The sequence below is a fragment of the Anser brachyrhynchus genome (genome assembly GCF_964034855.1).
Source record: "Anser brachyrhynchus genome assembly, chromosome: 1".
Classification (NCBI taxonomy): domain Eukaryota; kingdom Metazoa; phylum Chordata; class Aves; order Anseriformes; family Anatidae; genus Anser; species Anser brachyrhynchus.
In genome coordinates this window covers 127639621-127711709 of record NC_137694.1, presented here as the reverse complement: position 1 = coordinate 127711709, position 72089 = coordinate 127639621, and the positions used below count along the sequence as shown (strand labels likewise).

The 72089-nt window shown below is 42.3% G+C and overlaps 2 long non-coding RNA genes across 12 annotated transcripts; both read right to left on the bottom strand.

Annotated features, from left to right (window-relative positions):
- Nucleotides 1–29529: 29529 nt before the first annotated feature.
- On the bottom strand, nucleotides 29530–55832 carry LOC308188200. Of its 11 annotated transcripts, none has more exons than XR_013945226.1 (7): nucleotides 52497–55832; nucleotides 46426–46576; nucleotides 46187–46280; nucleotides 45041–45589; nucleotides 43780–44077; nucleotides 40921–40987; nucleotides 29530–34646 (listed from the first exon to the last, which is right to left on the bottom strand). It is a non-coding gene; the product is annotated as an uncharacterized lncRNA (long non-coding RNA). The 11 variants fall into 11 exon arrangements; XR_013945227.1 differs by lacking the exon at nucleotides 46187–46280 and adding an exon at nucleotides 47092–47212 and having other exon boundaries at nucleotides 29531–34646; nucleotides 52497–55831; XR_013945228.1 differs by lacking the exon at nucleotides 46187–46280 and adding an exon at nucleotides 47123–47212 and having other exon boundaries at nucleotides 29532–34646; nucleotides 52497–55830.
- Nucleotides 55833–56148: 316 nt separating this feature from the next.
- LOC308188201 lies at nucleotides 56149–63653 on the bottom strand. Its single transcript, XR_013945237.1, has 3 exons — nucleotides 63389–63653; nucleotides 62996–63057; nucleotides 56149–56711 (listed from the first exon to the last, which is right to left on the bottom strand). It is a non-coding gene; the product is annotated as an uncharacterized lncRNA (long non-coding RNA).
- Nucleotides 63654–72089: the final 8436 nt, after the last annotated feature.

The window sequence follows — 72089 nt, the reverse complement described above, 5'->3', positions numbered from 1 at the left end:
TTTCCCCTAGTTATTGATCATGCTGACCATCTGAGACCGATGAGATTGATTTTATTACCTGGTTGGATGACATCCAATTTGAATGAGAGGAAGAACAGGTAACAAATGATGGAGAGTTAGAAACATCAAATGCATTGGGGTTTTTTTTTTTGTTCGTTTTTTTTCGTTTTTATCACAGGCAGTTTCAGTAACTCTCTTCAGCCATTCTGGTATGTGAACAGATCTGATAATGTGACCTCAGAGTCACAGCTGGATTTGTTGGCTCTACACACAGGCATGACAGAACATTACTGTCGTCCATGAGCTCCCACACTTAGGCAGTATACTACAAGCTGGAAACTGGAACCCTGACAAGTGCTTATACTATAGAAAGAAACCCTAGATATAGACAGACTAAGGTATGCTCTCCCAAACAAACAAAACTAATTTAGAAGATTTCCTTGGTGCTCTCCCAGCGGTCTGCTGAAAGGAAAGACAAGGGAGAGAAAGGTTCCCCTGTGACAGCCACAGCAGTTCTCCAGCACTGCAATATCTTGGTGGGAGGAAGAAAGAGCTTAATGCTGGATCCAGCGATGCAGATCTGAAAAGCAAAATGGGCAAGGAAAACCCACGCTTCAGATTTCCCTCACCTGTCAGGGTGTATACCTAGGGACTCTGATGGCATGACCATGGGGGACTCCTTTTCCCCAGCAAATGTTTCTTCTCAGCTGTGATGATCTGCTTGGGGAACATGAGCACATAATAAGGAGCAGCTCCCTCTCCTCGTGATGGTGGGAGACCATGTGAAGCAAGGAAGGAATCTCCTCCTTTCATCCCTAGCAGCTGAATTCCCCCACCACTGCACCAGGAGCTGGCGCCGAGGATGGCCTGTGTGAGGGCTGTCAGTGCCAATGTAAATTAAACAGTTACCACCGCAGGGTGACTCTCTGCTCTTCTCCCTGAGCAGACAGCTGCTCCAGAAAACACATGCTCAGGCTGAAAGGAAGAACTGCAGAGGTTTTATTTATAGATGTAATAGGCAGGTGTCTGCACTTAATGTCTGCCCACTAAGAGCTGGAATTGTCTCTTTGCCTGCAATAACTGCGCACTTGATTACTTTCTGTGTACATAATGCATTATATATATATATATATATTTATATATCCCTTTCCCTTTGGGTTCAGTGCGTAACCTCCATACAGCTGCGTTGCCCTCTTTCCTGCAGCAAAAAAAAATTACTGATCTTAACAAGACAGAAAGAAAAAGTACCACAGACAGTAGAAAACTGAACTTTAATGGAGGAATTCATGCTGCGGTTTGTCTGATGTGTTTCTGGACAGCAGAAGAGCATCACACAGTGAACTTATGTCAGTCACTTCAGTATGAAGCATTTCATCAAGGTTTAGAAATCTGTGTATGAAATATTAATTAATTACTGCTAAGTCTCACTATACTGTTGTGAAACTGGCACATTGCAATTTTATGCAGCTTGTTTTCAGAAACTGTTGCTTTTTATTTCAGCTACATGATCGTAGCACTCTGCATAATTTATATATGCAAGAACCTTTTGTAGGGCACATTGGTAGGAAAGCTCCTAAGTGCCACAGGATCTGGGATCTTGTAAAGATTAGCAAGGATTTGTGGGGGTTGGTAAACATAACAAAATTGGTTCCGCTGTGCTTGTGCCATCCATGATTTTGGGAGTGGCAGATTTGCTAAGATGACTTGTGACAAAGCAGTAGAAGAGCAAAACTAAGCTCTGCAGAAAACAGTGAAATTGAAAAAAAAAAAAAAAACACCTTGCTGTTAATGCAAGATGCCAGCTGTACTATGGCATAAGTGTATTTTGAAAGTGTATGAAAATGAACTTTAAAATGGTTTTCATTTGAACACACAAAGAAAGCAGGTCCTTTTGGGAATGCAGTGCTGTACATCAGTCACCATCAATACCGAGTGCAAGAGCACAGACAGCTCTGCTGCCAACTGCCACTGACAAAATGGGGTAGCATTTTTTTCATTTTTCTTGCTTGGAATAAATACTCTGGCATGCCATTTTTACATTACTGAAATGCATCAGCAGAGTGAGAATAATTTAAAAGCTCTTCCCCTCTTTGGAAATACTCCTTTCTTGTTTGAAAAAACACCATCAGGAGAGAGTAGAGTGCTGTGTGGGGGTTCACAGGGGCTGCTTGAGAGGCCATGAGTGTTAATGAGACTTTAAGTCCACCGCATAAGAGCAGACCTCAGCTGAGAGATATTAGGAAGCTCAACCATGATGCACAAGAAGGTAAGCAGCCATGACACACAAGGAGGACACAGCAGCATTCCTCAAGACCCAAGGATACAAGGGTACGACTAATCCCAGCCAATCTGCCTACCCAAAAGCTCAGTGCCCAGCCTGCACCAGGTATCCAAACACCCCTAACCCTCTATGCAAAGGGATAGGCCCCTCTCAAGGCAGCTGAGTCCATCTCCCCATCTTACTTGGGCACCTGCCTCTGCTCCTCAGCTATGGAGGGAGCCCGAGCAATGGGCATGGTTGGACACCAGCATCTGTGCAGCCACCATCAGGCGGGGGACATGCCAACTAAAGAACAAAGCTCACAACTCTTTGCTTTCCGGCTCTCCAATTAAACTGCTAAAACATGTTGACAGTATGTCTGAATCTTGTTGGAACATCTACGGCAGGAAAACAGCTTATGCCTGTGCCTGGAATTACTTATAATTAGGAGTTGTAATTAGAGCGTAGACAAACAGTCAGGCTCAAATACATACAGAGGCCTATCCCTGCAGCTGCAGAATTTCGCAGACAATCAAACAACAATAATCACGCCTTGCAGGCACTAATTTTCATAGCCTGTTGAAGAAGCACATGTAATGACCAGCTGAATAATGCTGTCCTCTTTATTGTTCCTCACTCCTAGGTGACAGTCCATGTTCGTACCCTATTGGGACAGCTCACGTGCAGTCCCCATTACTGACAAGGACCTGTGCAGAGAGGTATGCCACCCAGGCCTGCCCCAAGCACAGTATGACAATGACAAAGATCAGTGACCACCCAAGTACGCAACTGCTGCCAGAGGTGTGGCACAGACCAAGAACAAGGGGCTCAGGCCCTGGGTGTTTCTGTGGAGATGGAGGTGTGCTGGATGCGGTCTGCTGCTGCTGCTGCCACTGCCTGGGGAGAGGGACTGCAGAGGCACAGCAGAGGAGGTCACCAGGATCCTGGGAACATCATTGGAGGAGAGCCCACATGGCAATGCTCTGACTGCCCTCACTTGACACCCCAGGCCCATGAGCTTTCTCCTTGGGCAGTAAAGGCAGAGAGATGGGTGCATGCAAGACCAGAGGCACAGGGCAAGCTGGGCTGGAAGATCACTTGGAGGGCCAAGCCACCTGGGGAACACATGCCACAAACCATGCTGAGATAGCCTGTCCAGACTCTACCTGAGCCCTTCACCTAGCGCCCTACTGGCATCTGTCCAAGAGAATTTGCAACTTGCCTGAGACGCAGCATTCAAGAGAGGGAGTCCATGATTTTCACCATGCATTCAACATCAATATATTTGCAGGGAGGCTAAAACAAGGGGAGAGGAGGAGGCAAATTTTGGCAAACAACCCTTGCTGTTTAGGAGACCAGAGGCTGCACAAATATTTCCAATCAAAAATCTAACCTTCAACCCAAAATCCAAACTCAACAGCTTTCAGAGACAAATATTTTCCCCTGCTTTTTACTCCTCAGAAGTAAACTTTCAGATGGAAAGTTAAAATAATTTAAAGTCCCTGAAGGCACGTAGGCAACTTTCTGCTGACAAAGACATGGTGGATGGGCTCACTGTTTGACCTCCACAACTTTCAGTTGAGGCAGGCTACTAACAGCTTGGATCTGCTCGGCCTGATGCCCTCTGGTTGCAGAGTTGAGAGTTCGTTCCTGCTCTGCCTATTTACTTTGCCATAATTGGTTTCTACACCACGACAGACCTGGCCTCTCACCTTCCAGCGCAGCATTTTATAAGTGGCTATTCCAAAGTTCACACATGCCATCTTACCCTTACCTACCAGGTAGTCAGTTCCCCTAAGTAATTTGGAAAAAGACAGATTTTGCCCGTGGCGATCATTTAAGCAGTGTACGCATTCTTAGTTATTTTCATTACTAATTTAACTAGTAATGAAGTAAGTGAAGTTGCTTTCTTTTTAATAAGGGAACAGTAACTTTGGCATCATTCCAGTCCTCTTTTACGGTAGCTGGTTTTAATGACAGTTCACATACTTATACTGACAGATGAACCACTCTTAAACTCTTTCAAAACTCCTGGATGAACACCATCTGGCCCTAGTGATTAATCGCATTTTTTAATTTTTCCTCAGCTTTATTACCTACCAAAAAAAAAAAAAAAAAAGCTCTAGAGCAGGTATTTCCCCCTTATCCTCTGTGATGAAGATAAATGCAAGGAATTTGTTTAATTTCACTGCAATTTCCTTATTATCCCCAACTGTTCCTTTTCAAAAGAGACAATATCCTTTGACAGACACATTTGATGGAAAGCATTTGCTTCTCTCATTGCATAATTTATGCAATTAATAATTCTTTGGACTTTTCTAACCAGCTCTGTGGTTGGCCAGATATTTTTCACTTTTCTGTGCAAGCAGCAAAGAGTACTGCTGAATAAATAATTTAATTTTTCCCCATGGAAGTTTTTTTTCACTTTTTCCAGACAGTTGCTACTGCTTCCCTGTTTAAACTGCTACCCCCTTTAAAGATCCACAGTTTTGAAGTTTTTAGGAAGTTTTTGGCTTTCTTTCCCCTCTGTCCTAATTATACCCCTCCGTACAATACATGTTCCATCCCACTAATATCGCACAATTATATCATTTCCTTTTTTCTTCCTCTGGTTCCTTAAGAATGCAAATTACTTTTAAAGAACATGCAACCTAGCACTTTTCAAATGTTTTAGAACACCTTTATAGCAGGATTTAAAAAAAAATGCTATTCCAGTGGGTTCACATACTGAAAACCACTGTTGCTTCTCTCAAGGTAAAAGATATGCCTCCACTCCCCATCCATTCAAGTATTTCTGGAGAAGCACAGATGAGAAAGACAGTTGTGGCCCCAGAAAGCTCACAATCTCCTCCAGCCTGTAGGTGCTCCCCAGCAGAGGCAACCTGCATGAAAAAGGGAGATGAAGCATCCCTGCCTTAGAGGACCCCATGGTGCCAGCAGAGCAGGAGGTGACAGATGCCCCTGGGAGAGATGATGTAGGTAGCCACCAGACACACTGCTGCCACTGCTGCCCTGCCCCGTGCCACGAAGGACAGCAAGCTTGTGATCTGCATCCTGAGGAAGGGGCAGAAAAGCAAAGGCATGCCATAAAACAGGGGATGGTTATGGCAGGAGCAGATGGGTGGACTAGGGTCTTTCCTTTTCAAAGAGAAAAGCCAGTGGAGAATATAATAGAGGTCTTTAATAGTGTGGGAAATATGGACAAATATTTGTCTTAGCTCTGATCACCACTCTTTTTCCATACCAGCTAGAAAATGTAATACTTTGAAAGCAATAAATGGTTCAGTTTGGTTGACTTCTAGCCAATTCAATGCCAGGAGTGAAAATGCAAGTATACAGTTTGCAGGACCCTTTTGAGAATTAAACACTTACCAAAATCTATCATACAACACTTAGAACAAGAGAATTTAATTTATTATCATAATGTTACAAAGTAAATTAATAAGTATATCTTTATTCTCTACACAACCACATTTGGAGAAATGTCATAGTGGCACAGTAGGAGTAACATGCAATAAATGTTTCATTGGTTCCCACAGGTATTATTTTTGCCAAGGCAGCTGGAGAAAACTGTGCAAGCTTACTGGCCCTCATATTCAAGCTCAGCATTTATTTGGGGAGAACAGCTGGGGACTAAGTACAAATTTACATCATAGAAATAATAAAAAACCTGAATCTTGGTGACATACTTAGCTCAGACACTATTACTTTATTATTGTTGTTGTTATCACTAATAATAACACCAGTATTACAAATATGGCAGGCTTCAAAGGTATGTATATATACATAAAAAAAAAAAAAATTATTGCCTAGAGGCATGAATAGGGTTAAGAATTATCCAGGGATGGAAATTCTAGCTATTACATTCATTCAAAATTAATTCCAAAACTTTATTTTATGACTTTTTTTTTTTCAATTGCAGAAGATCAGTATGTGCATAGCACTGTCATTAAAGAAAGTAGGAGACAGTTTATCCACTTAAAGCGGGCATCTAACTGTAATGGTGGCTTCCAGATAAATTGAACTGGTCTTTAGTTCAATTGAGTAGGCCAGTCAAACATATATTTGAGGAACACTCATTATTAATGACAGGAAAAGGAAAATGACAGGGAGGAAAAGAAATGAGTCTTCAGCTCTTCCAGGAGGTCAGCAACATTTCCAGGAGTCTGCCTTCATTGACATCTCCCACCTTCATCAAGTAATGGAAAGCAGAGCTGGAGCTGAAATCCTAGTGCTTTTGCTGTGGGCTTTTTACAGAACCCAATGCCAAACCCATTCCCAGGGCACCACATCGCTCAAGTATTGGAACAGACTGCCCAGGGAAGTGGTGGAATCCCCATCTGAGGAGGTATTTAAGAGACTTGTGGACATGGCACAAAGGGACATAGGTTATTGATGGGACTCAGCTGGTCCTGTTGATGGTTGGACTTGGTGAACTTAAAGGCCTTTTTCAACCTAGATGATTCTACGATTCTGATTCTGCGTGGTTTCTCATAGCACACACAGAGAAGATAGATAGCTGAGGAGCCAGGAGAGTGTGGAGTATTCTTCCACTTGCTCTTCCACATGGACAAAGGACCATGCAGTCAGAAAGATATTTCAACCCTTTTACTGTAGGCATCTAACTTCCGGAATTTATCTTTAAAAAAAAAATGCTGTCCATAGGTCCTGGTAACCAGAGAAAGAAAACTCATATTGAACGTTCACCCTTTCCATCTACATTGCACATATAAACAAGAATGATATACAACAGAACTGGACTATTTGTGTTTGTCTTGTTGTACTAAAAATATTAATAAGGGAGATATTAAGTTGTTCCCTTTTCCCGCATTGGTAACTCAAATGGAAAGCAGTATGGACAGCTTATACTGTCCCTGGGCAAATAGTAAATAAACAAAAGGCTCAAATACAATAAGCATTAATATTTCATGAAGTTGGGAGCATCAAGAAAGCTTTTCTTGGTCACTTTACCTAGCACTCTCCCTCTGGGAATGGAAAGAGCATTAATGAGAGGCAGAAAGAAATATCTCAAGCAGCAAAAGTACATACCGAGTACAAAAATGAACTCCCTTTCAGATCTCTCAGAGGAGCAGAGTTGTGCAAGAGACAATATTTCAGATGTCTTAGTAGCATGTTGTGAAAAGTCAGGCAGCTGAGTTCTGCTTTGCTTGTTATTTTATTTGATGTTGCCCACAGACCTTCCTGAAAGCCTGCTCAGTCAAGATACTCTACAGATGATGTTTGAGGAGGGTGACAGCTACTCAAAATGGGAACATTTGAGCCAGCAGATAGCTCTTAACATTATAGCAACCCAAAAGCACCATGCAATACCAGTGATTTAGCTAAAACCTGAAGAAGTGTTGGAGCCTCTTCATCTTTTATTGCAGGTCAGAAGGGGTCCTGGGAACACCTCAGGAGTGGGTTGGACCACCTCAAGCCAACAATGCTGATGGTCATGGGTGCCCACAGGGTTTTGTATTTCAAACCTGCAGTGGAAAATGAGGAAACCTTTCCACCAGTGCTAGGGAAAAGGGAGCCCCAGTTGACTGTGCAAGCAAATGTGCTAGAGTCGCAGAGTGGGAGGCTTTTGGAAGTGTGCCATGGCAAGGGTGCACACGGTGTTAATTTGTGTCACCTCACATGGGATTCATTTTGCTTGATCTTAGACAATTATAGCACAGACATCTTCATCTGAGCTAGTTGTCTAACTCTCTTTATAGCCAAGGAGAAATAGTTGCTCCCAGGGCATAATTCATCTCCTTCTCGGACAGATGTCTGAAATAGAGCAGATGAATCATTCTCTAGAAACATCTCCAGACTCTCCATTGTCTCCACAGTCATAAAGGAGGCCAGACAACCAGTTCAGATGTAGACTTCTGCTTTGTGGACATATAAAATTAAGTGAGACAAGTCTCACCTTTTGTGACTGAATTGCATTAGACCTGTATATGATTCAATGTGAATGCAGTGAAGGATACAATCACCTTCGTGTAAAACAAAGGAAATAAACTATAATTTTCATCAGTCTACTTTTTACTGAGATATGCCAGAGTTTTAAATTCATTTACAAAAAAAAAAAATGCCAGATAGCCACTCTTCTTGAACAAATCACAGGATAATGTATAACTTAATGGAGCAGCCCTTTATGCATCTTCTGGCATTTGTGGTTTCCCAGAACATGCATCTGTTGGCATTTGTGGTTTCCTGAAGCATGCATTTTTTCCCTCTATCAAGTTTCTTATGCCCCAGCTCGGAGTGCTAATGTTCAAAGAACATGTGCTTTGCAGCCAGTTTATTTCTTTTTCTTTCTGAAAATTAGTCCTACAACAGATGTGGAGAGTCTATTCTAGCCACGGCCATTTATAATTACAGTAAAATCACAGTTTTACTGTGACCCTATCTTATTTTTTATGTGTGCTTCCTACAGATCTTTCTGATTTCTAGAGCACAAAACGTGCAGCATGCCTCTAAACAGTTGTTCATGGCTACTGTCCTATTCCAGTGCTATGCCACACCATAGAAATGTCTTCAGTCTGCTGCAGAAATTATATTCTGTAGTGCTCTTTTATTTTAATTCAACTCAGCATTGCACAGTGATTCTGTTCCAGGAAAAGGAAGAGTTGGCAATCAATATGTTTAGACTATCTGTAGGCTTTACCCTGAGTTAATTACCAATTAACTCAATGTACTTAGCACGTTTGTAAAGCCTACAGTGGACATGCTACATATTTATTTCTGGTTACAAGTTTATGTTTCTTACCCAAAGCTAATCTTCTAATCTTTCATGTAAATAACTTTTTTTATATATAGTTTTGATTAAATGGAAAACATCTATAGTGACCTTTATTAAATGTGTTAAATACTTTCTGCTAATTGTGTATTAATAACACAAAGCATTAAGACCTACAGTAGATGTATCCACTCTGATTTCTCTGGCAAAATAATTTTTTTCATTAATCATCAAGCTGCTGTGGTTAGCTCTAGACACCACTCTTCATACAAGATCCAAACATGGAAGTATAGTGCTCTTATTCTTATATATCAGGATTTAAATGGCAGACCAGAAGAAGTTCACTCTGCTCCACTGACTGAAGGTACCTACAATAAGTCACAAGAGCTCAAGATATGTCCTAGGTTTCCTGCATTTTCTAGGCCTCTCTTCACCATCTGGAAACAAAGCACAATCGAAAACCACTGTGAATCAAAATGGACAGATTTCAAGAAATGAAACGAAAGTTAAGATGCTGTGACATAACACCATAATTCATAAAGCTTCTAGTTAATTCAGAAAGCCATTACAAGAACACATTTTGATGTTCTATTTACATACATCAGCTCCCACTGAAGATCTGTGTTCACCTTTCACCACAGAAATATTTTCAGAGTTCAATTTCCTCAGTGTTTTATATTAGAAATAAAAATTCACTTAGAAGAGGAGCATCAAGTAAGCTTTAATGCACTCATTACACTATAATTTGCCTTTTCCTTGATTTTACTGTCTTAAATTCACATTTCTTGTAAGAATGCTCTACCTGAGGAAAGAAGGAAATGTTAGAGAAAGTATCTGAAAAGAAAAAATGAATTTAATTAAATAACCATATGAGGGTCTTTGTGGTTTATATTTAAGGTGCAGATTCTTTCTTAAGCACTAAAAGTGCACGTTGTTACATTAATTTAACTAATAGGCGTTAGTTATGACAGGCTGCCTAGTAAAGGTTCTGAGCCAGTGTCATTCCTATAGATTTATACACTTGGAAATATGCATTGTAAATGAGAATGTTGCCAGCATCAAAATTAAATTAAACTGAATTAAATCATATGCCCTATCACAAAGATCTGAGATTCTTTTCAGAATCAGGTCCAAATTACAATCATAACTCGACCGACCTCTGAAGAAAATTAAAAGGCAGTTCCAACTTCATTATACCCTACTAAGGTGCCGGCAGCACAAACACAGGTCTAAATCCTTAGCTGAGCAAAGTAACTGGTGCCTCCAGGACAATTACTGCCACTTTCACAACCTGAAAAGGTCCCACAGTCATAACACCCTGTGAAGAATGGCTCCTCCATGGACTGCTATCAATGTGAGGACAGGTGCTCATGAGGAGATGAGCATCTGAGACCAAACATCAAGTCCACCAAATTCCCCTTTCCCAGGGGTCAAACCCCAGACTCAGGAGAGTCTAGCAGTGAAGTGCTGTCAGGATTTGTCTGTCCATGTACAGGCACACGCGTCTTGACAGGCTGTTGCATACGTTATCTGAAGCACTACACTCAGTCATAGTTAGCCATGTCTTGCCTCAGAGCACACCAGTCAGACCAGCCTTGAAAGAAAGTGAAGTAAGTGCCCAGGAAGGTGGTGGAGTCACCGTCTCAGGGGGTGCTTAAGGAAAGTTGGATGTGGTACTTAGGGATGTGGTTTAGGGGTAATATTGGTGGTAGGAGGACAGTTGGACAAAATGATCTTGGAGGTCTTTTGCAACTTTAATGATTCTGATTCGAAGTGGTGGTTCTGTCTGCTTTAATTCAGTAGTCCAGTGGTTTACAGCATTTAGGTGTGGCACAGTTTCAGTGTGTATACAACGGGAACTAACAGAGCCTTTTCCTCAAAGAGGGAAGATGCTACTGCTAACTGATTGATGGCAACAGATTGATGGTACGTTGCTTTGGAGAGAGCCAGGGTCCATCACTCCTGCTGAATTTGGACCCCTGGAGGAGTCAGGAGCCAGGAATTAGTGTCTCTTGCACTTCCATAGCTTACATCTGTGCTGTCCTGCAATGGTTCACTTTTCACTGTTATTTTCAAGAGCGTTTACCCTACCTCAAAGTACTGTAAGCAACAAGGGGTGAGCAAGCAAATGCAGTATCTGTAAGACAAGGCATACTGGGAGTTTTTCTAGTGAGCAATCTCCCTCAGCTGTGCCACACAGAATTGCAGACCCTCCAGCAGACAAGCAAATATGCCAAGAACTCTAAATGTCTAGCACAAGTAATAACAAGCATACTAGTCTTACAAATTCAAAGAGCTAACACCATTTCCTTATGCATGTTGCAAATGTGGGCTTAGGCCCCAGCTCTGTCTGGCTCTCAACATTCAGAAATAGGACAACAGTAAGAAAATGTTCATCCTCATTATTGATCAGGATCGATCTCAAAACTTAATCAACATGGCATTTATTAAGCAGGGGATGTCAGTGCTGAAGTATACAGATGTCGTGTTTGTATCCTGTAGTAACAGTTCAGTTGTGTCCATCTTAGCTGGTTAGACTGAATGGAGTTGCAGCAGCCATGGACTTGTAAGAAATAGTGTTGGAAGTTAACATGAATGATGGTAGACATGCTGTGCTGGCAGACCACCCTCTACCTACCCAGAATTACCTTGGGAGGCAAACAGTACTCTGAAGCTGTTTCAGGGTGTGATTCTGAGAGCTACAGAAAATATGCCAGACATCAAACTTGTCTCTAGCCTTCTCCATCTTCCTAAAACTTGTGTAGCTGAGCTCTCCCAAGGATCAGCCCGCTGTTTTCAGCACCTCTCTCCAGCCTGCATAGAAAGCAAAGTACCTGTTTCCAACACATATCTGCTACAAAGAGGAGCCAGCTTTTTTCAGCTACTGTGCCTATAGGCAACCTCTTGTCAGCCAGTCTCAGAAGTCTCTTTGAAGGCTGGTTTATTGGCTGCCTATGAGAAGACTGAGGCAGACTGAACTTTTCCTTTTCTATGCATTTTCTTTTAAAGTTTTTTTCCTATGAGATGCTTCAAGAAATGCTTGCTCCTCCATGCAATATGCTCTACGGAAGGGGAAAATATTACAGTTCAATATATTGTAGAGAAATATCAATTGTTATCAAAAAGTAACTTGTACTACTGTGCTTCCAAAATGCATACAGCAAATAAATGTATATACAGCATAACTTTATTTGGAAATGAAGTCTAATATTCCAGTTTTCCTAGATACTGATGTCTTCCTCACGCATTTTAGTGTAACCAAGTTATGCCAGTATAGCTATCCTGTCTCAATTACAATTTTCCTGGATGACTTTGAAAACTGTTTTCCTTGGCAATGTTTCCACACACATCTGGATTCAAAACAAGCTCATCTCTGGCCTTCCTCAGGGAGAGTACAAGGGTGAAGGGAACAAGGGGTGGCACAACAGCTGTCCTGCCAGCAACTCAGCAGGGTAACGCAAACAAAATCAGCAGCCTACTTCATTCTCTGAAAAGCAGAAGTAGGTTCCTGTGGCAAAGCACCTTATAAGTACTATTCGGAAGGGATCTCTCCCATCTGTGCACACTAAAGGACCACAGCTTGAATAACAAGCATTACAATGTTGATTGTATGGCATAAGCTCTCTACCTGTGCGGTACAAGGCCAAAGGAAACCATGACAGTAGCTGCAGTGACTTTCTAAAGTAATCTGGATTGCTCACGCAACCCTTGACGATATGATTGCATTGTCTCTGTACAAGCTAAATGAGATTACCCCACATGGTCCAAAATAGGCTTGGCATTCTCCCTGGGCCACAGGTGAAAGGGTAAACATTTGCTACTTCTGCAAACAGTAATTGAACTATCCCATAAGCTTCCTTGCTCCCTCATGCTTAATTGCTGGACACTTTCTATAATGAAAGCGAATTCTAGAGTTTTAATAAATGCTAAATAAAGAATTAGTAAGATAATAATCAAGAAAGTGTATGCCTTGAATTGGGATCACTGCAGCAGGAAGGCTTAGAGCCAGATAAACAGGGTACTATAGTCACAGCTTTTTCCATGTTCCTGCACATTCTTTTACTGATTCCTTTTAAGGAGGAAGGCACACTCAGGTTTCACATTGTGGTGCAATTGCCTAAACTAACTAGGAAAATAATACTAATATTCACATTTTAAAGAAAATGCACAGCACTGAAGAGGCTTTCAGGGTAGGCCATAGCTGCATTACCTGAGCATTCCCTAGGCTTCCAACCTTAGATGCTATCACACTGGGGAAAGCTGGTGTGCTGGCTCTAAGGAACAGTAGAGTGTAGCGGAGACACCACGGCTAGGCTCTGTGACCAGCTGGGGACTCGATTGTTCTTGTGCACACTGAAACCGATAAGCCTCACTTTTTGCTACCCTGAGCCAACGACCTGTCATGTTTTGACAAATGTTGTACTCGTGTACTTTTGCTCATTATAATATCATTATAATACCAAAACACACCTCCATCCCAAAAGCTACCCGCCTCCAAGGTGCGACCACCCCTCACTGAGCACATGCTCTGAATTTTTTGGAGCCTATACATTTAAACAGAGACTTTTCACCAATCATAACTACGATATGCTTGACTAGAGTCACTCAAGCTCCACCTAAAAGATAGAAAATAATATAAATTGGCCTAAGAGAAAGGAGATTTTAGGGAAGATACCATCGTTAGGGAAGATACAACCATCAGGGGAGATACCATCATGAGGGAATACACCATCCTGAGGACCTCCTGACTCCTGGGATCAGTCGACGGGCTGATCCTCTCTACATACTGCGTCTCCGCGGAAACTTAGAAAACTCTATAGAGTCTTTGTGCCTTTTAACGCGTTAATTTCCAGGCTGCGCACCTGTGTGTTTCATGCATGCTAGCTTGCTTTTGCAAACAGTAAATTATTGCCGGCAATCCAAAGAACCTGTGTACCTGTTGCTGTAATAAATTGCACTTGATTGCATTGTTCCTAGCCGTGATAGTTCTCTTTGAACGCGACTAGAGTAAGGGCGGTTATACATTATTGGTGAATCCGTGACAGTGGTAGTTCAGTGCTAAGGGCAGTTATACGTTGTTGGTGAATCTGTGATTGTGACAGTTCAGTATCCTGAATCCAACCAGACCCATAACAGTTAATTGGCTACCCTGAATCCAACCGGACCCATAACGGTTAATCAGCTACACCCCCTAAAGTGACACACATCTGTGTCATTATAGAAGAAATCTGACTTCTTATTGATCCCCCAAAGAGAGGGAGGGGGAAAGAGGGGTTCCTGACCCGGTTTAAGATAGAGTGTGAAAGACTCAGTTCACCCATATACAATCACAGGTGTCAGCAAGAGACCCAATGGAAAGAAGCCAGAGGAGTTAGATGGTTAGATTAAAGCCACAAAGCACACACTTTTTTCAAAACTCAAATTAAATAGTCCCTTCTCCATATCAACTTGCAGGTCACCCCCCATCTCCCAGTCACCTACAGATTGCTCTGGCTGAATCAGGAGCCCCTACTCTCCAAGGGAGGACAGTATCACAAACATGGTCCTAACCTGCTCCCTGTCCTGTCTCTCCCACCACGGTTTGTGTCCCTTGGCTCAGTTTTGTGGACAAACAGTCTGCAGGCAGAAATGGAGCATGATTTCAATGCCTCATTACAAGCAAACAGGGAAGAAAAAAAATAAGAAATGTACAATTTAACTTGAGAGAAAACACAACCACCATGCATGCCAAGCAGAAGAATGTAATGACAGTAATATTGCCCAATCACAACAGCTGGCTGCTGCATGGGCTGGTGGCATTGTAAATGCATGCTAGGAAAAAGAATCAAGCTGAGCTGAAGCCATCTGGACCCAGTTAGGCAACAGTGGCTGGCTGGGGGGTGTGGAGTGAGGTTTGAAGGGGAATATTGCAATCAGTGGTTTCTTTCTCGATGGTAATTCCATAAATCACTCCCCCACCTCCCATCAGGAGTCATTGTCAGCCTGTAATACCCAGTGCAAAGCGTAACTGAAGAAGCGGTGTTTGCTATGCAGGCTACACCCTGCCAACAAAATAGGAGAATAAAGAGTGGACCTACCAAATCAGTGGGAGAAGGGGAGCACAAGCAAGAGGACAACACAAAATGCTGTAGCAGTGGCGGTCACCTTTCAAACAAAATGCTCAATAAGCACCCCAGCATAAAACCAGGGTTTCACAGCTTTGCGTCAGTACCACCCATCATGGTCTGTAGTGATATCAAAACCTCTCCCCTCACTCTGGACTTCGCAGACCCCAGCCCTGCTGAGGGCATACAGGCCTGGCCAGCAAGAAGCTAGATCTTTTGGTGTCTGCTACTTTGTCAAAGTTTGGACAGAGTACTAGGCGAGTCACTTCAGTTGGATCGCATTGTCCCTAATGGTGCTTTTTTCACCCCTTGCTGGTGTGACGCAACAGCCCCGGGCCTGACACACAAGACTGTCACAGTCAAAGCCAGTGGCACCCACCTATTTTGTAGGCGCTGACAGTTAGGTGCTCATGGCAGTCATCTATTTGCTGCACTGAATTAGTGGAGATCTGTGATTTCTTTCTAGGAGCCTGGATCTGACTCCCCATCTACCTCCCTTCCTACAGGCCAGTTTGTCTCATTGCCTGTCCCAGTCTCCACCTAGGCCCTGCTGGGGGCACTCCCTGGCTCCCTTCCCCGGCTCTGTCCCCTCCTCAGCCCCACCAAAGACCTATGTCTCCAGTTCACCTCCTGGGCCCAAAGACCCTGTCCTAGCCTGGTGGGTCTCTGCCCCCTCTCTCCCACAGCAGACTATCCCTGCACCTGCCCCAGCTCGAGCCAAGACCTCCCAGTCTCTGGGTGTTGTTTTTTTCCTTTTCTTTTTGCCAAACAGAGCTCCTTCTGCTCACCCCAGAGGAGACACGGGGAGATGGGGCCCCCTTTTCAGGCCAGAAGCCAGTCTACACCTTCGTTATGGGAGCCATGGCTTCAAAGCAGCCTTACACACAAGACTGATGTATTCAGTTGTGCAAACTTCCTTTGTTACTGTACAAAATCTTATCAATTGATATGCATGCTCATTTACAAATTACTTAGTCCAGCCCTGCAATTAGTTGCAGTAGAAAATGGAGAAAAACGTAAGAAGTGTAAAATTACATTAGCATTTTTTAAACAATACTATTTGCTTCAGAAAATTTCATGGTCAACCTGAAAGAGTTGCCTTTAATACATGTTGCCAAAAAAAATTCTAAATGTGTTTCAGATCAGACCACAAGAACTTCTCAATAATTTGGGGGATGGCCATGAAAGCAAAACACCCATTAACCACATTATTCTGATGAAGTGCACCTTTTCAAGTCCTGTAGGTGTAACATTTGTTTCAAATACATGGTAGAGATCTTATTTTTAAATATGATCTAATATGTGAAAGGCTGCACCTACATTTTATTTCATACAGTACTTAAGATGAAATCAGTCCAAAATACATCACTTGTATTTATGCATGGGTTTATGTATGAATCTTCCCCCACTATATCTCACACCAAGTCTGCAAAATCTTTAAAATGAATTTTGAAAATACAGAAGGCTCGGAAAAGAATTGCAAAAATGATTCAAGGGCTGGAGATAACTCTGCACCACAAGGCATTTTAAAAGCTCCACAGAAAGAAGACTCAGATGTCACTTGGTTACAGTATCTAAGGACCTTCCTGGGCAAGCTTTGCCAGGTGGGAGAGGACTCTTTACCAGAGAAAAGTATGTCAAGGAAGAATTACTGGGAGCTGAGGCCAGTCAGAAAATAGGCACATGGTTTTAGTAGGGAAGATATTGACCAGTGAGAAAAGTCTGGAGATGTGCCAGATTCTGCATTTCTAGAGGTCTCTAAATCAAATCTGGATGCTTTTCTGAAGACATGATTTATCCAAACACACACTACTGGGATCACTAGAGGAGTATTGAGGTGAGATACATAGACCTGTGAGTGCCAGTAGTCTTAGCAGATTATGTCAAAGTCTCTTCTAAATACATAAAATCCATGTATTTCTTCCTCGTCAGAATTAAAAATACTGCAGAGAGATTGTTTCCTGAGGCATACCTACATACGTGGAAATGTAGCAAGGATTACAAGATAATGCAGGTTTTACAAAACAAGCCATGAGATCTTTAATACCTACAGATGGTCTTAGCAGCAGCTTTACACCTTGTTCTGCAGCAATGTATCCTGACATCATGCTGAGGGACAAGTATTATGCTGTCTCTGACCAGAATGTCATCAACTGAATTCCTAATGTCATCTGCTGCAGCATCCAGAGACGTTCACGGCACAGTTTGCTCAAGCAATAATAGCTCATTACACCAGGCTTGTGTCCACCTCGTGAGATCTTGACAGAGTCATGGTACAAGGTGACATGGAAATAGCCATCCTGATATTCATGGGAAGAGAGCTGGCTGACAACTCTGAGCTGGTTACAGTGAGGGAAGGCCCTCCTGCAGGGCTTTCCAACCCAAAGAAACGCTGTTCTAGGAAGTTAATAACGGGTCTGATAAAGTCAAAAATGATGATTTGCATGTTTTAAGCTGACAGTTCTCCCTGATTGCTCCTGATGTACAGTTCATAAATATTTACCCACTTCTTTTATTGGACACATTAGTTACCAACCAACTTGGTGGTATCATTTTTGTCAGCCATCTTATTTAAGAAAAAATGCTCATTGTTTTATGAAAGGGTCATTATTTTCTCTGAAAATAGCGTTTTCTACATGACATATTCCCTTCTGTGAATCAATAACACAGAAATAAACACCCTGTAATTGTCCAGAGACAAACTGCCTTGTAGAAACAAACTTCCCAACAACATTTCATTCAAGTAGTTGATAGTTTAATATTAAACCAATTAAAAGCAATATACAGTTACATCAGTAGGATATTAATTTCCTTACCAGAAATGGAAATGAGTGGGTGCTTTGATTCCCACAGAGGAGGTAACTCCACCAACCAGCAGCATAATCTACAAAGGCTGCAGCACCAAACAAGGGAATTCACTGCACAACCAGATCATTACACTGTGGGGATATTACTGTTCCAGCCAAAGCCTCATCCACTCTGCAGTAGCCCCAGGTTATAATGGAAAAATAAAAAATAGGTGATTACCCTTTAAAAAAAAAAAAAAAAAACTTTTCCCCTTGAAGCTTATGAGATGGGTATGAATGTGAACATTACTGTGCCAAAATCTCTCTCACTTAAATTGTCATTCCAAATCAATTCCAAGCTCAAAAGAAGTGCTTCCACTGAACCGATCTGTTCAAAACCCAATTTTCTATGGCAACCATAGTGATAATGAACATTTCATCCACTTTGGGCAACTTTTTTGATTGATGATTAGGCACAGGAAAGTGAGACAACTGTCCATGCACAAGGGTGGCACATGAAGCTACCGATGCCGAGTCAGGCGCCAAGTCAGCTGAAAAAGTTCCTGCAGTCTGAAGTGGGACTGGATCATCTATGGATACAAGTTAGAAGGGCAGAAGCCATTTCTTATCCACCACTCATTCCCTTGGAGTGATGCCACAGCCAAGACGAGAAGGATGGAGCAGTCTTTGGCACATAAACCCTCAAGCAGATACACTAGTGAATACTTCCACGCATTAAGAACTAACCCCACTTTCATTAGTGTGAGAAACATCCACAACAGATAGTGATACAAAATACAAGGTAACAAAGTGAAAAAGTAATAATGTTGATGGGAAATTTCACAAGAGTTTTATAATTTTAATTGGTTCTTCAAACGCTGCATATTCCAGGCAGCCAAGACTCCTGTTTAGAGGACTCCTGTATACCATAATTGGGCAGGACACCCAGAGAGAGGCTTTAATTTATTTTTAAGTTGCAATCACCAAGCCCTCATAGAACAATTTGTCATATGTCACCAAATAAATAACTCTTTAGGGCATTTCAGTTTCTCAAAACCACAGCAGCAGTTTTCACAGATGTTCCTAGCTCTCTGCACATTATTAGTCTTCAACTAGTTCAAGAGTTCCAGTGAGTTTTTATGTAATTCTTATATTCATGTAACATGAAATATTATCAATACACATCATCAACTTCACTACGGCAACAACTTACTCTAGTATTAGACATTCTGCCCAAGCCAGATCAGACTAGATAAGGAGTTTGGGAGATTTGCCAAGGGGAAAAAGAGAATTTCCACGCAGACAAAGCTCCCTGAGTACTCACTAAGATTTTCCAGCCCCATCATGTCCTGCTTTCTGCCAGAACTCACCAGAAAACTCCATTTTGCCAATCACAACGGTATATTATGTTGTCCCTCGTTAATTAATTACTAAACTTAATTTTTACCTTCATACATCTTGAACCACTTTCCTCCGTATGAAAGCTCACCACTGGAAGCTTAAAGGAGGGACAAGAAGGCTTTCATTTCAGGTGTAAACCTAAAGAATCTCTCCTTTGGCATCCTGGAGACTCCCTAGCTTCATAGGTCTACCAGCTGTTTCTTTCAATACCCAAGCAAAAAGGATCATTTATAATGCTTATAAGACCAGCTAACTCATCACAAACACAGAAACTTTCAATATGTCTAACAACATACCACAGTATCTGCAGCGTTAAGTAGCCCCAGAAGTCTGTGGGAAGAATAGTTACCTGTAGTTGATCAGAAAAATATATCTCGAAAGTTTTGAGCATCTTCAACTGAAAGCATTTTGGTATACAAAATAATCAAATGATGTGCTTTTGTTCTGTGACTATGAATGTAATTCATGGCTTTCCCTGCACACCCTATCATGGATCTGAAAAATGAAATCTATCATCATTTTTGGTACTTGCTATGTTTTTCAACTTCCATGAATGCTGTTGCCAACAAACCACTTTACAAAAATATTTGCATAAACAAGACAGTGTGTAAGTGTGAGTACCGTCAAAGAGAAGTTTCTTAAAAATATGAATGAATGTTCATCCTGTTCCTTTGCAGTTTCCAGGCTCCTATAGGATTAGCAACATTGGAAGTACTATTCTGAAAGCTGATTGCTGGGTAGCGGTGGATACTGATTCAAACTAGTGCTCTTTTATATTAACATCTTATTCTGTTAGCTGGTGAAATCACTCTTCATAATGAAGGAAGAAAGGAAAGAAAATCCAAAGCAGGTATAAGCATCCTTAAAGTGCTTATCAGTAGAGGTTTAACCTATACCCCCCCCACACGCATTCCCACAGATTTTCTAGGTTCATTTTCCCTGTAAGTTTCCATTCCCTATGCAAATCCAGTCCTATCAAGAGCTGACATCTAACCATCTCAATGTCTCTGGAAGTGCCAAGTGTTTTTTAGCTCCCTCTACCATCCTGCAATAGTTCACATTGTCACAAACCTACCTGACATAAAAAGTATACTCAGCATTATTTCCCACAACAAAACTGGGAAGACAGGATCTTGCTCAACTATCTTAATTAATGAAAAGCTATTAGTTTGATTGCAGGTTGGTAATTGTTCTAGCCCTGCAGTAAATGCCATTAAAATCATTTTTACAGAACTATTCTAATAACTAGCTATTCTTATACTGCAATTGCTCTTAAATCTCGGGAGGCTAATGTGTAATACATGACTGTTCCAGTTCACAGCTCTCAGCACACAGAGGACATATATCAGGTTTCAAGTTGTTAATTTGTTATGGTAATCGATACCTTATTCTTTCTAACCAGAGACAAACTCATTTGCTCTTTTCAGTTTTATACTGGATTATGAATGATTTACATCCCTAAATACTGTAAATGCCACATGACACTTAACAGCATCAGCTAGTGATTTATAACTTGCTTTTCAATGGGTTTTCAACAGAATTTGTCTGCAAGTTGCCAGATGACAGAGGTGGAACACCAGCAGTACTTAATGGTTTGTGACCATTGTTCAAAGATAATCCCATAGGTGTTCATACATATTCATACAAATCCACATCAAAAATAAATAAATAAATGTTGACATTAAATCAGTCAATCATTTACATTTTAAAAGCTAGCATTCATGAATGCTAGAAGAGCAACAAGCAGCTGTTTGGAGCTTAGCAGACGCATTATATCTATCAACACCTTTCAGTTGTCCAGGAACATAAGTAAATCTGATAAACAAGCCTGCTAAATAGATTTGTGCCAGCTATAAACAGGCTTTTCAGAGTGCAATTTCTTGAAAGATTTCCTGGGTGTTATCCTATGTTATAAATTAATATGTAATCCAAAATTTAATCCAGAAGAAAAAGAGGATCTATAAATTTCAACATCGTTCTCCCTGTAGTTGTAACTTGATCTTACATCTTCTCTAGGGTTCTCCTTAGGCCACCAGATCAATGCTTTGCACCTTTAAAGAGCACTATAAAGACAGACATGAAGGCCCATGAATATAGATTTGTTTACAGGATTGGGGTTTTGATGATATTTCAGATATATTAATTTTTTAATATTTTAAAAGGTTAGTATGACATTTCTTCCTTGAATTATTTCCCTGAGTTTCTCTGTCATTCCTTGGAATCTTAATTCCTTCTTGTGATTCCTCTTTGATATATTTTAATTGCTTTTTATTTCCTCAGCACCACAGGTTTCCCCACCCATTCTTTTTAAATGATAGTTTATTACCAAGTGCCATGGTCACACTTCAATATTTCATCTGGGTGACACTAAACTGAAGTGGCTTAGTTTATAGGCCATGAAATTTTGATGAGTCTTAGTTAATTTTGCATGAAGATCAAGAAGCCAGGGCAGCAAAAGTCATTCATGGAAAGTGCTTTCTCTGTGGAAGAACACTTGTAAGATGAACTTGTTCCTTGATTGAAGCTCTTTCTAATTACATTAACCATATTGTCTCTCTAAGCTCCCACCATTACTAAGCTTGTTATTTCATTTCCTGAGGCCCATGCACTTTCTGGCTGATGGAGCCCATACAAAAATATTATGGCTATATCTAACTCCAGCATATTTCAGCCTGATGTCTTTAACTAGACCTTAGATATCAAAACATATGAGCCTTATATTTTGCCAATAGTCCAAAAGAGAAAGCTTTGGCATAAGGTCCATCAGTACTTGTCTAATGTAAATGGTCCTCATAAAGTACTGATTCAGTCATTTATTTTAAAAATTCTCATTGTTGTTTTGTTTAAGTATGTACTGAGTGCATTTGCAGAACAACTTGACATACACCAAAATATGGAAAGCATTTAAGAGAGTTCAGTCAGCCTACACTTGGAACATGAAAAACCTCAAGGGAGCAGACTTTATGTTATGCCTTAAAAGTGGGATCTGAGCTCTGTCAGAGCACAAGAAGAGCTTTCTACTGTAAGAACTATATACCACTGACACTTCAAACCCTTAATTCTAACCTTCAGATGTGAGCTGAATGTCCCTTATTTCATCTGTTAAATTGCACAAAAGGGAAGGTGGCCTCTTACACAAGAACCAATAGTCTAATCATATCAGGATCAAATCAGTACATTGACTTATATCCTAAAGTTATATGTAACACATCTCTCTAAGCAAGCAAGCACCTTCTATGTTTTTCTATTGCTGCTACAAAAAAAAAAAAAGCAAACAGAAGACATCCCTAACATGTTTCCTTGACTCCTTGAAGCACTCTCCTGCCTGATGTCTACAAAATTTGTCAACAGTTGAGCTCTTAGTGTGCTGAGATCACTGCACAGTCATGCTGAGCTGCCTGAAGAAAACCTCCTTGTTCCTTTGTGCTCCTCTGTATGCTGTTGACATCAGTTGTCTCTTGTCTTAGCCTTAGACTGTAAACTCCCTCTTACGAGTTTGTGTGGTACTTAGTAGAGTGGGCCTTGGCCTATGACTGTATCAGTAGCAGCATCAGCAAACAAAACTCTAGGGTTTTCACAATCTTTGTTACAAATTGATAGTTAAATAAAAATTCATACAGACAATTCAGACACACAGACAACAGAAAAAACAAGCCTAGAAAAAAGAGCAAACATACCATGCAAGTCTTATTATGAAGGACATATCTTCAAATTACATAGGCTAGGATAACTACAGCTGTGTCAGTAGAATTATGACAATTGATACCAAACAAAGATCTTTGATTAAAACTTACATTGTGCATAGATCTTTTACATAACAATTTATTGAACTGAGTATGCTATTAACAGTATTCACAGAGCTTTTACTTCATGGGTTTTAAACCAGAAAGATCTCAGTAGTCCCATGAGAGAAAGAAATGTCATATGACCTAAGCAACCACTTCCTTTTTTGTTTTAAATGAACAGTTTATAAACAACATCACAAGTCAAAGTTATTCATACCAACTAATCCATGAGGAAATACAGATGCCAAAACTGTTCTGAACCAGTATGAGCAGTACTCACATAAGCCTACCACCCACATCCTGCTTAGTCAAATCTTTTAAGCTTTCTTCAGTGCTAACGATGGTGATATCAATTTATTTGGAAGTTTACAGATGTATAGCTAAATATAGAAAAGAGAGCCTAGGGGAAAAAAAAAAAAATGTAAGTCCATGTATCGATGGGGAGATTTGCGACTACCTTTGGCTGTGTCTGGAAACAGTAAACAATACCACAGAGAAAGGAGGCCTCCAACCCACACCAACAGAAAGACCAGAGATCACCTGTCTTTCTTATGCCTGTTATGGCTTCTAAATCATAGAAGCACCACTAATGTTTTGATGACCTTCAGCCTATTGCCAGGTGTCACACAGAATCATCCTGAGGTCAGAGAAGGTGAGAAATACACCTATTGGCAGGATCCTAGGGAATTTTGCCTTGTCTAACAGCCTTCAAATACATCAGAACAGCAAATAACATCTTCAGGTCAAAAACAAAAAATTTCCTTCATGTCAGTTTTTGAGAGTTTTCAATAAAGACATGGAGTAACTGAAGTACAGAAATATCTACCCCTAGCAGAGTCACCAGGAACCTAGCATGGATTTGCGGTCCATCATATCATATGTTGCTGAGTGATCCAAATGAATTACTATTGATTTTTCTATATATTTGTCCCTTGCCAAGATGTAATCACTTATTAATAAGACTAGAAGTGCTATTGAAAAAGAGTTTCTCTCTCTCTTTCTTTAACATGTCATTATCAGGGTCAATGCTCTGGGAGCAAATGTGTAGTAAAATTTGTTTAGTATTACATGTGGTAAGGAATTATATCCTTAGCTACCTAATTAGACAAACCCTCTCCACCTTTTCCCAAATCTTGGTTCTATTAGCCAATGTCTAGGATTATTTCTGACAGATAAATAACAGCTAATTTGCACAAGAAGGTCTGCATGGCACACTAGATGCTGTTTCTATCCACAGAACTTATTTTTGACCTCTCAGGAGCATACTAATTTTGCAGCAACTTTCTTCATACAACAATAATTTTTAAACTAGTTATTTATTATGGAAAATGCTGCTATTATTGCAGAAAGCTTGCAAAGTCTCATAACAGTAAGGCAAAATGCAAAGCCTGTGCATTGACATGAGCTGTCAGCTCAGCATTTAGTGGAAATGTTAAGAGACAGAGCCAAGGATGAATTTGAAAGCATAATCTCATCTATATCATGATGAATCATATCTTGAAACTTCTTACCCTAACTAGCCTGGAAGGGTGATTGTAAGTGAGTTGTAAGTGATAAGCCTCTCCCATTTTGGAAAGCAACTGCTAGCATGTTGCAGATTTATGTGCTGGAAGAATCAAAATTTACTAGCAGCTCTTAAACATGGTGTGAATATATATTATTTGGAAAAGTTATGGTGGCATCACTGGTAAATTTCTATTTAAAGAACTAGGGATATAGCAGTCATATGGTATTGCAGGAAGCCATGTAGACATAGGCAAGAAAACCAGATAAAAACTCAACTGCTGATCAGGATTTATGATTTAAGTTCAGGACAATATTTTTTCCTTCCTAAGAGGTCACAGATAAATCCTAAAAATGCATTTTTGGCCATAAATTTGAGTAATCTTAGGATGAGACTCTAAAGGTACCATGATTGTACATTGTCATGAAGCATAAGACTTATCTGCAAGCTCCAAATGACATCAAAGCATGCACGTATATAATTGGACCACTTCAGGTTTGAGAAAAACATATACCCTAAAATTAACATAATTGAAGAGGGATATTTTTTCCATGTCCCATTCCCCTTCCATCTGTAGGTAGTATTCATAAAAGATTAGCAAACTAAACAACAATCTAAAGTTTTTCTAAAAGAAATTTTATGAAAAGCCTTAGACGAATCCTACATTATAGATGGATAGTTGCATTTACAATTGTGGGAGAATAAGATATGGAAAAAAAAAGGCACTGCAAAGATTCTCTTAATGGGTATTAATCCCCAGATTAAGGGGAAAATAGAGGGTGGGTGAGGCTTAGAAGTTTTTGTAAATTATTTGGCCAGTTGTCTGCATTCAGCAGCAGAGAGAAACAGCTTGGCATGCAATGTCAGGGCGAAGGGACACAGGAAAGACCCACCTGAGGTCCAATTCTGAAACAGGACTGAGGGACAAAAATGTCTCCTTGACTTCCACAAAGAAACCCTATATGACAGACAGAGCAAGCTGTAGATGCGAGGTATGTCTGAAGTCTGCATTGATTTTTTCATATTTCTGCATTAGAACTTGGTTGCCAGTAAATAATCAAGAACTTAGTCCTTTGCTTTGCTATTTTTTCTCTGAAAGCACTCCTTAAAGTGACTCAGATTATTCAAAAAAAAAAAAAAGTGTTTTTACTTCCATAGAGATAACACACCTAAGCAAAGCAGTCTTTCAGGTAGCTTGGAGCCAAGACAACTTGGGGACTTCTAGGAGCTGGGCTGTTTCCAACCATCTTCCGTTTGCAAGCTGATAATGTGAAACAGCAGGAGAGAAGAGATCTCCCTTGAGGGTATTATCCTGAGTCCCCCTTGCAAAAAGGCAGGTGGTAAAAAGACAAGACATGCTTTCAAGAAATTCCATATAAGCACTGCGTGTTATAACTCTCTCCCAGTATTTCTGTGACTGAGAGGCATCCTGTCCTTATCATATCTTAGCCCATATGTTGTTTTTTCAAATCTTTTTAACTTCATGTCAACAAGCTCATTAACAATTCAGTGACAAACCTAAATAATTTCAGGGCTGTTTGATTCTGCAGATAAAAATAATATGTCCAGCAAAGCAATTGCTCTGCCCCCTTCAGGTTAGTGCTCCCAGATGCTCCTTACCTTCAGTCTCCCTTGCTTTGGATAGAGCTTCAAAAACCTTTATTCTTACCAGTCCTTTCTTATCTCTTTGCAAGCAACCCTAGCAAGGTTTACAACCTGATAGGATCAAATGGCTCCAGGCCTTCAGCTCTATGCTGCAGCACCAAAGCTGCAGATTTCATACTGCACAACAATTCAGGAGAATTCAGTGATGAGACTGCACCTGACCTATACTGAAATAGAAAGTCTTTAAAACTGCCAAAGCCAAAGAAAAACAAAACAAAACAAAAATATTGGGGAGGGCAGGTGCATTAAAGGCAGTAAAAATTCACCCTGTTAAACACCGAGCATCTACGACTCTCCCCTTCTCCAGAAGCTTGGGTCAATCAGCATTTTGAATACTCAGGTTCTTAAAGACATGCTTGCTTCCTGTTAGGATGGGGAATTCAAGTCCAAGATGCAGCAGAAGTTTACTGCACAAGGACAAAGACTGTCTATGCAGGAAACAAAGGTTTCTCTTTTTTGGCTTGATGTGCAAGGAAGAACACAAAGACCTTCGGCCCTTGCGGACCTCACCAAATTAGGCTCCTACTGCAAGGTGCAATACTGCAACCATCACTTTTTCTTTCCCTACATAACACCAAGTGACAGGTACATTTAGAATAGAAGGGGGAAAAGTCTACTGCAATTTAAAAACTGAACTGCTCAAACAATCCTGCCCTTGGGGAGAGAGGAGAAGAGCAAGAATAAAATTCTAATAACAAGTGTTAGTTCAGCATTAGTAAACAGAATATATTTGAGATAATTCTGGAAAACATTCCATTATCACTACCTGAAACCAGGAAAAGGGATAGGATAGGATAATTTCCTTTTGAGAAAACAAATAGTTCTCTTCCCTTCTGAAGTTTTAAATTATTAACATTATCTGAAGCTTGGGAAAGTTTATTAGAGAGTTCACTCAAGTTCAGAAAAATAAAGGATGAATAATTTGTCTCAAGTAAACATATCTGAAAGATCTTCACAAAGAATGGATTTATAGAAAGTTTAATTTATTTTTCTTCTATCGGTTCATAGATAAAAGGTCATGATAATTTAAAAATATTAATTACACAGAACTTCTAATATCCATGTTGTAAAGTTATATTCAAAATGGTGAGGATCTGTTTTCAATATAAAGGGTTAAATTTATAGTTTTCACAAGTGAAAGATAACCATGAGGTTTAAATAAGAATACCAAAATAATATTAAGTGCTTCTAATTAGAATTTTTTTAAAAAAACTGATTAACAGTTGTTAAATGAACTGTTAAATTAACTAGTAAAATTACAAAACTTAGCATAACTTTGAGATTTCTGATTTCAATGCTTTTTTCCATGCCTAAACCATTTTTTTCTACTTTGCCTCATCCATCTGGGCCCCTGCTGGGAAATGTCATTAATGTTTCAGACCCCACTGAGCAGCAATAGTGCTACTTGCTGAAAGGAGATAATTGAAAGAGGGACAGGTATTTCTAAGTGTTTTCTGAATTCCTTAGAGACATATGTACAAATCTTGTAAATATTATTTAGCTTTATAATGAAAACGCTGCAGTAGGAGAGGCTATTGTTGCTGCTGCTGCTTTGTTTCTGGAGTACTTGTTTCAGTACTTCGTTATGTTTCTTTACCAGGCTTCCAGGGTTTAGTCAAAGGCCAAAGACACACCAGTTTGGACCCTGAAAGACAAACACTCAACCACCTGGAGAAGGAAAGCAATTTTCTAAAAAAACCATATATTACTTATTCAGCAGCTCAACCTTTCCAGCAAGAACATCCTTGATCCCACCAACGTGTGCAAGCTCTCTGGTCTAGCAATCTCCAAGTTAACACGTCTGAAAGCAATAACTCAATATTCTGGGTCTGAAAGACAGAAAAAAAAAAGAAAAAAAAAAAGCTTCCTCTGTCCAAGCCCCAGCTCCCTCTCCCTTGTTTATCTGAGGTTATATTCCTGTTTTGAGGCTATACAGCAACATCCTCAACTTGTGAGGTATTATCAGCTGCAAATGACTTGCAAAGTACATGCACACATGCATGCCAACCATGTAGTACAACGAGGCACAACATTTTTGATTGACTGAAGTAGAAATTGGCTAAAGGGGTGAGAATGCCTGCACCCTGACATACAGGGACACAGAGGGGCTAGGGCACTGCCTCATGACAGCATTGGTGAGAGGCTTGCAGAGAAAGCCCCAGGAGGACGGATGGCTTTTTACACTGCAGGTGGTTTTCAAATGCCTAACTCCCGCGCTGGAAACAGCTTGGGCAGAGCAACACAGAGATGTGAAGCCTGGTTTGTCCTGCTTCGCAGCAGCTTCCCGCATAAACAAGTTCTTTCCTTCACACATCTCTTTACTCTTTCCAAATCCCATCACATCGCAATGCAGAGGAGGCTGAGATCTGGATATTTACTTTTACCAAAACTGTTCTAATTTCTCCTGAGGTATTTCCACTGCAAATATCCCAGCTGGGTGTAGTGACAGCATCTGAAATGTGATAAGACATCAGAGACATGAAGTAGATCAGCACTTAGCCTACTTGGAGGGGGCGGAGAGTAGATCATTTTTTTTAATTTTTTCCATAGCATCATGTTCCTAGGTGAAGTGAGAAGTTGGGGGAAGGGAACGATAGGACATCCTTCTGGAGCTTTCCCTATAGCTTTGGGGTGTTTAACACCAGGATGCCCTACAAACGGCTCTGGCTGAGCATCAGCCAGTGTGCCCTCAGCTCTCTGAAAGCCATGGCCAGCCCCAACACTTGGCATGAAGGCAGAGACTAAGAATCACTCCCAAGTCTTCCAGCTCCTCTCCTCCTGCCAGGGGCTTGAAATGCCACCTCTTCTCCTTTGGTAAGTGACTTGATCTGCTCTGGAGGTGCAGGGTCAAGCAGCTGGAAGTATCCGAGAGGGAAATTTAACTGGGCAGCAGAGAGGAGTGGATGCTGGATCCTTTAAACATAATTGGGGATCTTGTGGATGTGAAAGAACTGCAGTACATCATTTGTCCAAGTAGCAACGTATAGGCCTTGGAAAACACAAAGTTACAGAAATGCTTCACTTGATTTCACTTCGATCTAACCCAGAGCTGGCATTACCATGACTAATTCCACTCCTTTGTCCCCCACCCCTGCTTCATCTCCTCAAACATGGCTAATTTGGGCAAGGAAGTCATGCTCCTTATTCTCAGCAATGCTTTCTGAAGGTTTTTTTTTAATGATTTTCCATTCACACACTGTGTTGGAGTTATTCCCAGTGAAACCATAAGTCTGCAGACTTAAATATGATATGACGTGATATGCTCCTGGGGTTACACTTAAAGTGAACAGCTCTGTCCCACAGCTGGACCACAGGGTTAGTTATCTCAATCACCCTCAACAGCCTGAGTTTACTTTCCAACCTGAAAGTGAGCTAACCTCGCTTCGCTTGGACACAGAAGTTGGGACAGGTTTCTTGGAAATAAATAGGATGGCTGCATTTCCACAACAAATGGTTTTGGGACTCTCATCACATCACTGTAACTTCTGCATTTCAAAAGAACTACCTTACTGTTACAGCAGCTTTGCTAAAGGCACAGGGCTAAATAAAATGTATGCAGTCACTTATTTCGAGGGGCTGAGCTGGAAAGAGACCAACAAATCCCGCTCAAAATAGATGTGCATTATCACCACTTACTTGCCCCTTTCTTTGGCTGCATCAGCAATTTTTAAGAAAAACTGACAAGTGTTAGACAAAAAAAAAAAACTATACCAAATTGTAAAAATATCATGGGGCTTCCCTATGGCTTTGAACTGCAACTTCTAATGAGAAACCAAGGTGTAAAAGCTTCAACAAAATTTTAAATTTTTACATTTTCTGGTCAAAAATACATTGTTTAAAAATTGATATTACATAAGTTCACTTTGATTTGTATTCATATGCAAAAATTTAAAATGGAACACTGATTTCAAATTTTAATTGAAAAGTTTATGATACATCTTCAGTCTCATATGGCTACCCCTGTGATATGTTATCCCTAGGTAAAAACATGAAAAGAATATAATATTTTTACTTTTACAATAAAATAAATCAACAGGATCAGGACATATTACACCACTACCACTATCGGCAGACCACAGACAGTCAAAATACAAGTGAAAGTATGAAACAGAAAAACACATTTCCAGGCTTTGAAATTAAAATTTTAGAAACTTTACCCCACCCAACAACTTTTGGAAAGGTGACATCTTGAAAATTCTGAATTTTGTTCTGAAGCCAAACAAAAATGAATTTCAAAATGCACACATTTTGAAGGTTGATAACAAGGTGTTTTCCCTGAAAGCAGTAGTTTCTTCTACATTGCCAGCATGAACTGAAATGTGATTGAGCACAAGTCAGGTGGATCTTCTGCCTCCAGAGCTCATCACTGAGGAGTATTACAGATCCAAAGCATACTGATATGAGTGAAAAAAAAGGAGAAAGTAAAAGTGTTGGTGTCTCCTACTTACCAGCTATGTCCAGTGACATTTTCCCTGCCAGTGAAGGAAACACCATCTTACCCATTTCAACCTTTTATCTCAGAGGGTTTTTAATCAATTTTTATCTATCTTTTCCTTAAACAAGGTCTTTTCCTTAAACAAGGTCTACACAATCCGCACAGAGCTGAAATCCTCTCTGGATTGTTTCCCTAGACTTGACTTGAGGAACATATGGTGCAACCTGACCAGAATAAACTTTATTTGGCTGCAGTGTTTAAGGTGAGATTTCACAAGATGGCTCTTCCTTCGCACATAAAACCAGCAGAAAGCGTCATTTTCTTTTTTTGATGAGCCAGTATAGACCAATTCACCAGCAGTTCAGATGGGAGTCAGAGCCAGGGCAGGTGAAGTAGGAAGGCTACATGTCTGAGAAAAGAAAGGACAAAAGAGGTCCTTTCTCCATTGCCACCCACAAACCTTTTTTTAGCCTTCAGTATCTATCCAAACCTCACCCCTAGGAAGAGCAACATAAAAATAAAGACTATTGGCATTCCTGTCACCCTTGCTTGTGCTCAGAGGTGACTGCTAAGAAATAGCCTTATAAACCTGGGGTCATCTTTTCCTGGGGTAGGGCAGGAGCAAGAATTTACCCATGGTGAAAACACCATGGCTGAGGTTGTGACCTGTGACAGCCCTGGCCCAGAAGGCTTTTCCAGCCATGGTCATTCTTGCCACCCACATTGGCAGCAGGACCAGGAGTTAAACTGGCCTTAGTCCAATGTTAATGACAGAATTGCACCTGTTTGCACACAAGCAAGGGATAGACCTAATCTGGTCTGCATGTACAAGTAGCTAATAGGGAGGAAGAAAAAAAAAAAAAAAAAAACAAATCAAGAAACTGAAACCAAATGTGGCCCAGTGTTGTTTTGTTTTAGATCAAATGACACACACACAATTTTTGAGCCATAGAATTTATGTGCTTTCTTAGTGATTAATATTTAAAAAGATTGTTTGGCACCGGACATTGGGTACATGTCTTGCAAGGACTTGGCACAGAGGAAAGGTAAGTAATCAGAGATGTGCCAAAGCCTTGTCAAGGAAAAACTTATGCTCAATACTAATCAAGCCCAGCTCTGTGCCAGTCCTCCCACTCAGCCTTTCATGGGAGAGCTAAGTCTTTCAGCGTGAGTCTGCCCATGCTGTTTCAGAGACAACCAACACCTTTCACAGTCAGTTGACAAAAAGGAAAGTTGGGGAGGCTGAAAACAGGAGAAAAGAGAAAAAAACACAACTCACCTTCTGCTCTGCAGCAAGGATTGCTGGGCACAGAGTCCAGTTTGTTTTGCTCGGGGGATTTCCCATAGTAAAAGACTTAATTTGCAAGTCTGCAGCACTTAGAGATGAATTTGTGTGCCCCCCACCTGGCTCATTTTGGTTTCCAGTGCTGCTGCCTCTGCAGCTTGAAGGCAGCCACCATCATTTTCTGTAAGGGCCAAATTCAGGCTGGAGGCTGCAGCAGAGACACCAGACTCATTCTCATTGCCCCTGTGCTGATGACAGATGCAGCTGTGGAGCTGTCCTCTCCTGGCCAGGCACCTGGCACTCAGGAACACCCCCGGGACACAGGTCACGCAGGGTTGCATAGGGATTCACGGGTAGGCTTTGCCTGGCTTCCCAGGGTAAGGCAGCGTGCTTAAGCTGTGTTTTCCTCCCTTATTTACAGGGACACCTGTGGATTGAAGGAATTTGGGCCTTTTTAGAGCCAGTCTCCATCATTCATCCTGTGCCTTTACATGAAGCTGTTATCAGCAGCGCTGCCACGTGCTCCACCAGGCTGAGGAAAATCTCCTTGTCCTTCATTCCAACAGTGTGCCTGGCTGCCTCCAAACCTTCATGGGAGATATTAGGCCACATCTGTACCCACACCTGCACCTGCCCTTCCTCCCCACCCACTCGCCAAGAAGGGAAGCCCTTTTTGCACATCCCTCCTCCCAGCGAGCACTCCCGCATCACGTTCATCACCTCCCTTAATAGGGAAGACATCGAGCAGCTGCCTACTGTAAAAACTTTTCCTCTTCTTTCCCTGATTCCCTCCCAGGGTCAGAGGGTACGCTGCCAATATTAATGAGCTCTGCTCAGGAAAGCCCCGCAGAGCTGCACACCCATCTTCGAGGCGCAGAGCCATACGGGGAGGTTAATTAGCCTGCCGGGGGGCGCGGGAAGTCCTTGTCAGAGCCACCAGTGCTGTTTGTGTTCCCGTTATTTATTTGCATGACAACAACCATTTTCTGGATGACTTGCATCCAGGAATTAAAACAGGGAGGGCTATTCACACCACCTAATTTTTGTACCTAAATTAGAAGACTAGTCTCCTGAGGTGTCTAAATTAAGAGCTTTGAATCATCTCTGGAGTAATATCTCTATCTCTGCTGACTACAGAGAGACCCTAGGGATACAAGTCTCTGAATATAGGTGATTATAACTAGCTGGTGTGTACGCCTTATTTCCTGTACAGTTTATTTAGCTGCTTTCATTTAAGCTTAAAAATAGGGTGCAAAAAAAATCTTCTGAGGATCAAAACCAATTTATTCTTGTGCAATTGCATGTGTATAGAGAGTTCCACTGACTTCAGGAGCACAGTCTGAAAACATTTTTCAAGCTATTAAAGTGTTTCTTAATGTCGTATGCACTATGCTCACAAAGGATACACATGTGGTTTAAACATCTGCAGAGTCAGAACTGTATTTGTCTGGGAATCTGAACCAAACCCACTTGTAAAATTTTACCATTAATATATATATATACACACACACACACACACCACTACACTGAGATAAGAATATTTCCAAAAAATAGAAAGAAAACAGCAGCCTGGCTCTCCCAGAAGATGACATGCTTGCCTACCTGCTGCAGTTAAATAGTATTCCCAGAGTTGCACACATCACTGTTAATATTATCAAAGATGCTGCGCGCACAGCAAATGCTGAAAAACTAGTCCACATTGGCTCCTGTGCCATTGAATCACAACAGAAAAGACAGGCACTGTTTGTGTCATTCCGGCAAACAGCAATAGGAAAAGAAATTTAATCTCCCAGCTTCCAAAGCATATTGCAAATATTACAAGTGAAAACAGATATATTTTTAAGGTAGTCATTCTTTTTTTTTTTTCTGTTGCAATCCCTTTTCTTTCTCTCTCTCTAGTTCATTTTAAAGTTATTTAAAAAAAAGAAAAGAAAAGAAAAAGAAAAAAAAAGACACTTCCAAGGCATTTCTACAATGTTCATTTCCTACCAGGAAAAGTCAATATTTTGCTCACCAAACAGAATCACCACAGTACCAGTCACCAGCCCGAAGTCAATTATCTTTCCAAACTGATTGGCACAGGTCCTTTTTTCCCACCATGAGACAACACGTGCAGCCAGTATGCACCAAGGTAAGTGGGGTGGAAGGGGCTGGTGCTGCCCCGGCCAGCAGAAATACTCACCCTGGTTGCTTCAGGGGGGCACAGCTCCAAAACAAAAGAAATCTTCTGGCCCTAATTAGCTTGAAAAAAAAAAATATTAAGTTTGAAAGAGAAAAAAATAATCCAAAGGAATGGCTAATATTTAAACACTGTAATTATTCAGGGACTTATTCAGGTAAAGGAGATGTAAGCCCTGTTGCTGGCACATGGTTTTCTCTCTCTCTCCCCCCTCCCTCCTAACAAGGGTTCATGTATATACGTCCTGCACACCAGAGTCCCCCTTGCTGCTTCTCTTGTTGAAGTCCAAGGTTGGGAAACACCAACATATTTCAGAAAACATTTCAGGATCTCTCAGTCCCAGGACTGGCAGGGATGAGACCAGATCGCTGAGCTCTGGTGACGTTGTTTTGCTTTCCTCTTCCACTGGATGCACTGGAGCATGGTCAGGCCACTGCAGAGAAAATGAGTGTTGGACCCCTGTTTGCAATACTGTAGTACTTCATCTCTCCTTCTGCTCCAGGAAGGAAATTCTGCAAGATACAACACCATATTCAAAATCATTCCTTTCCTCATTTCTAGATGAATAGGCCAGCTGATGAGAAAAATGGTCCTCTGTTGGTGGTGGCTTCAGGTGCAAAACAGAACCTTGAAAACAAACCTTTCTTCTAAGGCAAAGACAGAATACAAAACTAAATAATATGGAACTGAAAGAAAAAGAAAGAAAATCACAACTTTTAATTTCAGTCCAACTTTCAGCCTTATGATCTGAAGGATAACTTTTATAAGTTTTCAATTCTCTCTCCTCCTTCCCCCTTAAATAAAAATCTTTGCAAATTATTATTGTTACTATTAATCACATTTTCTACAGTAGAACTGAAGCACCAAGGATTAATGAGGATGTAGCCAAGCATTAATGTAGATAAATGGCGATCTACCTACCTCTGCATTGAGTGCTTACCTCCTCATGGCCCACTCTGGAACAGGTCAAATAAGGCATATTTCTATGTATTCCTACAGCACTAACCTAAAAAGCCAGCTCTACCGAATATGCACAAAGTAGCAGGACCCAGGGGAATTTACAGTCTGGGTTGGTAAGAGAGAAAAAGAAGAGGAGGTGGCGAGGCACACAAGCAGGGTGAGATACGCAGGGAAAGGCATATCATATTGGAGAGTGGGACAATTTAGGGGAGACCTATAAGACACTGAAGAGAGAGAAGGAAAAAAAGAGGGTGTTGACAGGGACAGCATGAAGCAGAGGCAGTAAGAAGGGCAGGATTAGAATGAAGATGAGGTGGCAGTTTCTCAAACTTGGAGGGAGCCAACAGATCTGCATAGGGCAGAATCATCCCAGTTACAGCTGCACCAAGTCCTTTGACTTGTTTCACTGCCCCAGCCCAAGGGCCTCCAGTGCTGTGCCCAAAAGCTGGGCACTGCCCCCCTCACACAACAGACTTCACTGGCACTGTCCCCTCCATGCACCACCAGGCATCAATGTCATTATGCCAGGAAAGTGAAGCAGCAGATGTGGGTCCATGCGTACCTCCCTAGGGAGCCTTGTCCTCAGCTCCTAGATCTCAGGAAAGATTGGCCAGAAGAGTCCAATGGTGCAGCTGAGCTCATCGCACAAGCCAAAGAGCATCACCCGGTTACCCCTGCACAGAGCCAGCCAACCCCTCTTTGATTACTATTCAGAAAGACATTCAGACAGGCTATGAAGATATCAAGGGATAGTGAATCCATCATTCCCCCCTTGGTCATTGATTCCCCTAGCTAATCCTCTTTGCTGAAAAAAAAAATACATCTGTCACCTCGGAAATATCAAATCACACTCCTGGAAGTTAGACATTCAGTACAGCTCTGTGACAAAAGGTCTTGCAAAAAAAATAAATAAAAAGAGAGAGAAAGAAAGAAGTTCTCTTGGTAAAGCAGCAACTATTCTGAGATCTAACCAACTGCCACATCTGGATGAGAACATTTATTTGAATGATATGGACATATTCTTTTGGGCCAACTCTTCCACCGATGTTGTGCAACCATATTCTGTACCTCACACTCACATTCAAAGAGAGACAGTGTAGTCTGCTTCCTCACAGAACTTCACGGGTAGAACCTGGACAGCCAAACAGCATCAAAGATGTGTCCTCACACTCAAACAAGCAAAAGATTTGGTTTAAGTCTTGGCTTTGTTGGTTTTTCATAAGAAAAAGAATGTTATTTTTCTACATGGAGCTGATAATGCCATTTTCTGCCCAGTTGCCTTGTTTCATGGAACATCAAGTAAATCTGCCCATTTAGTAGACATATTGAGGCAATAACAACCAGTATATGAAGACGGAAGGACAGCTTATTTTGCTTTAAAGACCATAAATCAAATTTGTCCTTACACACAGATGTCATGCAACAAAGCTTATAAGAGTTTGGGCCAGCAGGAATTTCAAGGAAATAAGTGCATTAAAAAAAAAAAAAAAAAGCCGTAGTGTTTGAACACAGCAGCAATGAAAACTCTTGCAAAAATAACTACCCAAAGAAAAAATGTTTTTACTGTTAAGTGTCTAGTCAAAATATTTTGGAGTATAAAACGTCAATAGAGTTGTTTTAAAAACATTAAGACTTTCATTGCAAATATAATAATAACCACATTCCTATTGATTGCTACAAATCCTTGAACTTTGCTTTTCAATAGCCTTAAGATTCCAGCAGGGGCAATTCAGCAATTGATATTAAACAGACAGCAGTTTGTCAAGAGCATAGTACAGCCTAATTAGTTATTTTTTTCACCTACGTTCGATTAAAACTTTCCTCCTACTGAAACATTTATTTTGCTTAAGTTGAACTGTAAAATTTCTTTCTAGACATTAGGTTTGTGGTCTTCCTGTCGTTAACAATAACAAAAATATAAAATATAAGAGTATTTTATGGCAATAATCTATCCTATTAGAAGAGTTTCCTTCTCTTCCTAATACTGGAGGTTGAAAGGAGGATCAAAATTAAGCCACCAGCCAAACACCACAGCTCCATAAGGGAGATGAGAGACCAGACAGGAGCTGCAGACCAGAGTGTGCAGGATTTGTGGCTAGGGAAAAGAAGTGCATTGTGTGTGCTTTTCAAATGTATTTCAGAGGGTGTTTATAGAAAGAATTAATGATAGTCAGAACTCAAGTCTTATCTCCCTAAAGGGTAACAACCATTCTAAAGGGAAAAAAAGAGATGCTTTCACCTTAATCACTAAATAAAGTAAATAACTATATTTTTGGCCAGGCCAAAAAGACCTGGGATTTGCAAGAAGTTGAATTATATTTGAAATTATCTTTGACTTTAAATGCAGATGTCTCTAGTAATAATACTGGGCATTATCTCCCACCTGGAACTGAAAGTGAAATTGGCTTCTTCTACACAGAAGGTCCCTGTACAATCAGTGGTATTAATCCATTAGCAGAAATGTCAAGCTCAGCTGATAATTATCAAGTGACTTTGCAAAAACAATGGCCATTCCTCATTACATTTATGTAAGTGATATAACTAGTGAGGCCCATTCTGAAATGTTTGATGATCTTTTGCTTAATGTAACAACATTCTTGCAGCACAAGACTGACTTTGTCTCAAAATAGACCGTGACTTCCAGGCTCCACAGCTTCACACCAGGAAGAGCAGGCTCACAACACCTCATCAGCGTGGGCAGAGCTGCATTACACCTACCCTTGGAGGTATGCCACAAATTTACTCCTGCCAAGAAAATTCTGGGGGTATGGTGTGGCTGTAAGCCAGCCAGAGGGCCCTGGGGTTTGTGCCTGATGGGGGAACAACAGTGCTTGGTGTTGATCCAGGTGATATTTGGGAGGTAACAGCTTCCCTTGCACACCCCTGGGCCCTGTCCATAGCAGCAACAGCAGCCAGGATAGCCAGCAGGAAACCCAAATCCACGGACTTCCTGGCATGTGGAGTGGTCTACTGAAACAACCCACTTTCTAGACCTACATCTGGGTTTTGTAGTAAAGCTGCAACTGAGGAAGATGGTTCAGACTCTTCTTTATTGCCGTCGTGCCAGAATATCTGCATCTGCGGGGTGCTTCCATAGCACCTGAGGTATGTTCCTGGCTCTGCTAAATGGAGCGGTGGATTTCCCAGTCATTTCAGCAATTGCTGGTGTTTTGCTCCTTCTGCTAGAAAAACATGCATCAAGCGCCTAGAAGGGCTGTACAAAACAGCATTGGCTCGCTGGTGAAAGAGGGATGCGTAAGGAACACTGTTTTGGTTTTCTCCAACCCACTCTGCTTTTTTCTTAATAGCTAAATTTATGCAAACAACCCAGAGAAATATGTACCAAACAACTCAGATGAAGAGATATATTTAAAATGAAGTGGCATTTAGATAATATTTTGCCAGTTCTGCTGAGAAGAAAAAAAAACTGCTCTAATTCTGCGTGATCCTAGCACTGAAGTTACCCTAAGCACTACACAGATATCCAGATGGGTTTTGAGGGTTTGTACATAGGGGTGACACTATTTATGGAATGCTCTCAGTGAATGCAAGGAGGGAGAAACCTGAAGGCTTAATCTGTTCCCCCTGGAAACCAGGGCGCTGCCCCGATGAGGAAGGACTAGGCTGCTTGTTATATAACAGCATGTATAATGGATGAGACTTTCAGGGGGTGGGTGTTCAGGTGCCAAAAAACTGATGCACACAGAATCATTAGTCACTTCTGAGAAGTCTTTGGCAGGATCCCTAACTACATGGAACCGATCCACACCTATACAGCTCGCAAGCAGGATGTTACAGACTTAATGGTCTGTTCTTGAGCAAATATATGGTTTGTTTTTGTTGAGTTATTGTGTTTGTTGATGGCTTCTTGGAGCAGAATGGGTTTGAATGAAAAAGGGAAGGTGATTCACAGAAAAATGTCTTAGCTGACCAAAATACACGTCCTCTCCTCTGTGTTGCTGGCTGCTACTGTCAGCTATTGTTACAGGCAGCTTGAAAAGGTGTTTCCTTCCTTTTTCCTCTTGCCTCATAACACCAAGAGCATGTGCCCTTCTTCACGATGACCAATGAAGGCCTGAAAGCATTTTAGGATCAATAGGAGAAGAAGGGATGAGGAATATGTCCTGTCCTAGTTCTGCTGGAGCAGTTCAGGGTGAGAGTTATTGGAGACACTTCACACCAGAAGGAAGAAGGTCGCAGCACTGAGCCTTTAACCCATTTGTCTTCTGCCAGAAGCAGACACTGGTCTCCAAGATGAAATGGATATGAAATGAAGGGTTTGAAACGAGCATGGCTAACATTTCCTCCTCAGTCATTCAGTCTCTTCACTCTTGCCAAGTCAGCAACTTACTTGTTGTCAACACCACCTGCCTTCTTTTACGTGATTAACAGAAAGGATTAAAAAACAGAAGTGCCCGTTGTTTTTTTCCCTACATGTTACTTCTAGAGATCAGCTCCAAGACAAAAAAGATGTCCAAACACACAGCCAACAGAAAGCAAAGAAGCATACAAGAACAACTTCTTTCACAACTCAGCATTTTGGCTCCATTAATCAAGACACCCTCCTGGCATCCAGGCCTTTGGGATGGTGGCAATAGTATCTTCTCACGCACTGAGATGCCACCACACATCACGACAGACACCTCACTGAGCCAAGTGGAGACACTGGAGGTAAGTTGATAGAAGTGCCTAAAGCAGAACAGCAAGCTTCGAGCCCAAGACCTGCAGCAGGGATTTACCCACTGTGAGGAGCTAGGAACAGGGTGCATTTGGTGAGCAGAAAGCTGCCTTTGGCAGTAACAAATTGCCTCACCTGCACTGGCAGCAGTGCCCTCCTGCACACTGCAGAGCAAGGCGGAGGAAGTGCTTTGAAGGACTCAAGCCATGCCTGAGCCCCACAACAACACAACCTTCACAGTCTTTTCAGAGTAAAGACATCCCTTGAGATGACCCCACAGTGCCTTCATCAAGGTCTGAGGTGTCCAGCAGCAAACTGATGTTCAGCAGCCCAAGAGCCTGTACTGTGCATCTGGGTCTCAAGCCTGTCAGTCTCCTGTAGCACGTACTCAGCCCTCTCATTTTTGAAGTGTCTGACCCTGTTGCTGTGTACTGATGGATCCGAGCAGAAAGGGAAGCTTGACATGCCACAGAGAAAAAGAGTAGGGAGAGAGTGAAAAGGCAAGTTCTGGAAGTGTCCATAAAGAGGAATACCCTAACACCTTGCTATTCATTCATCATGGACTTCCCACTGCCATTTATGATACTGTTTCTCCAGGCACAAACACTAGTTTCTAGATAAGTATTCCAAAACTTAGTTTAGCATCTTTCTACATGCATCTGAACACAGATAGGTAAAGACATTTCATCACAGCACACAAAATGTGCTGTTTGCATCACCCATTTTGCAGTCAACACAAAAAAAAAAATCAGTCGAGCCAAACTTACAGAAAGACCAGCCTGTTCATTTCACACTTACCCCACACAAAGGAAATTCAAGGGGATTTACAGAAGACAGCCACGTGCTGTGCACTGACACTAGGACATGATGTTAACAATCTACAGAGGGCCCCTGGCCAGGTGTCCCCAGCAGTTCCTCCTCCCTCAGCCCAGGGTGAATTCAGTGACGGTGTGGTCAGCTCCAGCATCTAAAACACAGAGGCCTTGCAGTGCTGTCAGGCTTCACATCTCTCCCGTGATTTGTGCTTATGAAAGGCACATAACCTCTCCACGAGGCTGAGGTACAATCACAGCCACTGACAAGGGAATGAAAGCCATTTGGCTTTGGTACCAAATTGCTAGTCAGAAGAACACGACTGTAGTACTCACCTCTGGCCCAGGCAGCTCTTGATATTTTGCAATTTGCAAGCTTTACCACAGGGCTTTTCACACCTGCCTGGGAAGAGAAGTCGAGGCTTCACTGTAGCAGGTCAAATCTAATGTCCTCTGTCACAATGACTTTCAGAGCAAAAGCACCCAGCCTCAGCTATATAAAAGCAGTGCTTCACCCACAGCCTGCTCAACAAATCAAGAGAAATCAGGCCAATATCTAACATGGCTTCAAAAGTCCTACGGAGCTCACTGATAAAGCAAATAACAGGTCAGTCAGCAGTGGCTGCTTCTGCCCATCAGGTACTTATTCCTGGGCCCCAAAATGAGTTGTGCAAATGATCCAATTTTGAGTGGCAGTTATTGGAAGGCTGGATACCTCAGCTTAAACAAAACGAAACCAAAAAAAAAATGTAAAGTGTTTACAAGCAGAGCTAAACACCTCTTACACCAGAACCCTGCCAGCAAGTTAACCAGCATAACAATTACAAATCAGTGATTTAAATCCCACTGCTTTCAAATGGTGTATGTTTACAAGGCTAATATGGAATAAGTTTTATCAACCTAAGTGCATGCATCTCTTTCCTGTTTCCATTAAGACACTTGGCAACACATGGTAAACTACAAGGGCTAAGACATTGGGAGTGAGGAAGAGGTGGATGAAGTGTCACTGGTCTTACTCAAAGCACAGCAGCCATTTAGGTCGGGGCACCAAGCAACATAGCCTGGGAGCATTCCAGCTGTATCAAGACCTTCAGTGAGGTTGACAGCTTTCTACCTGCACTGAAGCACATGGGTTTCTCACCTGAAGTTCCTCGAGCTGCGCAAAGTACCTGCCAGATGTGAGCTAACTCGGGCACAATGAGTATAAACAGTTTCATGAAGCTGAGGGTAACGTGGTAACTGTCTCCAGTTACTCCCAGGAGTCAAAGAACCACTAACACCACTGCATGCCCTGCCTGTGCAGGAGACAGCTCTGAGGAGACCTTGGAGCTGCAGAGCTCAAGTAGCAACTGCCTTCAAAATTTAGCCTGGCACAGCCACACAGAGCCCAGGATAAGCATGTGATGGCTGAAGCCTGCACAGGATCTTCCTTCCAGGCCAGTGCTGGCAAAGCCTGAGTAAAGAGCAGTGCAAACCCAGGCACAGTGCCAACATCCAGATCCACACGGTCCCATAACATGGGGCAGCCCCCAGGACTGCCTACAAGCTGCTAGCATGCTTCAGTCAAAATGTTAGACAAAATGGTCACCCAGTTCTTTTCAACCAAAAGCATGGTCACCAAAAAACAGGGAAGCTATCATCCCCACCTAAATATCAGTCAGACCAAACCAAAGGTAATTTGCATCTTTATATTGATGTTGTCTGCTGCTTGAGGACGTTAAATTACTTGACAAGCCTGGATGTGAGAAGGATTGATGTTCCCATTTTCCCCAGTTATTCATAAAGCTAGCTGTCCCTCCACATCATACGCAGTTTTGGAGAACACATTAAGGATATTTTTCCACTGTCCAAAAAAAAAAAAAAGCTTTAGGGAGGTTTCCCCCATCTGTAAGCAAAGAGTAGAGTGGAGAAAACATCTGTGCAAACCCATCAAAGCCAGTTCTACCAAAAATATTTTCTGTTCTGAAATGGCACAACAATTATCTTAAACACCCCATTGAAAGCTAATGGGGGGGGGGGGTAGTTATGGACATTTTTCATTTCTTCCCCCCTCCCACGCATGGCAGAGGAGAAAAAAGGGTTTGCTTCCATCCCCATGGGATGTCCGAGATCTAAGCCAGGCTTCTGGGAGTCTCTCCCAGTCCTGAGCATGCAGAGCTACTGCATGCACCCAAAAGTCACCTTGCTGAAGATAATAACCCAGGAGAGAACCTCAAAAATGGCTGGAGCTATAAAAAAAAAAAAAGAGCTTTCCTTGCAGTGAAAGTCATCTTTATATGTGCAGTTCATCTAAGAGAAGGTTAAAAGGTGACTTGATCACAATTTACAAGGGGCTGCACTGAGACACAGATAGATCTCCTGTCTTTTTTCTCCCAGCTATTAAAGAGCCAACACTGGGAAGCTGAAGCTAGACAGAATCAGATTAGAAATGAGGTGTGAATTTTTAACAGTGCGGATAATTAATCATTGAAACAGCTTACTCAGGGATATGGAGTATTCTTCATCACTTGCAGTCTTTAAATAGATACTGGATTTCTTTTTAAAAGAAGACCTGCCAGGTCCCAAACAAGAGTCAGAGGCCCAGCACAGGATTATTGGCCAAGCCCTTTTGCTCTGCCCCTGCTGCATGACGCAGGCTAAACAGCCATAGTGCATTATCAGGGTTTAAATATCCCTGGAGGATATTCATACTGTCTGACCTTAGTTGTGTCTAGCTCTCTCTACAGAGAAAGGAGGCAGCAAGGCTTCTCCAAAAGGTAATTTACAGCAGGGGCCAAATTAATGTGCTCTGAATTACCACTTTGCACAGCTTTTCCTAAAGCCATTTGTAACCAAGCACATTTAAACACCAGCAAACTGAAGACCAGCTCATGACTACCAAAATGGCAAGGCACCCCTACATCCCATTTGCAGGAACACACGCTTCCCACTCCTGCACCACCCAGGGCAGCACCACAAGCACAGTCTTCCCTTCCCTGCCCTCCTGGGAGGGAGGCAGAGAGCCCCTGTGGCAGCATCACTCCTCTGCTCGCTCTCCCTCTGAGCTCACGCCCGATCACAACTTGCTGGGGCATCACCAGGTGAGTCCCAACAAACCCAAGCTCTGCTCCTCACCCAGCTTTGGTCCAGGTTCCCCTCACCGGCAGGGAAGAGCAACCATTTTAGTGGCCTGTTGTATATTTATACAAAACTTACCACTTTCTTGGTGCTTCTGCTGCAGAAGAGAGAACTTTATTTCATGCCATAGCAGAGCTTGCAAGGAATTTTTGGTGAAATAGCAAGGACCAACTGGATCCCAAATAAACTTAGAAGTCATCTCTCCCTTCTTCTGCCAGGTGCCACTGGAGAAAGTAACCTCATATGTCTTCAGTGATAAGTCATCCCCCAAAACCTCAACGTTTTTTGAAAAACTAATTCTTTGCAGATCTTTACAAAATATTTTCCTTCTTCTGTGCTGTTAACACTTGCTGTTGCCAACAGAAGTTGCCAATTTCTGTTTGAAATGTAAGGAACAATCATAATTTTGTACTCATTTGCGAAATACAAAACCAAAAAAAATCCCCTCCAAAGAAAACCTAACAGACATAAGTTTTATGAAACCAGAAATGAATTCATAGCCAGGTTCATGACCAGATCACTGAAATCTTATTGAGCAAACACATCCTGAAGAGCCAGTGTTTTGTTTTGTTTTTTTAGCAGAAACACAAAACATTTTAGGTATCAAATCTGCCATGCAGAGTCATACAAAGACCACTGTGACTGACAGCAGGCTAATCATCTTGCTTGTACATAAAGGTTATAGCAGAGTAATTTTTATAATTACACATGAAGTGTTGAAAAATTAGGTGCCTGGCAATTACAAGAATTACACGAAAAATATGCACCTCATTCTACCAGAGCTAACTCCAAGAAGCACACATGCTCTTTGATGATACAGACGTTCACTGTTTTCTCTCCGTAGTTTTGGAAAATTGCCTCACTAGGTTTTAAGCTGTTTGTTTCACAGGGCTTTCCAAAATATTTCTGATTCCAGCTTGGTAGCTGCAACACCCATCCTTGCCAGGAATGTTTAGGATTGATGCACCCAGGACAACAGTTTATCGTAACAGAAACACCCACACACATATATAGGCACTCATATGAATGTGTACGTGTGAATACATACATATGTATTTTATACATAGGCATATATTTCTAGGTAAAGGTGTTTCCATTAACAGTTTGACAGATTTTGACTTTCCCGTTACAAAACACTATTACATTTTGACCGCTGATGAGCAGTAGAACTGAGATGTTAACACACAGAATAGGCAGGCACGTACTCATCTGCGATGCCTACTTATGGATCTTGATATTTCTCCCAAGTCAGCCACTCAAGGAAGCAGCTATGGCCACTTGGAGGACTTGGGAAAATTCAGCCTAACCTCATGAAATCGAAAAAACTGTGATGACTCACCGTCTGACACATCAGCGGTACCCATCACAAGGTCAGCCAGCAAGGAAGACTTGCCCACCTCTTCATCAGCCACATACATGAACTGCAATCACAGATCTGTACTAGTAGATATATGAAGTGGCCTTAGAAGGAAACCCAGAATGATAATTATACACAATTCAACACTTGCTTACACTTTCCAATCCACTTGGCAGCACGAGGCTCAAGGAGCACAGAAAGAGCCAACTTTCAACCATGCCCTTTAAGCCATTTGCCTGTAGAGACAGAGCATGACTCACAAAGCAGGGTATTCTCAGCTGAGACAGCAGCTTCTGAGTCAGCAGCAAGCAGCCAAGTGTCTGCTAGTAAAGGTGACAGAAAGGTCAAAGCAGACTGATAACTCCAAGGGAAGGAGGAGCCGGTAACCAGCTGAGCCACCTTTTGCAGCACGCTTCGGCTGGAGGTGCTGTAGGATGTCCTGGTGCTGGCGCTAATCACTGAAGGAGCAAGTACATCCAGGAATGTTTTATTAGTCCTTGTGGATACACCTTTCCACAAACAGGCTCGTCTCTGGAAGAAGAGAAATGACACATGGGGCACTGCCACACAGAAGCTTTCCTGTGAGGTCTTCTTAGAGAATGGGAAGAAAACAACAAAACTGTCATTTATGTAAAATGTAAAATCTGCTAAAGCTCATCTGTCCCTTCTTCATTAGTTATACCTGCAAGTATAAAGGAACAAGACAATCCAATGATAACACACTATGAAAAGAGATTCATGACTCAGATCCATTAGGGATGGGACCACAAAGAGCCCCAAAGGACCGGTACCTTCCACCAGTGGAACCAGTAACACACAGCAGTAGCTCAGACAAGGTCCTGGGGTACCACATGCTTCTCTACAGCACTGACAGCTAGAGAGAATAAGACTTCTCACAGGTAAACTGGCCATTGAGAAAGGTCCCCCTTTTCTTGCCTTGTCCTGTGAGCCAGGAATTATGACAATAGGAAATGAAGACTTTAAAGATGAAACTAAGCCACACTTCAGGGGATGCTTTGTGTTCCTGAGTTGTTCTGCGTGTGCACCTCTGAAAGATGAAGCTACACAAACTCATCACTTGCTGGTGCTGTGCTTATGGCTTATGCTCTGCAGTGGTAATTTACTTACCTGCTACCTGTAATAGCACTGGAAAGATGACCCCAGGAAAATCTTCAGTGTAAATGTGAGTAAAGGATTACACAGACAGTCAGAAGAAACAGCACTGCAAGGATACCAGTAATAATAGAAAAGCAAAAATTCCTTTTTTTTTTTCCCCCCTTTGTTTGCATGGATTGTAGGTTCACTAAGGGGTACTGTGCTGGCTTGACACTGGCTGGGGCAGTGGGAGAAATAAATGTTTAGCTTACCTCAGTAAAGGCAGAAAGACTGATCTCTGGGGTGAAAGGATTCAAGCCTAGGAGGACTCCCATCCATCAGCTCAAAACTGCTCCACTTTTTCCAGTCTCTAATTACATATCCGTAAGAAAGCACACACACAACTGAATTGCACCACTGTGACTGGAAACAGAGGAGATTCAGGTTTACTGGAATGAGAGGAATTAAAGCCAGAGCAAACAGTACATAACTTTGCTGTGAAATCAGAGTCTCTCCTATACAGTGAAGACAAAAGCACTCGCTGCATGCCTGGGGGATGTCAAGAGGGCACAGCAGGGTGTCTGGAGGTGCAACACCTATGTGAATAGCAGCAGAGGGCTGCTTAAAGCACAAAGAGAAAAGCTTTATGCTTTTTGTACATGGCCACTACTACAAGCTGCCTCACAAACCAGCTAGGCAGCACCTCAGACAGCACTAAGAGGCATGAGCCAAAGCAGTCAGGGATCATGCCCAGTGTTTAAGCATCACTGACAATCAGTGAGCCAGCACACAAGGATGCTCCTCAGCTGTGTTATTAAGCAGCATATTTTCAGCCAATGCAGCCAGGTTTGCACCTTCCCTTGGCACAGGGATTTCACCCCACCCCTGGAAAAAAACATTATGCTTAAGAGGGGAAAATAAAAGGTCTCAGTTCCCACCTCCTTCTAACTCTTCACATTTGGGTTGTACCTGTCATTACAAAAAGGTACTTCTGTTAAGCTTGCTTCTCCTCCAGGCCTGTTTCTTCCTTTCCATGCTTACTTGCAGAGATCAAGGGTGCTACAGAAAATCAGAGCAGACGCTACAGAGCTATCAAATGGCAGTGATCCCCAGCTGATTGCAGTGCAACCCTTTTAGTTCCTCAAGTCATTTTTGCAGAAATTTAGGAAGAAGGGAGTTCCCTGAAGCAGAGGATATTGTAATTATCCAGCACAATCAGGCACTGTGATGAGAGGCTCTTTTCTCACCAGACGGGGCTCCTGTGACTTGAGAGGACAGTGAGTCTCAGAGCCCTCTGCAAAACCAACGGGGCGGGCAGATCTGCCCACCTGGGCTTGGCTTTCTCTGTCAGGCATCCTGAGCTCTGTGATTAAATGTCCCTGTGCAGAAGACATATGGGTCACTCCATCTGCCAGGTGTCCTCCCCTGGACCCAGAAGGTTCCTCTCACAGGGGAGGCGGTTCGTGATTGACCCCCAAGCCGGGGCAGGGAGCCTCCAGAGAAAGACACCCATAACCCACTCTGCTGCAGATAACACAACCAGAGTAAAAGGGAAAGAGAGGAGGAGGTGCTTTGCTGCTCAGAGGTCCAACTTCTGAACACCACAGGGGGCAGGCACAGTTGAAAAGGAGAAATCTGACTGTAAGCCTGAACACCCTGGTTTTCATTGCTTTTTCTGATCTTTAACAGTATTTGATCATAGAGAAAGCTATTTCACAGTTTCTCAGTGCCATTACTCCAGTGTGTGTAACCCACGACCATCAGGAGTAATGTATCCCGCTTGCCTGCACAGCGGGATAGCTTGAGAAAGAAAAGTGAATTTGATTTTTGAGCACTCGGTCCAGGTGCCACAGCTTGCGCTGGCTGTCGCTTCCCTTCCAATACAGGCTTCAACAAAGGGCTTCTTTCCACAAAGCAACATCAGCACATCAAGTAAAATGAATAGAAGCAATGAAAAAAATGCCTCTGGTGTCGCAGGGCTTTTAAGAAATAATTGTACTGCAGCACCTGGAAAAAGCACGATGCCAGGAAAAGCCCCGGGAGAGCAGAAGAAGCAGAACCAAGGCATCACCTTTGGGGAGGATCCAGCACTCCCTCTCTTTTGTGCTATTTTTGCTGGGGTTTGCTAAGGCAGGTCAAGTCATGTGTTTCAGTGATTTTTCTGCAATTTATCAGCTGTTCAGTGGGATGAGAATCCAGAGGGTACTAGTGCAAACTGTAACACTATGCATGCTTTGAGTCTGTGCCTAACATACAAGAAAAACAGCAGAAGGAAAGTTATTGCATCAGAAATCACGATTTGTACCTTCCTGTTTGTGCACTTGAGTCTTTATCCATGGCCATGCAGTGGAAATTGAAAGCCTTGTTCTCATGCACCTCTTCTGTGGCACTCAGGCTTCACACTATTATCTAGCACTGTGTTGGGGCTCAGCCCAGCAGGCAGCTCAGCACCACACAGCCGTTTGCTCACTTCCCCCCCAGAGGGAATGGGAGAGAGGATTTGGGAAAAAGTAAAACTCATAGTTTGAGATAGGACAGAAAAGGAAGGAAAAATAATAATAATGATAGAAGAATACACAGAACAAGTGATGCACAACACAATTGCTCACAACCAGCCAACCAATACCCAGCCCACCCCTGAGCAGCAGCTGCCTCTCCGGCCAACACCCCCTAGTTTTTTAGTTCAACACAACACCAAAGGGTATGGGCTATCCCTCTGGCCAGCTGTCCTGGCTGTGTCCCCCCCAGCTCCTGGTGTACCCCCAGCCTCCTTGCTGGCAGGCCAGCACAAGAAGCAGAAAACTCCTTGCTTGCACGTAAGCACTTCTCTGCAATGACATCTATGCATTATCAACATTATTTTTCTCCTAAATCCAAAACACAGCATCATTCCATCCTCTACAAAGAAAACTATCTCAGCCAAAACCAGGCTAGTGTCTGCCCTTCAGAAACCTGTATCATGGCACTTACACAGACCACTCTCTAGAGAGGCTTCAAAATGTACACACCATCCCACTGCACCAAAGTCTTGTAGCTGCAACATCTTCAGAGGGTGAATTTTTGGCAAATCCAAAGTCAGGGTTCCCACCAAAGGGAACTGAGACAAACCCCAGAAGAGATGTGTTTCTTTCCAAGCTCTCCAGCTCTGGAGTAATGATCCAGGTCAGGACTTTGGGCTCTCTGCCATGGAGACAGGAGCCCCAGAGCCCAAACACTTTATTAAAAGTGATACTCTCTTTTACTGCAAATCTTTACAAGTCTTAATAATGAACCAGAGCATTTCATTTGAGCTTAGCGCTGTTAGAACTTTGAACTTTTTTGTCCAGCCCCTTTGGGTCACCCACACTGACTAAGTGACTACACTTAGCCTCATATCCCTTCCAAAGGGCATTTAATCCCCTGCAAACACAGCCAGCCGGGTGCTTCAAGCAGTTAGCTGCTAACTCCATTTTACACCTCTGGTTATCCTTCTCTGGTTCTTTCCCCCCAGATTATTCCCTTTGCATTTGTTTTTCTCTGATTAGGTGAATCTTTTGTTCAGCCCCAAAATTCACAGAATGTCTGTTTCACATGGAGAAGAGTGAAAAAAATCCATTGTTCAATACGTCGCATCAATGGGGAAAAAAACAATTATTCCCACTCTCCTCCAAATATCTTTCTCTACTCTCTCACAGAGAGTTATACTTAGAATCATAGGGATCTTTCTGTCAATATCTCTATTGCAGGGAGCCTGTACAAGAGGAGAATGCTCTAAGGTGCTAATACAGTAAGGAAGCTGCCATGCAAGCTCTGGGCCATAGAGACAGTGCTCAGTATTTGCATTGCCGTTTCAAGATTTTTCAAATCATAGACCTTGAAATACACTATTTGCAAATGAAATTATTTTCCACCATCCTGGGAATAGGGGTCAAGAAAAAAGCTAATGATGGCCTTACAAATTATACACAAAAAATAAACATCCCTCACATGCAAAGCTGCTCTCAAGAGATCATGTCATTAACAGCTACACAGACTGAATTCCTCGGTCCTGATTTCCAGACAGGAACCCAAACAGCCATCAGTGAGTCACGGGGACTTGTCAGACTTTCGTTACCCTCAGTGAATCCCAGCTGCCCAAGGGGGCTATTTGGAAGGCTCCTCACTGAGCTGTTCCACACACTGCCTCTGACATGGCCTGTCCCATTTTACCTTGCTTCTCCTTCCAAGGCCAGATGAACTGTGAGGCCATTCAGTCTTACAGAGCTGCGCCTTCAGATTCACCAGAGTAGGAGGAAGGGGTGCTGAGCAGAAACTCCTGGTGTAGTTAATGGGGAAGTACACTCTCCTCTGGGGTCCTGGCCTGAAAGGACCACATGGAGTCCACAACCACTTCATATAAGCTGCAATGTCACAAGGAGTCAGACCCACTGCTCAGGCATGACACAGGTATTTGTGGGTCTGTGTTGCAAGCCCAGGCACCCAGGATCTACGACTGTAGTACAAAGACCAGAGCATCTGGAAGACTTAAAAAAAAACTCTGCCATGGAAGTGGATCACCAGAAGCACCCTAAGAAAAGGTGCTCAGTAGAAGAGAAGCTCTCTCAATTGAAATTGAAACCCATTAACCTGGAGACCAAAACTACTTACACCCAAATACTTCTGCTTTACCACCAGAATTCATCCTACTAACATTTTTTTCTTCAATTCTGTAAAAGAGTTAGCAAAAGTAAAACTACAGTTAAGCTATTGTAATGAGGGACTGGAAAAGACAGTCATTTCATTGTGCCACAAGTGCTAATAGCCCATTTTGTAGAAAAGGGTGTATTGCTCTGTGGAGCAATAAGCTCTGTGACTTTCCAGCCATTATCAACAACTCAGCTCTTCAGCAAAATAGCAATGATCCATAGACATATCCTCCACAGCAGCACAAAAATCAGGCCATGGAGCCTTGTGTCCCCCTTTCTCACTCTTCAGCTCCCAGAAGCCCCACAAGCAAAGCAAGCAGAGACCCAATTCCTTCTTCAAGCAGCTTTACACCATTTGTTTCTACTAAGGCAGGCCTAAATCACCCCTCTGAGAGGGGAAGTATCAAGCCTACAATCTTCCTATCATATAGCAAGGTTTGCTGACCTTCCTCAGATTAGCTCCTTCTGGGTTCACCTGAATGAGGGGGGACAATTTAGCTGAGCAAAGGTTTCTCATTCACAGCTACCCATCACCAGTGTGGTGGTGATGCAGGGCAGGCTGAGGAGGAGGAGTGCAATGGGGACCATCCCAGGGCATACCGCCTTGCTGGCCCCTCTGCCTGTCCAGCTGCACGTGCAGAGTGAGAGGTGTTGGGGGCAAAAACACTGTTATCTGACACAACTGAGATTTTCTTTTTTTCCCCCCTCCTACCTGCTGTCAAAGGCAAGGATAGCATGGAATATTTAATTGTTTGGTTTCGCTGATCACTGCTTACTTCTCTCAGAAAGGGTCATCATCCAAAAGAAGGACAGGTGCTGCTATAGATAGAATACTAAAGTACCAAACCTGAAACACACATTTAAGGACAGGCCAAACCATGCACTACAAGGACTTTCCTTTCATCATCTTTATTTCAAGAAAGCAGGCCCTGATTTCACACCAGCCTTCCAGGGCCTGGCCAGCTTCTGCTACTCTTCACTTGTCGTTGCAGGTGGTGCCAGTAAATTAGAGTAAGTAGACAGAAAGGTAAGAGCTGAAGAAGGAAAAGGAAGAGAAGGTGGCAGGAGGGGGACAACATTTTCACTTGTGAGAAATGCATGGTTGCAAATCTACCAGGTAGCTGAACTAAGAGGTACCAGTTACCCTCACCATGGGAGTTCACTTGACACAGTCTTGTGGTCTCTGTTGACATGAGTTATCCCAGTGACTTCCCATCATTTCCTGGAAGTCAGAATCAGGCCCACAGACTGCACCTGTCAGTGCTCAAGCCTCATTACACAGAGTAGGATCCAAACAGGCATCTCAATTAATCACACTCATGTATTGGTAAGTAATTCATTAATTCAATAAATTGCTCCAGGCCACGGCATAATCAGTCATGTCAGAGATTATAACAAAATCACAAACCAAAATGTTAAACATAGGCCCATCCTTGCTGATTCATCATCTGTAGTAATCATTCATGGCAGAACAGGTATACTTTATATACTTTAAGACAGGTGGCATGGAAAATTAATCATCTTAATTGTGCAGATTTCCTCTATCAGATCTGCTGATTGAGCAATATAAGATCTAAGCTGCATAAAATTCAGGAGCAGACCAACTCAGAAAAATAAACATTGTCAAGATCTGCTCACTGATAGCCAGTAAATGCTTTGCTTGATAAATGGGGACTTACCTGCACAGTAACAAGAAATTCCTCATCCTCCAGCACTTGGACACTGGGCTGAGAAGGTGCTGTAGGGACTAAGATCAGCTGCAGCCTGGGAGAACACACTCAGCAAAGTCCTCCTGCATCACCAGCATGCTATCTCACATATCTTCATCAACCTCATTTATATTGTCTGTTCCCAAACAAACCACTATAGCACAAAGGTGACTCCTATCAATAGGTTTCCTTCATTTGGCCCCATCCCCCTAGTCATGATCTCATGGCAAGGAGGAAGCTCTACACCACAGAGCCCAATGAATTGAGCTGGAAGGGACCTCAGCCCCCAGTGTCCAATTAACCACACCTATCTCATTATTTACAGGTGCCTGCCTGATTTCTTCTTACAGATTTCCAATAAGATCATCCTTCAGGCAATGTATTCCAGACCTTCACTTCATCTATATTTAGAAATTTTTTCTTACTCTCTTCCTACAAGTTCATTACTTCTTGTTGTGGCTACCATATGCTTGGAAAAGAGATTGCTCCTTTGCTTCCTGCTGTAGCCTTTTGTGTGTTTGAAGTTTGCTGCCCCCCTCTTCCCCATCCAGTTTCTCTTCTATCCTCATGATTCAAACTGTGTGATATTTTTAGCTGTGTTTCCCTTCCCTATGCAGGAAAAAGAAAATCAGACTTAGATAGAACAAGACTTTCTTGTAGATTTATACTCTTGTCATGAAGTTGGTTTAGACAGGCAATTAACTTAAAAGTTAAAACTATAAGGAAGAGAGAAAGAAAAAGAGAGAAAGCTTTTTTTAAAAATTGCCCTGACCACAACAGAAGAAAAGAACCTATTGCTATTAACAGACCATTTCATTCTGTACCAATTTTAAGTCCAGGAAAGGGAAATTAAGCTACAATGTAAGGAAGAAAACATCAGCTGATTTCTCCTTTCTGCAAACGAATTGTTATGAGTTACATAACTTAGTTATAGAAGGCCTGAAGAGGGTACCTTTGTGAGCAGAAATTGGAAGATCTAGCTGTTAAATGCAAAATTACCTATTCACACAAAAAAGTGCCTCATTTTCTCCACAAAATGTTTTCCCACACTTTGATTGTACTTAACTGAATAGTCCTTAGTAGCCCAAACTTGCAGATGATATTTAGAGGCTACATTACTAGCCAGGTAGATATGTGTTACTATTTTCCTTTGTTTAATTTTAAGAGCACACAAGCCATCTACTTGGGACAGCACAAGACGTAGAAATGAACTGGTTTGCTGTGATGGGACTCATGGGGTATGTTCAAAGCGCAAATCTGTGACTGCAGTTTGCGTCATCCATCTGTAACGAAGTGCACAACAGTTCTTTGTATATCCAAAGCCACTACATTTACAGATTAAATAATTACACCTCTGGTGAGCTAAGTCCCACATGGTTAGGATTAATGTTTAATCGGGTAGTTTACAGCTACAACAACAGGCCTTGCTCTCAGAAGTGTGTCTACACGCTCCACCTGCTCATAAATCAATTCCAGGCTTCTCTGTCCTTTCATTACAAGGGATGCTTTGAGTTGTCAGAAGCAGCATGGGAGCACCAAAGTCCTAATCCTGGGAAGTGCTGCATACTCCCCATGAGCTGCACAGAAACCCCCACCACTGCTAAAAGCTTTCAGCAAGAGAGAAGTTAGCTCTCTGCATGCCTGAGTCCTTCTGAAGAAGGACATACGGTCCTGAAGAAGGTCATAAGGACAATTATTTTGATGTGTTAGGCTGCACGTGAGCTCAGAAGATATTAGACGTTTTCCTGCCCCTGCCTCCCGTATCACCATTTTCTTCAAACCGAGAGCCAGTACACTAAGGGTAAGATTCATCACACGAAGCTGTCTACGAGTCTAGTCTAAACTCAGCAGGTTTTGTCCCTGTGTAGTCAACTGAGATAGATGGGCACACTCCAGAGGGCATCACTTTCTGTCCTGAAACAGATGATGGAAATACATGAAACAACTCCCCAGATGCCTGTTTTACAATACGCTTCTAGCTTTGCAATGGCTTAGATTTAGCAATAAGAATTTTCTGTGACAAAATTTAAATATATATATATATATTATACATATATTATTTTCCAAGCGAAGACCTATTTTTATTTGAAGTCTGACAATGCTTTGAGCAGCAGTATGCACCACACATTAGGGTGACTCTATTACCAGGGATGTCGAGTGTTCACATAATGATGTAGTCCATGAGATGACACTGCTTGGATCGTGGATATATCTAGATCACCTTCTGGTTATGGCATGTTGTTTCAGTGATGACCAGGTAGACATGAGCTCCCTCTTCTAGGAAAGAAGGTACGCCTCAAATTTCCCAACAAAACTATGGCTCAGGACTTCTTTACCCTTCAAAAGCTAAGGGATGAGGCTTCAAGATCTTCTGAGACAAAGTGGTTTTGCTACTTCATGCAACTAATAACAAAGTCATTAAGATCCAAGCAGGACTGTTTTCTGTTCAAAATTAGTGCAAAGTCACAAACAGCAGTGCATGACAGTCTAATAAAAAGGGCAGTTGTAATATCACCAGTCAGTCATTCACTCCTTTGGGGAACAAGTCCAACCAACCTGTCACTGACATTCAATACGCCAAATTTCTGTATATCTTCTGACTTGCCCATTGGGTAGAAAGGGGAGCCAATTCCCTTCTCTTCTCCCTGAGATGTGTCCATAACATGAGTTTCCGTAACACCAATACCAGCACTGTAGGTGTGAATATACGGATAAATGGCTGTGTACTCCTCACATCTTCCATCACTGCTAAGTGCTAGGGCTGTCCTTATAGCAAAGCTGCAGATCCTCCTCTGTATTCTCTGTTCTTGCTGCTGCACAGTCCACATTGCCAGCCACAGCTGACTATCCAGACACATGTATCCCAATAATTTATAGCAATATTTCATACATTCATTCTGGAGTAGGGAGAGCAGAACTATCTTTTTGCAGGATCGTTCTGTTGACTCTCCAGTCACCCAAGAACAAGCAACCATCCCTCATAAATCATCACACAACAGCCAAGCTAGAAATCTTCATCTCCACTCATGCACTGCCACAGAGGTTACACTAGTCAAGGAAGACAGACCAAGAACAGGACTGATGAAAAGCTGCTCTGGGTATGGTGAGAAAAGCATGTCTGGCCTTTTTTTTCCCATGCCCAGCATTTTCCTCTGGTGTGGTTATTCAGCGACAGACAGCAGCTGTGGATGCAGACTGCCCTGCTACAACCAAACTGATAAGCACAGGCTGCTTGCCTTGCTGTCAAAGTTTTCTTTCTTCTTTTTCTTTTTTTTTTCTTTTTTGTAATACTGCTTATTTAGCACTTTTTCTGGATGGCATCTGGCTGACACCTATACACCGAAAACAAAACAAAACAAAAAAAAAGAAAAAACAACACTGTTCTTGTAAATTTCGCTATCACCAAGATGGTGACAAAATACTCAAGACTTGCAGGAAATTCTGCTGTCCAAAAAAAAGCCACTCTACAAAAAGGTGGTTGATGACTTCTAAGAAATACCTATGATTTTAAGATTCAGGACTGATAATAAATAGTATTCAAGATAAATGCAAGCTAAATGGTCTTGGTATGTTTATCTACAATAAATTTTATTGACAATATTTACCTCTATAAGCATATTGAGATAAAATGTTCCCATAAGTGATTTTATAATTCTATGATTACATATATGTGTGTGTATTATAGCTGAAGAATTTGGTACTTTTAAATTCAACTAGGAAAAAACAGTCTGGAAGGAGCAGCTAAGTTGCAAATATCTATATTACAATGTAGAGCTTAAAAAAAAATAAATAAATCAGAATTGTTCTGTGTCTTCAGAAGGAGCCTCCCTGGGTTTAAAGGTATTTGATGTCCATGGGAAGACTCCTCTAAGTAGTCTTTTGGAGGCTCAGTAACCCTTTGCAATCACCAGAATCAAAGAGAAAGTCTTGCCTTTAGACAGAAGCAGCTTGGCAGAACACAAAAGATGTGGAGTAAAATCAAAAGCAAGGTGGCCTTTCCTGAACAGCAGGAACTTTCTTCTAACTTGTGCAGCCTTAGACAGGCGAGGAGAGGTGGAGTCTGCGGCCAGCAATGCATCTCTGGGCTGGATGCACATGAGCAAAAGCCAGACGCTGCGGAGGCCCACGGCAGGACTCTTCTGCTGTAAATACTGGTGTTTTGTGCTAACTGTAAATGGAACAAAACTGGGAAACATTCAGTTGAGTGAAACAGTGAAAATTCTCAGTAATGGTCCACTGAAATTAAACTGATGGGTTTCGCACAGCCCTAGCTAAAGGCTACAGTTTTGTCACTGAAATACGGGGTTTACAAAATAGCAAATTGCTCACCAATCTAGATAGTTTCCTCTCAAATAAAATGCTTCTAGGTAATTAAAAGGATGGAATAAAAAAAATAAAATAAATAAATAAACAAAAAAAAAAACCTTCCCTAGCATAATTAGAGTTGCTCAAACTAATGGTCCAAGGAATTCCCAAATACTCAGATGCCCTCTTAATTGCAGCTGAGCAGCTATAATGGCAAAAAACAGTTCCAGCTAACTAAAGGCTGGAGGGTAGACAAGCTGTAAGATTCATTCTTGCTAGAAAACCTGCCAAGGCCAAGCAGTGAGGGTGACAGCTGCATTCAGCACCATTTCCCCAATCTGCAATAAAGTTGACAAATTAAATGACATTTAAAACAAGAAATCTTGCCTGAATATTTGTGCAAAAATATGCCACAATTTACTTCTGGAAGGGAATGTCTTGCTAAGGCTGAGAAAATGGTTATACCAAGGAACAAAAAGCCAAAATATTTTTAAAGGGGCTGTCTTCCTTGTACATATCCCTTGTCACATTAAATATGAAGGACGAAGACCACATACCTAACTTTAAGTAGACGCCTTCAGTAGGGTTCCTTCTATGTTAGGAATATGTTTAAGCACCTCAGTAAGCACAAGGCTGACTTTTCAAACAACTTCATCACACAAGCAAATGACTATGAAAAGGATTTGGGAAATAAAAGTTCAAAGAAATCCCTAAAGTTTCTAGATTTGGGGGCTAAAGACTGGTTGTCTCCCAGCTCAGGGTTTGAAAGAGGACTCATTTTTCAAAAGGACTTAGAAGCCAGCTCCTTATTGCAATGCTTAAAGCGTTCTCACAGACATTTCTGACAACGTGGCCACATGGAAGCCAAACTGGTTTGAAAACATGCAGTATCGGTGGACAAAGTTTGGCTAATATCTTTAGGTAACCAAATATTCTTCTTATAATATTCATGTGTTCTTATGTTTAAATTACATTCACAAATACGATCTGCGTCCACTTTCCAGCTGGTACATAATAGCTAAAAATTGCACATGGCCAGGTAGACAGGTCAAATGCTTCAGGGATGGCTACCGTAGATTGTTACTCTTTAAATTGACACAAAACACCTGTTTTGGCTAATGCAAAGCTTTTCATACCAATGGGTTTGCAGGTGGGGAGGGATGTATTCTGGGGCTCCCTGATACATACTGGGTCATGTCCAGCGGAGGGCCACCACGATGGTCAGTGGTTGCACCACAGGACATTTGAGGACAGGGTGGCCAGGCACTGGAACCAGTGCCCAGGAAGGTTGTGGCATCTCCAGCCTTGGAAATATCCAAAACTCATCTGGGCAAGGCCACAAACAACCTGGTCTTACTTTGAATTTGGCCCTTTTTGAGCAGGGTGGTGACACCAATTTCCACAAGTCAGGTATAATTCCTTGATTGAAGGATTCTCTCTGTACAGAGAGGATTTACATGCACATAAATTTTTAGCAGACTTTATCAAAGCATTTTCTGATGACATTTGCCTATGGATGTTCTCATTTGCATACACAGAAATCCCAAGGTCTTAAGCAGTAAGTGGGTTCTAAAATTTCCTTTTCATGTTTTAACTGTGTTCTCTATCATAAAAATGAGAAATAATAGCAGGCAAAAAAACATTTCCTTTTATTGACGCCGAGGCACAGAATGATATTTTCTCTTAAAATAAGAATATATTTTCCTCCAAAACCACTGAGTCTGAATATATGTTTGTACATGAATATCTCTCTGCAATTAAAGATGAGACAAATACAAGCAAGCATTACACTGGACGATTCAAAAATGTAATTAAAAATAAATCCTTCTGTTTCTACTGTCAGACTGTAATATAAGCATAACTAAGTTTCATGTATCTTGACCCAAGGATGCATTAACCTGCTGAGCACAATGGTACATTTCTGAGCATCACAGGTTCAGTATATCTCATTTCTCTTTTACTTTAAACACACACATTACACATTTTGGATTTAGCCAATACATTTGGAGATATATTTTATTCTGTTTCCTATGCACTCTCTGTCCAAAGTGAGAAGTATTTCTGGCTCAGACAGTAAACACTATAAAGAGAGATGTTTTGAAAGCATCAGACAGTAAGAAAAGCAGTCCTGTCTCTGGGTGACAGTCCAGCTGTGCTAGCATCCTGCCTTCAACAGCAGCCAGAAGCAGACATCCAAAGCAGAATGCAACAGGGAGGCATTTAAGTTACTTACCCTCCAGCCCCCACCAATTTGCAGCTCAGGGACCTTCTGAGCTCCAGCTTTCCATGGTGCTTTCCACACAGACAGTAATCTCCATAGATTTTGCTTCCATGACTCTCTCCAGCCTTCCCAGGGGTCCATACCAGCCCTCAGCATAACCCCACGGCCCCTCTCCTGCGTGCTAACAGCCAGCTCAGTCCATCGTTTTGTTGTGTGAAGTCAGGATTGTTATATGATATGCGCCACTTCAAATAAAGTTTCTGTTTTTCCTATTTTATTGTCCCTCAGCCAATATAATTTCTTTGTGCAGTTCTGCACAATCAGCTCTTATCCTCACTGCTCTGAGGAATATAGTATTATCAGTACAAGTTTGTCAGTAATCCATATTCACCCACTTTTACAGAGCAGTATTCGTAAACGAATTCCTAAATCATATAAATTCCCATAAATTCATATTGGTATTCAAGAGTTCATCAATTCATGTGCTGAATTGCACATGTCACAGCACAAAGCATTCTTGACATTTATTAGTAACCTCTCTCCACTGGGAGAACTGACTGTTTTTACCCTCTGTTCCCTATCTTTTACACAACTATTTACACTTACAAGGCCCTCCCTCTTATTGCATGGCTGTCTAGGGTCCTAAAGGGGCCTTTGTTGAGAGAACATTGCCAAAAGACTTGGAAGTTCATGTAAATCGCATCGACCAGATCTCCTGCAGCTACGTGCAGAGACCAGTCACTGGCACACCTTCTTGCTACAAAACTCAACAGCACTCATCCAAATTCAACTTGCACTGAAGTCGGTGTGGGTTTTAATGCTGATGCCAAAAAAACTAGGGCTGGATCAAATATTCTGTGTTACAGAATGTTGCACTTTTTCCTTAATTTGTTCTAATCCACTTTGTCAAAATCTTTCAAGCACTTTTTGTGACTCAAAAGTTAGAAGTTTAGCTAGGTAAAAAGCATCTTATATTTCAAAGCTACTGAATTGTCTCACTCTTATTTGTAAGAAAGAGAAGTTGTGAACATGATGCCTTCAGATGAGCTACACCATTTCCACAGACATATAATACTGATCTGTATTATTCCACAGTAGAGAAAAAAATGTTTTCCCTGTTTCAGAGACTGAAAGTTTTTGTGCTGCAACATGAAAATTTAAGTAGATCCATTATATATCCCTATGGATTTAGAGAGGATGCACTTCCTTGCCTCTGGAATAATTCGGGGACTCAAAAAATCTCTCTCTCCCTAATCTGTCCTTCTGGCAACAAGGCCAGCCCTTTATCATTACCCTAATGCTGTCAATTACTTTCAGTTAATGCCAGATCCTTCTCATTAACGTCAAGAAAGCATAAACTCCTGTTTTTCTCCTGAATTTGCCTTACAGAGGCAGGTTTTGCCTGTAACAGAGCATGTGCCTGAACCCAGTCAATGGGAATTGCTGCATCAGGGCTGTCAGCAACCCGGCTGCCTAACCACTGCCTCTGCTTAAAGGCAGAAGGGATGAAGAAAAGAAGTTTCATCCCTGTTTGCTCAAGGTAGGGATTAGGGATTGTGAACTTTTTTCCATTGTAAGCCAACAGGCATAATAATCCTATCAGCATTTGTATTTTTGCGCTGCCTCATGCCTTCCTTGAGCAGCCTGTACCTGCCATAGACAACACTCCGAACACCACCATCCAGCAAACACAGCACGCCTGTGCCCGCACCTCCTCCAGCTGTAGCGGTCCCTGCAGACCCCTCCAACAACCCACCAGTTCACACAAACCCACTGCCTCTCCCCATCTCACCCTCACCTCCCACACCTCGCAGCAGGTCTGCTAGAAGCTCGGGCACACGCACGCCTGACGGAGGAGCCCCTGATGTTGGCAGGGTGGGGACCACGCATTTCTTTCTCTTGCAGGGCAAAGGGGAAACTCAGATTCTTCAAGCCTGGTTTTCACCATCAACCAGGACAGGGGAAAAACAGGGCTAAGAGAAATGGCTTTACGAAGTGTTTAAGCTGCCCACCCACAGCATGTACTCGGCATGTGTATTCAGGTCAGCATGCTATTGCCTATGAGTCACGTTCAGCTGTGCCTTAGCTGCATATTTTAGTCAGAGATCTTCGCTGGAGTCTGCGCTGTGAGGAGGCTGGTGGTGTCCAAACTGGTTCTGCCATCCTGGAATGTGCTCCTCTGAGTACTGTGACTCGGTATAATCCTACAGGATCAAACCCTTTCCGCACACCATTCCCACCAGCCTCATGAAACAGTTAAAACCCCTGCCCACGGTACCATGGGAATAGCAGCACCGGTGTTACAGCATTAATAACACAATACCAGGTTGGCTGACACAGCTACATGAGCATTAGGTAGCTGAGCATTTTGCTGAGGGAAAAAGCCAAGGCTCCCTTTCCTAGTGCCAGTTCTCCAAGCTCCCCAGTACGTGCACCTCACCAGCAGTGTGACTCTCTCCCTGGAGAGGCCGCCCTGCCTGCAGAAGGCTGACTGCTCACCCAGCCTCACACCAACACCGCCAGCATCACTCACACTCACAGTCCAGTCCACTGAAGGACAAAGCCTGGGAACCACCAGCACCTATGTTGTTCTGCCTTCAAGGGAAACAAAGGCTCCAGCTCCAAAACGCCCAGTGAGATCACCGTTTTGATGACCTCTCTCTAGCCTGGCTTGTTCTGGTCCGACAGGGCATTCTTTGTAGCTGCTTGCATGAGTTTTCTGGGTCTTCCCGTCTTGTCCAGGCCTTTGAAAGCCCATATCTATGGCCGTCAGTACACCAACATTCCTTCCGCAATAAGCAGAGGAGGAGAAGAGGCAGGGAGAGCAGAGCAGAACCAAGGGGAATGCCAATTTATAAGATGGGAGTTTTGTTTTCCTTGTGACTGAATTACTTAGGGCAACCAGTGCAGGCAGGAGTCCTTTAACCCACCCCGTCGCAGGCCTGGAGAGAAGCAGCAGAACTCCGCCACGCTGCACCAGAGGCAGAGCACGCAAGTGAGTTGGTATGAAATGGGCAGCCTCGTCGCATGGGATTACAGTTAACATTGGAGGGAGATCCAAGAAGTTGTAAAAGTTTAAAGGGATGCCTGTCATGTAATATTCTCTTCAACTTAAATTATATCAAAAATCTGGAGCATATGCTTAATAAGTGAGAGCAGAATTAATCCCCTAGCTGTCAGCACAACCGCTCTGAAATGGTGACTTTCATCTAATTGCATTTCCTTTTAAAGCCTTGTTGCAATCAGTTAGTCTCTGCCCTGGCTCACACTGATAGGAACCAAGGCTGTGATGTGAGATTATTTATCTGGCACTATGGGGGTATTTGCAACAACCGAATTAGCTACCCAAAATGGGAGACTAGCCTCTTTATATTGTCCGTGGAAAGATGTAAGCTTCCCCAGAGGGTAACTTGGGGTTTAATTTCAGCATGCTGGATCGCCCACCGAAAGAGTCTATCCTCAGCAGGGAGGTGGAGCTCCTCACTGAGCCACTTGTGTTAAGATATTACAGCTGGATGGAGCCAGTACCTCCATACTCTCCCACAGCAGTGCCGAAGGACAACAACCAGCAGCCCCCAGCCCTTTGTGTCTGAGAAAGAGCATACATACATTCCTGCCTTTAACAAAATCCTACTCCCCACAGCACCATTCAGATACGTTTCCTGTTGATCCTCACTCCTCATCTCAGTGATTTACAGCAGTTCACACCACAAACCAGCCAGGCCATACCACAGCAATAGAGCAGGGTATGAGACCTCACAGGCTTGGTTTGGGGAGTTTCAGGGAACCCCTAATACCTCCTAATAGGTTACGCTAGGAGGAGATACAAGAGAGTATAAGCATACACCTTTGTAGGGTATTTTTAATTATATTGTGTTTTCTGAGACATTACATGACTGAGGCAATCTAACCATCTAAGACAACTTTCTCTGATTCTCCTTACCTTTTACTTCTGGATGAAAGGAATTAATTTTTCTGGCTTCTTGTGTATTTCCATACTGAAGCCTGTGGGATATAAGTGGAGGAGTCTTATTAGCTGTTTCCTTGAATGCAGGTTAGTAGCAAAAGACCATATCCCTTCACACTATTTGTTCAAGTTAATATTGCAGCAAAGTAAATTTTAACCCAGGAAGCACTTCCAATGTCAAGATAGTATGACATCGCGGGGCTACAATTTGAGACTCGTTAGTACCAATCCTCAAACTGGAATTTGTGAAAAAAAGAATTGTGTCAGGCCAAAAAGCAGTAATTAGTCACAACCAATCTTTGCATTAAGGCATATCTATTATACCCCCACCAACTCAGCTTTGCGTTCATTCCACTCCTCAGGGCTTACTTGGCCAAGTCTGTTCTTGTGCACACTCAGATTATCCCACTGAAATGCATTTTTTTTTCCAATGAGGCCTGCTGAGGTCCATGATAACTTCTCCTTGTGTATGAAGCCCGAAGCCAGCCTCTCTATGTCAGTCACACCAGACCGCATCACGTACGATGCCTACATGGGGGAGCCACTCCAATGATTGATATCGATAAATCTATCTCATGATTTTTGACAAATACCATTTTTATTACCCACTCCCCCACCCCTCCGACACAGCTGATTGGTGCTTTTAATAACATATTCAGGTTTTCTCCAATCAATCATCAACTAAATTACTCTTTTTATTACTATTATTAAAAGATAGCTCCACCGTGCAGCACTAATTAGGGAGGAGGATTGATTGAAAAGGCAGCATTTCATTGAACAATCAGGATTCCTAGCTTTTGCCAGGTTAAGGCAGGCTTCTGCCATTATTTTTACATAACCTAGCCCTTAGAGATAGAAGCAACATCCTGCAGAGAACAGAAACGACTTGCTTAGGAATACATCTATAAACCTGACAGGAATCAGCACCCAGAGACTGCTCCAACTCCTGTCTGCAGCCTTTAAAGTTTTCAGCTGAACTATAGTGAAAATGAGTTTCTGCAGTGCTGGATCCTAACCAGAGAAAAGGAGGTACTGCAGGTTTTCAATCAAGAACCCTCAAAAAACAACAACAAAGAACTCCCTCACCTTCATTTGATTAAAGAACTTGTAAAAAGCCATCTGTGTGAGGGGGGTAGGGAGTGTTTCTTTTTTTTCTGGCATTGGGAGTGCAGATGAGAGCTTCCAGTAGGCAGTTTGGCTAATAGGGACTGATTTCCTGTTAGAAGTTGTTCCTGGTCCATGCTGGGAATGACAGCTGGGGAAGAGTCATTCACTGCAGCTGACCCCGCACCTAACCCAGATGAGTGCAAAAAGGATGAGCCAAGGGCTCTGGATTAGATGTGGCTACCCAGCACCTTCCCGATCCCTCAGAAGTGAGACAGCTGAAGCTGAAATCTGGACATCCAGACAGAAATTGCACAGCAGCAGTAACAGGTTGAAGTAACCCTGGAAAAGAATGCTAAGCACCATTCTGTTTTTACAAAGACTTCTACAGAAAGGGGTTAGAAATAGGCCCAAGATACAAGATTTTGATCTCAGTTTGTCCTGTCCACTGGGTCAGGACCTAGATGTACCATTAGCTTGAGAAGACAAAATAATTCCTGGGGATGGTAGGAAGGATTGAGGCATGAAGGAGTGATTTCCCTATGAAATGGCTCCTGCCAAACACAAAGGTGGGCAGAAGAGTTGCACCAGCTACAGGAGCAACCAACAGGCTCTTCAAAACAGGAGGCAGACTGAAGGAGTAAGAAAAAAAATAGACCTTTTGGGGGAAATAAGGTGAGTTTATATGAACTTCTTGCATTATTCCATAAGGACCAGGGAGCTGAAAGGGTAGGCAGATTAGACCCATAGCATCCATCAGCTGCATTCAGTCCTACAGCACTCTGAACAAACATTCAAAGGCCTTCTCCCTTGAGTCAGGGGGTCTTCTCAAAGCAAGGGAAAACCCTGCATACTTCTAGTAGCTTTACTCCAGGGTTTAGCCCAGGCATGAACACATTATGACTTGCCGTTTGTACAAGAGTACAGCAGGAAATTCTCTCTCTCAGACAGAAAGCAGGTAACGGATTGTGTAGAGAACCAGAGACGTTCTAAATACATGGGAAAAGGATAAATATAAGGATCAGAAAATTTTGGCTGAAACTTGCAGGAGGTTGTTTAGAATCAAAAGGAGAAGGTACACTGTGCTGTGTGTGTGTCCACTGCTAAAAACAACAGAAGCTCCATTTCCAACAGGCCTTGCATAACAACACCACAAAACTTAACTATTAATAGAAGCAATTTGTATCTGGATTGATGGAAAAATACCCCACCACAGAGGACTTCACTGATCTTGTGAAATAGTGTGAAAATTAATTTCATCGGAGTCAAGGAAGAACATCTTTTTGAGCCTCTCCTCATTTCTTCACTTCCATTGGCCCTACCTCCTTCCCGAAAATCAAGGAGGAAGGTGGGAGCCTTCCTCCCACCCGAAATCAAACCACACCACACTTGGCTGTCCCTGGTACAGGTCACACAACCTCAACATCTCTCCCTGAGGCAGGTAGGGCTCCCCAGGGCTGCTCCGATTTCCTTCCCAAGGAATCCCAGCACATCAGCTCCACCTCTCTGCAAAGCTCTTGAAGAAAGTTTTTTTCTGTAAAACGTTGGCCCCGATAACTGCAAATGAAAGACAAATTCACCAGATAAATGAGCTGGATATTATTTTATTGTAATTTAAACAATCATTTTTGAAATGTGTAAGATTATATAGAACCTGTAATCAGAGCCAAGAGATGTCACTGAATAATACATGACATGCTATAAATTAAGGAAAGAATGATTATACGTAATAAAAAGAATAAGAAATTTCTTCTTGCAGGAAGGATAGGAACCACATTATTGCTGAGCAGAGAGCGATAAAAATCACCACCTTATGAATAAAGCAACGGAAAAAGGAAACACCAGAGAGAGTGGATACAAGCAAGGAAGGCTTGGCCAGGGCTTGGTAAGTAAAGCCTGGGGTTTATAACTCTTCTGCAGGGAGCAGTGCAGTGGTGCTCACAAATAATTTATTCACCGGCAATGTATAAACTATTGATGAATAAATTTTGTTTTTCAAAGGGTTTTGCTCCATACGCCTTCTTGGCTGATGAAAACGGGCATAATGCTGAGCTGAGTACTGCACAGAAATTGGAGTGTTAGCTGGTGAGGGAGCACCTTCCTCTGGGATGGTGCTGCTAAACCTGGGCAAGGGACCCTGACACAGCACGTCCAAACCACCTCGCTAGAGCAGGGTGCCACATCATGCCTAACGCTATGCTCCCCCTCACCGTGCTTCTGCTGGCAAAGCTACCTCTATCAGCAAACTCAGAATGAGACAAAAGTGCATTTATGAAAATTCAGGCCTCCACTGTCTCCTAGATCAGGTGGTCATACAATAAAATAAACTGCCTATGTTCAACCACTCAAGATACAGCAATTGATCACTGAGCTACGAGCGTACCAGGCACTGTAAGCAGGTGAGCACAACAGCCCGGTAGCACGAAGCCTCAGAAGTTGCTAACTTGTAAGGAGAGTCACAACTCTTTACCAGCGCCTGCCTACAGAGCTTGCACCCCCCAAAAAAGCAGGAGGGACTCTAACTCATAACCCCTAAGCCAGGCGTGCTGATAGTTAAACAGAAGGTCACACAGAGTTGAAGCCCTTCTCACCCAGCCCAGAGCAAGGAGATGACAAACATAATGATATGCCATGCTGAGCGAGGATGGAGCAGCAGCCCAGCTGTGACTCCTGTGTCTGAGCCTCCTTTCCCCTACAGAATGGAAAACAAGGTGGTGCCAAATTCCAGCCAGAAATGCTGCTGCTAACGTGAATGGCACGGTCTGATTTGGCAGCACAGATAGGTGCTTTCTGCAAATGTGAATGATTGCTCCGAGTGTGGGGCAGTGGAGAGCCAGAGCTGTCATGTCACTTCATCTGCTGGGCTTGAGAGCAGTCACTTGAAACCAGGCAGAATTCAACTCACACCAAAGACAATCCACGGAGCTTCCAGCAGATGTAAAAATAAAGGTGTGCTTTCAGCTTCAGAACAAGCAAACTGCAGAAATCACTCTCACATCGATTTAATTATCCTCTTATATCTCTGCACTCTTATGGCCCTCCCATCCCATAATATGTCAAACGTTCCCAAGTACTTCAGCATAGATACGACACTCTTTCAATTGCTTTCTTTCTTCACAGCCAGCAGGAGAAAAAGCCTGATTAGTTTGCAGCTTGGGATGGGAGTAGGAGGCAAAAGGGCTGCAGTGCTCACTGAAGAAAAGCTAAGTCAGCAGCCTGAGCCTGGCACCGAGCTGGGCTCCCGGCTATTCTCCCTGGGCAGAGAAACAAGTTCTCCAAATCCTAGAAAACACATTCAGCAATAAGCAGAATAAGGGAGATTTTTATTTTATTATTTTTTTTCAGTGCTGTGTCTTCAGAAGAGGGAAAAATGCCCTGTTAATCAGGAACGAAATGATGTTACCACAGCTATTTAGCATGCAGGATTGATTTCTAAATGAAATGATACACAAGCTTAACATCGTATCTCAAGTCATTTTGTACAATGCATACATCTCCAAACCTTTCTTCATTATAAAATAAAAGTTCTTTCAAGCTCTACTGCCACCTTCCCTGGTGGCTGCATATTCATTTTTCCTTCCTTTTTATCTGTTTACAACGTAACATGTCCAACAGGCTATCTGCAAAGTGCTCTGCTGTTCTCCTCCCCAGTGATGCTGAAGTATTCTAGCTGTCAGCAGAAGAATTGCCTTTTACGCCAGCACCTTGCTTCATGCATTCATTGTGGCTCCAGTTTCTGCTGTGCTCCCCCTTGGCACCCAGATGGTTGACTTCAGTTTTTGGGATGCTCTCAGGGCCTCTGGTGTGAGTCTTGAAGCAGCTGCTGCAAAACACTCCTGGTTTGCACAGGGGTAGGGCAAGTAAAGGGTTGTCTCCAGCAGTTAAAGCTTCACACAGAGTCTATGGGGTAGTCTACACAGGAATCTTTTCTCACCAAAAATAACTATCTCCTTAGGAAATTTGAGTCAATGAAGGCAATTTCCTATAACCAAGAAGGAATTTCTGGTAAAGTTTTTTTCTACCTACTTCACGGGTGGACTTGCAACTTTAAACCTTGCAGTGACAGAAATGCAGGAGCTCAGAAGTACCTTGTAAATTGTGTTTCTCTCTGAGGTGACTGAAACTTTCATTTAAAAGATAAGAACAAAACCTGGAAATTGTCTTTTCTGACCAGCCTTATTTACAGATTTTTTTTTAATCTTCCTGCTTTTTCAGGGTTGGCTTGCAAGCTAAAAATGTTGAGAATGCTTTGCTGAGTAATGCATACTAATGCAACTATTGATTTATTTAACCTTGTTTGAAAGACTCAGTGCCATATATTGTGCCTAAGAGACCCACCCATTAGCCACTCCTTGAAATTTTTCATCTTTTTAAATACACATGATCGTGATAACCTTTTCCTAAGTTTTCTCCAGTCTCTACTTGCTAAATATTTTGGATCAAATTCTGTTGATAAAACCAAGAAAATTGAACTAGCTACAAACCAACTTTAACAGGTGAAGTATCCTTCCAAATACCATTCTGCACTTAGATGGTGTCTTTCAGCAGGCGGTTCAAAATGCTTTATAAGAGTGTATTGAGTGATTGATAAATTAAGCCTAATAACACCCCTGGGAGGTAGTACAGTTAGACAAACAGAAACACAGAAAGGTTAATTGTCCAAGGTCACTTAGCAAGCGATTTGCAGAACCAGGGCAAGCACCTAAGGAGTCCTAACTACACTTCCTGCAATTTGCTCTCTGAAATATGTCAAGCCTGATTTGCAATTGTCTGCATCTTTGTGTAATTATTTACTGCAGTGCAAGACAAGTGTAAAATGGGAGTGAAATCAGTGTCAAATCAAAACAGCACAGGTATGAAAGGATGAACAAGGGAGAAGGCAATGCAGAATCCCTTTATTTCTTGTCCATCATGACCAGCTTGTCTCTGGTTCATTAACTCTCTTGTTTACCTACCAACTTAAATGATAAATTTAATAGTGCTCTGTTGACAAAAAGCTTGGTTAGTTATCATTTTGCTGATGGATGACTTTGCAACAAATGGAATCATTAGACACGTACTCTATGTGTACACCTTTTTCTTCTGCTTTCTCAGCAATGGCATGTAGGTAGAGTTAGAAATCCATTTTTTTAGTCACATCTGGTGGCTAAATTCTAGCTCTTAAATTTCATAGAATCACAGAATGGTTTGGGTTGGGAGGGATCTTAAAGCCCATCCAGTTCCAACCCCCCTGCCATGGGCAGGGACACCTCCCACCAGACCAGGTTGCCCAAGGCCCCATCCAGCCTGGCCTTGAGCACTTCCAGGGATGGGGCATCCACAGCTTCTCTGGGCAACCTGTGCCAGGGCCTCACCACCCTCATGAATTTAACAGAATTCTCTTATAAATAGAAATATATCACATATGTATGTGAATATGAGCTCTCGTGTTATGTTGTACATGCCTAACTGGATAGTTGTATCATGCAGATTTGTATTAAATCCAACTTAACTTGAACAAATTATAGAAAGAGTAAGGTAACATATTAAAATACTTCTCACTTAAATACAAAGTTAGTGACTTAGCAAAAGGCTGCTCACAGCATTATCCTTCCCTTTTATCTGACAGCCAACACTTTAGAACATGCTTCATTTCTGTAGCAAATAAAAAATACTCTAAGGTACAGGAGGAGTTAAGAGGGAATGATGACACCCACTATATTTTGGGTTAATACTTTGTGGAATTGGACCAGAAACTATACGTTGGAAAGATCTTCCGGCAAATAATATCTACCACATAATAAGATACTGGTGGTAAGGTGAGGGGAGGTATCTGATATTGATTTTTCTCTTCACTAACCATTAAAACTTTTAAAAGTATGTCATTTTAGGTAGTCCCATTAAAATGTAAATAAGTTATTTTGACAACAAATGCTTAAATAAGTTATTTTGACAACAAATGCTTATGTTTCAAAGCACTTTGTTTGGATTTCACTGTAATAGTGCATTTCCCTGATGTGAGGTATATAGCTCAATGCTCTTCCTTTGCTTGGGTCAGTTTTCCTGAAGAGACTCATCTCCCCTACGACAAAACAGCCTTCTCCATTTGGCTCCAACTGGGGCAAAATAATGACAGTAACATTTTCAATAGACTACAAAAGTTAGAAAAACTGTTATTCAGAAAATATTGTTTATGGCCATTTTATCATTTCCCTATCAGAATTTATTTTTAAAAATTTTGATAATTTAATGTTTTCTTCTTGGCTGGATAAAAATTAAAGTTGGGGGGGGGAGGGAGAAGGACAAACTAATCTTGGTAGGGTACGAAGCTAAGGGTTTTTACAAAGATACTTTGACTAAAGTGCTTTTCATAGCACTGTCCCCCCCGAAGAGCTCACCGCAATTTAGCAGCGCTGATGCTCCAGCTCCCACGGCGCTGACAAACACACTGCTGTTTGTGAGCAGGTATGGAAGCTGGGTCACAGAAAATGAAGTCTCTCACAGGAGGCCTTACAGGAGGCCAAAGCTGTCTAGGTGTTGGCTGTGCAACTGGACAGGCAGGCATCTCCTCCGTGCTGCAGCTGCCCAGTTCAGACTCCTCAGCTGTGCCTGCAGTAACATGGTCCCACACACCTCCTTGCCTCCTCTGTGACATGGACTTTTTCTGCAGCCCCCACCATCACTGCTTTGCCAGCACCACCAACTTAACCAGCCCTAATTTCTCTAAATAGAGGAAGCCTGACTACAATTTTGAAAAGGTTCTTGGTTGAGGATTAATGGTGCTTACTCAAAAGTCACCTTCAGCCGCTGACCCACCTCAGGACATCTGCTTGTTTGTGTCCCTGCATCTGGTGCTCTTCCCAAGCTCTCGTGTTCTGCTCCACGCACTTCTTTACATTCAGTTCACTCCCAGAGCATCTCCCTTGCCTCACTCCAGTTCCCACACAAGCTGTCTGGAGAGGGGGTGGCAGGGTAAAGACAGGGAGGAGGACGGCTGCAATTAAATGGACCCTGCGATACGTACATGCTACCGTGGGAAATGATGTCATCCCTGCTTTCCCCACCTCCCTTTCTCTGCTCCCTCGCATCTATTTGCCTGCTTATGATCTTCATTTCCCTCACAGAGATTAGATGACTCTTTACCAGGGCCGGAAGAGGGAGCCTACCTGGCAGGCGTGCATGGCGCAGTGGCCTGCAGCCCTCACAAGCTCCCTGCCACTGTGCCCTTTGGCAGCCTCTTCCCAGCCCCAGGCAGTGTCTGCTCACAGCCTGCCCTCCTGTGCAGGGGCTGTCCCTTTGCTCCTGTACGTCAGGTGCCCTCTCTGCTTGGGAGCATGTGGGAAAATGCAAAATAAAGAGGAGGCGAGACCTTCAGCTTGGCCAAGATAGTATTGCTATGACAGAAGCTTGCAAGCCTCAAATGTTATTTTAAATGTTTAACCTTTTAAACTGGCATCAGCGCTGCACCACAATTAGGTTTTAATCTATCTCTGCATAAATCTGTGCATCTTTCTCCCAGGTGTTTTATTTTCTATAGAAAATGTCTTATGATCCCCTGCTACTACAGCATTACACAGCCAAAATACGCTCCAGGCTGTACCCACCTAACATCTTAAAATACCAGCTTGTCAAGCCATTTTCATCTTGCCATCAGCTGTGTGCGTACACAAGCTGAGGAGCACGCACGCCTCTTCTGAGGTGACACCGGTTTGCGTAAGTCGCCATTAGGCAATGATCACAGTGAATAATGAGCAGAGTTCACAGCACAGCACATTAATCTCAGGGGAGGTGAGAGTGACCAGGCCGTAGGGTCAAGAAACCTTGGCTGGTGCTGGCAGCAAAAAAACAGATGAGGAATACGATGAACTCAAAAAATACGAGCAATGACCCTACAGTTGGTTGTTGCAAGCAATGTACATACAGTGAACCTCTGCTGGAAATGTGTTTGGAGCATGCAGGGGAAGGGGAAGATGGAGAGCCGTAGCAG